The sequence below is a fragment of the Macrotis lagotis genome, chromosome 1 (genome assembly GCF_037893015.1).
Source record: "Macrotis lagotis isolate mMagLag1 chromosome 1, bilby.v1.9.chrom.fasta, whole genome shotgun sequence".
Classification (NCBI taxonomy): Eukaryota; Metazoa; Chordata; class Mammalia; order Peramelemorphia; family Peramelidae; genus Macrotis; species Macrotis lagotis.
Genome location: NC_133658.1, coordinates 787,231,036 through 787,291,983, shown reverse-complemented (window position 1 = coordinate 787,291,983; position 60,948 = coordinate 787,231,036). Strand labels below are relative to the sequence as shown.

The 60,948-nt window shown below is 38.1% G+C and overlaps 1 protein-coding gene across 1 annotated transcript; it reads left to right on the top strand.

Annotated features, from left to right (window-relative positions):
* Positions 1–8,618: 8,618 nt before the first annotated feature.
* POU2AF1 (POU class 2 homeobox associating factor 1) lies at positions 8,619–42,650 on the top strand. Its single transcript, XM_074216646.1, has 5 exons — positions 8,619–9,106; positions 32,685–32,815; positions 33,209–33,251; positions 33,621–33,886; positions 39,538–42,650. Exons 1-5 carry the CDS (start codon positions 9,091–9,093, stop codon positions 39,847–39,849), a joined length of 768 nt encoding a protein of 255 aa, XP_074072747.1. The 5' UTR covers positions 8,619–9,090; the 3' UTR covers positions 39,850–42,650.
* Positions 42,651–60,948: the final 18,298 nt, after the last annotated feature.

Sequence of the window (60,948 nt, the reverse complement as noted above, 5' to 3'; positions counted from 1 at the left end):
GGATCTAAATTTTGATTCTGCTTTTTTCTATCTAAATAACCATGGGCAAGTTAATAACCTTTCTAAACCCTATATAATCTATAAAATGAACATTGGGATCTCTTCCAACTCTAAATCAATCATTATGTGAGTCTCATTTTTTTAAGTAGCTGTTTTCATCACCATTACATATTCATCATTTGCATTATCAAGGCATCATTATCATCATCATTTCATTCCACAAAGGCAGCTTGGTGAAGTGGGCAGAGCATCAGTTTCAAGAGGAAGTAAGATGTGTCCCAATCTTACCTTGGCTATTTACTAACTATGTGATGCTAGGTGAATCACTTCACTTCTTTGTGACTCAGTTTCCTTATCTGTAAATTGAAAATAAGTAGTAGTAATTATCTCTTAATTGTGATAATCAAATAAGTTAATATATATATATATATATATATATAAAGCATTCTGAACTTCCTATATAAATATCAGTTGTTTGTTATTGCTATTAGCATTATCCCTTAATTCTCCTATGTTTCCTCTTAGTATCTGGAAAGTTGATAGTTTAGAAGAAGCTGGACACCTGTTAAGGCTGCAATTCTGTGACAGAAATTGCTTAACAGCTAGGCTGAACTCCAGAGAGAATGGCATGATTGATATTTGTCTTGACATGTTACGATTTTTGTCCTTTTTGGAGAAAACTCAAATGTACAAAAAAATGACTTGTTTTTATTATAAGTCTGTTCCTCTGTTTCCATGGTATTTGGGCATGCAGTATTTATACCAAGTGAAAAATACTGTCCCTATGGAGAGCTTGGTCTTTCAGAAAGAGGAACTGGTTCTTTGTTGCTCCCTTGGGAGGTTGACCAACGGCAAATCATTTCAACCATTCAGCTAACTTCCTTTCTTTTTACTCCTGAGTTGGGCAGAAAGTATAGTAGCCCAGAAGAAAGAGAAATATACTTGTCAGAGATAGACAGGATTTATACATATCCCTAGTGAGTATGTTCCCATAAGGGAAGTCCATTTTGACTGGGATAATTTCATTCAATTCAGATATTTTTCCAGAAAGTATTTATTATGTAGGATCTACCACATATATGCAATGCTTTGTGCTTGATACTGAAAATTCAAGTATAAAAATATGGAATGGAAGCATTCCTTTTCCTCAAGAAGTTACATTCTTCTGGGAAACTTCAGCTTCAGGCAAAGAAAAATTGAATGTTAGGATGAGGCACATGAATCCTTTACCTGTGTATCTAGAACTCTCTCCAGCTTGTGGGAATACCATGACTACTGACCACTGACCCATCTGGGCATTTTCAGAGAGGGTAAATGAGGTTTTAAAAGTGGGGTTAATGATGATGAATCCTGTCCAAGGGTTGTGGGAGATCATGTGTATGTGACCTGACAATGCTTCATTTTACCAGAAGAACAGAAATTCATTGCATTAGAATTTTTTAGGGTGATGGAAGGAATAGTTCAAAGCAATGGGTATGGAAGAGTTTAGAGTAAAGTAAAAGTTACTTTTCAATTGTTTAGCATACTTGTATTGCTTTCTGTTGTGGAAAGCCATCTTTAGAAGGTACCACTTTTGATTTGTTCTAGATAGGTGGGAGTAGGGGTGGGGAGAAGTAAGGAGAACTTGTAAAGACAAATGGAATGAAAACACCATTTACCCACAAAACAGTATGAGTATGGAGCATCTTGGGTACATAGACTGTCTTCTTTTTTGAAGAGGCTATTATTTTTTCAGTGCTTTGCAGGCAACACAAGCAACAAACACAAAATAGTTACTTTTTCTGACTCTTTCTGGATGGCTTAATACAGCTGTAGGACTTGGGATCCCAGTTTCCCTATCTGTGAATTGGGAATAGTGACATTTGCCAGCTGCCAATCTTGGAGGGACTGCTACTAAGTAGTGTGAGTGTAAGAAGACATCTGTCCCAGGTCAGAGCTTCCTGATTAAGAGGTGCTAATTTATTCTAGAATACCAACAAAATGAGTAAATTGTGGGTCTAAGGCTCCCAGGCATGGATGTAGAACTGCAAAATCTGCCACATAAAGCTTGGCTACAGTTATAACAAAGAGATAACAGTTTGGCTGCTAGACCCTGGTTTGGGCACAGATCTTGTAGGCTCTGTTTGAATGTTGCTAATTCTGCTTCCTCTTAATTGTTCCATGGTCATAATGTCTAATTACTTAGTGGATGATAAAGTTTTAAATCCCAACCATTAAGTCAACTTCTTGATAAGTAACTTGCCATGCAGCTGTTAGCAGTGCTTGCAGGTGTTGACAAGGAACCAGAGGCAAGCAGCTTATGGTGGCAGGCTTCCCATCCCAAATCTGTTTCAATTCCATTCAACAAACAGATCTTGAGAATCTATTATGTGTGGATGACAAGATCCCCTGTGATAGACACTGGGAAGTGATGAAGCCTGAAAGGGGAACTATTTCACATTTCTGCTTTAAACAGAAAAATGCAAGGTAATTCTTCTCCTCCACAAATACCTCATTCAGAAGGAGATTGCAATATGCTATTGCCTTGTAGGGAGAAAGAATAACTTGCCTCATTGGCTTCAGTATGAAAAGGAGAAATGAAAGATCATCTGCTCATATCAAAAAGATCCATAGAATGTTAGATATAGATGGGACCTTAGGGTATAGTCTAATTGACTCTCTTCATTTTACAGATGAGGAAACTGAGAGCCCAACAGAGTGTTTTGTCTAGATGTGCTGGGGACAAGGCTAACTTTGATCATTGGATACATAAACATCTTAAAAGCTGTATAAAGTGCTTTTTATTTTTTATTTTTTTGTTTTATGTAAATAATATTTTCTTTTTTCTTTTCCCCCATTTTAACATTTTATTTGTTTTCCAATTATATATACAATAATAATATGTACCCATCATTTTTTTGCAAGGCTCTGAATTCTACAATTTCCCCCCCCTCCTCCCTTCCTTTCCCCACCACAGAAGGCTGTCTGATAGTCTCTACATTGTTTCCATGCCATACTTTGATGTACATTGAATGTTATAAGAGTAAACATAAACCCCCTCCCCCACCTAAAAAGTTGAGAAAGAGAGAGAGAGAGAGAGAGAGAGAGAGAGAGAGAGAGAGAGAGAGAGAGAGAGAGAAATTGTACTTCAGTCTGTGTTCAGATTTTAATGGCTCTGTCTCTGGGGTGAGTTGCTTTCTTTATCATAAGTCCACCAGAGAAGTTGTTTCAATAGTTTTCCCACAGTTTCTATTACTAGCTGTACTTCCATTCTATTTCTCCCCACTCTCATTTATTCTATTCTCTCTTTCCTTTCATCCTGGCCCTGTCCAAAAGTGTGTTGAAGCTGAGTACCCTCTCCCTTGATCTTTCCTCTCTTCTATCACCTATTCCCCCTTCCCTTCCCCCATTCCTCCTGTCCCATCCCTTTCCTCCCATCCTTCTCCAGGGCAAGATAGATTTCCTCACCCTATTAAGTGTGTGTATTATTTCCTCTCTGAGCCATTTCTGATGAGAATGAAGGTTCACTCATTCCCCCTTGTCTTCCCCCTTTCCACTCACTTGAAAAAGCTTTTTCTTGACTCTTATGTGAAATTTCTTAGCTTCTACTTCATCCTCTCCTTTTCCTTCCTCTCAGTACTTTCCCCCCATCGTCCATTGACTCCATCCCTTTACCACATCATACCATTATATTCTGCTCCTTCCTATGTCCTGTCTATATATGGTGCTTCAAACAGCTCTTATAAATGAGAAAGTTCATATGAATAATCAATATCTTCTTCCCATGCAGGAATACAAACAGTTCAACATCATCAAGTTCCTCATAGTTGGTTCCTCTCTTCCACTCCCTCTGTGGTTCAACAGAGTCCTGTACTTGGAGATCAAACTTTCTGTTCAGCTCTGGTCATCTCAGTAGGAAAGTTTGAAAGACCCTTGTTTCACTGAAATTCCATCTTTTCCCCCGAAAGAGAATGTTTAGTTTTGCTGGATAGTTAATTCTCCGTTGTAAATCAAGATCTTTTGCCTTCCGGAATATCATATTCCAATCCCTATAAACCCTTAATGTACATGCTGCCAGATCCTGTGTAATCCTGACTATGGAGCCTCAGTAGTTGAATTGTTTGTTTCTGGCAGCTTTTAGAATTTCCTCTTTGATTTTGGAGTTTTGGATTTTGGCTATAATATTCTTGGAAGTTTTTCTTTTGGGATCTCTTTCAAGGGGTGACCAGTGAATTCTCTCGATTTCTATTTTACCTTCAGCTTCTAGGATCTCAGGGCAATTTTGCTGTATTGTTTCTTGAAAAATGAAATCTAGGCTCATCTCCTGCTTGTGGCTTTCAGATAGCCCAATAATTTTTAAATTATTTGTTCTGGATCTGTTTTTGAGGTTAGTTGTTTTTCCAATGAGATATTTCACATTTTCTTCTAATTTTTGGCTTTTTTGGAAGAGTTTTATTTCTTCCTGCTTTCTTACAAAGTCATCATCTTCCCTTTAGTTCCATTTTGCATTTGAAGGAGTTATTTTCTTCAGGGAGCTTTTTAATCTCCTTTTCCAGCTGGACAAATCTGTTTTTTAAGGCATTCTTCTCCTCATTTGCCTTTTGTTTTGCTTTTTCCATTAGGCCTAAACTGGTTTTTAACATATTTTCTTCAGGATTTTTTTGTATATCTTTCACCAAGCTTTTGATTTGGTTTCCATGATCTTTCTGCATCACTCTCATTTCTCCTCCCAATTTTTCCTCCACCTCCCTTAATTGCTTTTCAAAGTCTTTTTTGAGCTCATCCATAGTCTGAGCCCATTTTCTATTTCTCTTGGAGGTTTTGGATATGGAAGTTTCAATTTTGTTGTCATCTGAGTATGTGTTTTGATCTTCCATGGGACTAAAGTAATTCTCTATGGTCAGATTCTTCTTTTTCTGTTGTTTATTCATTTCCTCAGCCCAAGACTAATTTACAGCACTTCAAAAGATTTGGGGTTTTTTTTTGGGGGGGACACCCCACTGGGACCTTTATTTCCCCAATGTCTTATGTTCTCTAGCCTCTGCTTTGATATGTAGATGACTACAGCACTGCCCTCTGCCCTGGGGCTATAAGGAGAGTTTCAGCTTGATTATTTAGTATGGAAGCCCATACTGCAATATGTGAGTATAGGCAAACAGCAGGGTCCTACCCCCAGGGAGAGCAGAGAAATCTCTGCAGACTTCCCATACTGTCTCTGGGGGTGCAGGCTGCTTTCTTCAGATTCTCACATCAGGTTCTGTGACTGGTGCTCTGCACTCCACACTCATTGTGGTGCAGCAGAGTTCTCTTACCACCCCTTCAAGCTGCTACTGGTGATCTCTGGGCTGGGCTGGGCTGGGCTGTGCCACTTTTTTTTCCAACCCCTGGTCCTGGTGAAACATACCTTTGCCATGGAACTTCTAAGTTATCTTGGACTGGGGAAATGTATCAGTCTTTGTGTGGGTTCTGCCCCTTCTAAATTTTGGCTAGAGCCATCCTTTGTTTTGGGGGGGTTTGGGGGGGATGGAGTTCTTGGGAAATGCTGCCTTCATGCCACCATCTTGACTCTGCCCCCCCAAAGTGCTTTCTTCAAAGTAACCTCATATATGAGTAGTATAAGAAGGAACCCAGGAGCATAGATTCAGAGCAGAAGGGGACCTTGGAGAGCAACTTGTCTACTCTCATTTTACAGATGAGTAAATCAAGGGCTAGAGAATGGAAGTGATTTTTTTTCCAATGTCACTCAGATAGTAAGAGGCAAAACTACAGAGCCAATCCAGGGTTCAAATCTAGTACTTTGTTTCCATTTTACAGATAGGGAAATGGAAACACTGAGGGATAAAGTGACTTCCTTGGGCAAGGACATAAAATTAGAAATTGGCAGAAGTGTGACTAGATATCAGTCTTTTTTTTATAACTGATTTTTCTGATTTGTGACCCCTGAAAAAGCTTCCAAGGACTATTATACTTACAGAGAACATAAACATGTATTTATATACCTAATCTGCATTATTCTCCCTCTGGATGAGTAACAAATAGCCAGAAGAAAAGTGAAAAGTCCAGCAAACTTTATGGACTTCCAATCTGTCTGACATCTAGCATTTGACTTTAGATGTGATTTACTTTACTGCTGAAAAATTCTGAATTTTTACAAACTGAATAAAATCAACTAAGCTTATAAGGAATGTTATCAGGGACTCCTGCTATGGAAACCTTCTGGCAAATCAAAGAATTCTAATATTAAGTTCATTAGGATTCCTTAAATTAGGAGTACACTTGTGAAACATTTCTATGGTTATTTTCCAGTGAGATCCAGATATTTTGGTGTCTTGCATGTGCCTTGACCTGCCTGGTTGGTTTGAATCAATGCCTTGAAGCTGGGACTTGGCTTCTGAAGCACAGAAGTATCTTCATGGCAAATATTTACTTACCTTTGTGGTCAGTTCTCATTTCCAAAAATACTTGTCTACATGTGGTCAAAGATATCTGGTATCTTTTCTGGAAACCCTGACTTAGAATCTGTTTCCCACATTATGTGTTTGGTAGAGGTGCCAGAGTTTATAACTGGGCATGTTTGTGGACCTGTTTTCTGTTATTTCTTTTGTTTCTGCTATATCAGGTCTTGCCTTCTGGCCCTCCTGCACTATCAGTCCCTGTCCCCATAATTTACTCAGATGCCTCAGGGAATGTAAATTCTAGTCCCACCAGTCAAAATATTAATATTGATGATGATAATGCTGTCATGGAAAGAACATTGAATGTGATGGGCCAAAGACCCAGTTTCAATTTCTGGCCCTCCTACTTATTTCCTGGGTAACCTTGGGAAAGTCACTTAACCTCCCCCTAAAATAAAAGGGCTTGAACTACACGGCCTTCAAAATCTCATGGACTATCATGCTTTTTAGCTTTTAACTCCCCATGTGACCTTGTTACCTCATATGTAAAATGTTTTTGACATCTTCGACTTTGAAAGACCCTTAATTTATGAATCACAAAGATACTTTACATACATTATTTCATCTGTCTCTCCTAATAACTCTTTGAGGTAATATAGTATTATTATTGTTGTTGTTGTTGTTGTTGTTTATCCTTTGTTCTCAAGGAAGACTTTGACATCAGGGAGCTGATACCATGACAAGCCCTCATTGGATTTGAGTGAGAGGGAGCTGTACTAAGTCACCAGCCTTACTTTCTCCTCCAGAGACATCTGAGTCCAGTGGTCCAGATACAGATCAGGACAACTAGAGATGGTTGGTTTCTAGGCTAGCTCTCTATATATTGTGCCATGAGTATTATTATATCTATATTATAGATGAGATAAAAAAGGCCCAAAGAGATTAAATGATCTGTTCAAAGTCAAACAGATAAGTAACAGAGTTGGAGCCCAAACCCAGGCATTTTGTTACTAAATTCAGAAATGGCCTATGTACCACAGTTTCCAGTGGGAGTTTGTTTGTGTAATCAAAAAACTGAATGATATTATCCACATACTATGTAATAGAGAAACAAGTTATTGATAACATGGAACCTCTCTGAATCCTGAACCTCATTGTTCAGAAAAGTCACTAAGACTCTCCTGTTCTTGGAGTGAGCCACCTATACTGTAGAGACACTTCTCTAACATCCTGCCTTCAGGCCCTCAGTCCATCAGAGTAGACCCACAAACCCAACTGATAATAGTTCCTGGGTGATGGGGAAAGTTCTTTAGAACCTCCTAGGTTAACTCCATAGTCCTGAATCTAGACTAATAACCCCATTGGTGAGTCATTATACAAGTAAGCATCAGGGGTTCTGGGAGCTAGTGCAGGAGTCTGAAAGGCTAAGGTGTTTCCAGATCAGGGGCCCAGGTCTGTCAAGGACTAACCCCCACCTTATCCAGCTTAAGGCAAAAATTTCAAGAGATGCAGGGCTTTGTTGATAGCTTTCTAGTGAAAGACCTTAAAAACCAGTTGACCCAATGAATTCATTTTACAGTGAAAGAATCTGAGACCTAGAAAAGGTGAAACAGGTAAATGTATCCTATAATTCAGATTTTGAGCTCAGGTGTTCTGACTCCCTTATCCCTTATGGCATAGCATGCTGAGTCACCCTTGAAAAATGAATTAGACCAGAATCCTTCCTTTTCTTCCTTCTTTTGGATAAGGAAGACCCTGGACTCATATGAAGCTCTAAACTAAGAATTATAGGCTCTAGAGCTGGAAGACACTTCAGAGATCACCTAGTCTCATCCCCTCATTCTGTAGATAATGAAAAATAAAGTCACAGTAATTGAAGAGGCTTTACCTAAGGTTATACCTATTGAAACCCAGGTTCTTTGTTCCCAGTGTTTCTAGCACTCTTTCCACTATCCCATCTGTCTTACACTACACCACAGCACACTCTCTCTGAGAAGAGACCTAAGAGATGACCTAGTCCAACCATCTCATTTTATAACTCAGGAAGCCACCATCTTTTTTTGGTGGACTTGTTATGTTTTAAAATGGATAGAACAGAAGGACAGTTTAAAAAGAATTGAGAAGGTTGTTTAGTGAAGCTTGAAGTGTTTACAGGTGTTTCCTCCTGTTGAGTTGGGGGTAACCCCCAGGGATTAGAATTTCTCCTAAGCAGAAGGCCAGAAGGAGTTTGAGATACAATGACACTTCAGTCTTGTTGAGTGTTTAATACTCAATACGAAACCCACCCAAACCCTTATAGAGGGTCCTCTAGGCTCATCATTGGTATAATGAGGTATGACATTTGAAACCAAATTGGGTGTGCACACCAGTTTTTATAATCCATTACCTTCTTCCTCCCTTCATTCTAGCGTCTTTTCTGATGTTCTGATCCAGCTAGAGGCTCATTGGCTAAGGTTGGTCAGTTTGGTGACCTAGGAGGGATCTTGAAGTGGGGAGGGGAGCGCCATACACCAAAGGGAAATACACAAGTCTTGTGGTTGGGAGGATGTGATGACACCATCCCCCACGCAGAGGGAGCTCAGGGCTTTTAAAAAGCTGGAGGAAACATCCTCTGAGCAAGCCGTGGCACTGGTGGTAGGAGAGAACAACCCAGGACAACATAAAAGAAGCCAAACTGCCTGCTTCAAAGAGAAGAGGTGACATCCTGCTGCAGAGCATGCACTGGCAAAAATGTGAGTTGTGATTTTGGCCTCTGCCGCTCAACCTGGCGGGCATGGGGTCAGAGGGAGAAGGGAGCTCCCTGGCTGGTGGAAGAAAGTCCCTGGTAACCATGTCCTAGGACAGAGACTGGGGCTCTCATGGCCAGGGAGTGGAGAAAGGCGTGAAGTGGGTGAGATAAGGACTGGAAAACAAAGAAGTCACACACAGGTGATGCTCATTTTCCAGCCTGGATGTAGTAGTTACATTCACTAGAGTGGGACAGCTCATCAGATCACAGCTCTGGGGTATGAATCACTGTGGTGAAAAAAAGGGCAGTTTATGATTCACAAAGAGAATAGCAAGAGGTGGCATATGGTTGGGGTAAGTAAGGAAGAGGGCAGCTGTGGGTTAAAGATATTTATTATTGCAAGGGCTATTCTTCAGTTCAAAAACAGTCTCTCTTCCTTCAATGCATGGGAAAAGGGCAGAAGTGGAAGCTGTGAAGAAGTTTGAATACCAATCATTCCCTGTCCTATCCTGTCAGTGACTTGAAAGGTTTGATAGAGATTATGCTTTTCATGCCCTGGTTCCCATGGAATATGGCAAACCTTGTTTACATTATATGTGAAATAGCAAAGATCAATCCCAGAGGTGCATTATTTCTATTTGACATTATTTTGAGATTATCCTAAATTCATATAACTAGAAGTAGTTCCTTACAGAACACTGTCCTCATATCTGTTCTATAGGTGTCTACCAAGTATTATTAATCACAGATGAGGAAATTGAGGAAAGTTACATAGCTAGTTATTATCAGAGCCTCAAGCATAGTAGATTATTTGTTTTGTGACTTTTTATCTCCAGTTCCCAATAGAGTATGCTTTCTATCTAATAGGTTCTTAAAAAATGCTTATTGAATAGAATTAAATTAAATTGACCTAAAATCAGGTCTCTTGCTTTCAATTCAGTCCTATTTTCATAGTTCCATTCAGTTTCTCATATTTTTATGCTGAGCTGACAGTTTTGTTGATTATTATATGAAGGTTGTTATTAGTATGTCATTTCCCTTCCTTGTATATAAATATTAATGAAAAATTAAATTAAATTAAAAAATTTAAGTCAATTGATTCTTCCCTTGCCATCACTGCATTGTCACTGACAATGCAGATATTTCTAGCTTTTTGCTAACCTTGTTTAGAGAATCTGAATTTATATGTCTAATTTTTATTTTGGTCTAGATTCACAATTTCATTCATTTAGAGATCTCCTGATGAGGAAAATTCCCTTATCAATTCACTCTCTCTGCAATTTATAATTTTGAAGAGTTGCCTGAAAAATTGAGAAAATAAACAATTTACCCAGGTTCACAAAGCTAGTATTTATCAATCTTGACTCCAACATTAATCCTCTATCCACTATACCATATTGTTTCTCTTCCCATCCAGTTATGGGAGAAAATATCATTAATTACCAAGTCTGATGAATTTCCAGAGGAAACTGTACTCACCACTGACAACAAGTATACTTACTTGAAAATTCCCTCTTTCTCCTACTACGTAAGATGTTGGCTCTTTATCCACTATGCCATGCTTCCTATTAGGAGAAAAATTGTGGTGTGATTATTCACTGTAGAAAACTGAACACAGAAAAATTCCTTTAAAATTTCACTTTTCTTAATACATCTAAAATAAGATTTGATTAGAAAAATGTGATTTATATGAAACTTCACATTTTATTCATGCTATAGTTTAAAGTATATTTGTATAACTCTCCTTTGGATACAGATGACAATAATAAAGAGAATAACATAGAGAATCTATGGTACAGGAGGTAGTGTGCTGAATTTGGTGTGAAGAAAACCTAAGTTCAATTTTTTTTCAGATGCTTACTAGCTGTATAATCCCTGGACAAGTCATTTAAATCTGTTTCTGCCTTACCTCCTTCACCTGTAAAAAATGAGGATGCCAATGATAGCATCTAGGGTTGTATATGGATCAAATGAGATAATATATTTAAAGCACTTTTCTATAAATAAATTTATATTGCTATATAAATGTATTATTATTATTATTATTATTACTTTGATACTTTTTGGATCTCTGAATTCCTACTGTTGTTTAATATTACCAGAAGGTGATATTAGGTTGTATTAACATGTTTTGATAATTTTATGATAATTTCATGATGTTTTCCAGTCAAACTCATACTCTAATATAACATTCATATTAAATATAATTATTCATATTGAACATTGTTATATTCTGATATGAGCACTATAATCTGACAGTTTTAAAAACTGAGAATGCTTGAGTCATATTTTTGATGGGTTTTTTTTGTGTTTTGGGGGTCAATGTGGAAAATATTTATGTGGGATCTCCTTCGACCAAGGCAAATCTCATATCTTTCCACTGGTTCTAGATAGCTCTGAAGGAGAAAGTGAGGCTGGTGGCTTTGCACAGTCCTCCCTCACTTAAATTCAATTCACTTGTCTGTCATGTCATCATCTTCCTGATGTCATGGTACTCTTTTTTTTCAGGTTTTTGCTAGGCAATGGGGTTAACGTGGCTTGCCCAAGGCCACACAGCTAGGTAATTATTAAGTGTCTGAGACTGGAATTGAACTCAGTTGCTCCTGACTCCAGGGCTGGTGTTCTATCTGCTACACCATCTAGCTGCCCCGTCATGGTACTCTTCAAGAAGGAAGGACAAACAACAATGAATCCATGACTTATAGCAAAATCCTAGGAGGCATTGTGGTCTAGTAGAAAGAACACTAGTTCTAAAGTCAGAAGACCTGGTTTCAAATCCTACTTCCTACATTATCTTATACAATCATTTAGCCTCCATAAGCCTCAGTTTCTTTATTTGAAAAATAAAGAGATTAGACTAAGTGGTCTCAGAAGTCCCTTTTGGATCCAAGAAGCTATATTTCTACTTGCTAACTATGATTCAGAGGCAATGTGATTGGAATCTAGGCTATCACACTTGTGTCTACCCATCACTGGTAGAACCATATTGACATTTTTCTATGGCACTACTCAATTCAATGAAAATGAGAAAAACATGAAGCTTTGAACACTAATCTCACTGCTTTTAAAATATGCATAACTTTTTAAGGTACTGATGACTTTAGGGAAAGTCAGTAAAAATGAAGATAGGGTTGTCAGCCTTTTGAGAGTACTTCAAGTAAAAAGTGCCTTGTACCTTACCCCACCCCACTACAGGGCAGAGTATGAAATCAAACATTAACAGTGCTGAAGAGGCACTTTCTTTTTTCAGAAAACATCCTACAGTCATGAACTGAAATGACTGTAGTAAGTAGAGTTCTGGAAAGGGTTAAGAAAACACCAAATTTGAAAATAGGATGCTTCATCCCAGCCTGGGCTGTGATATCCTCCCTTCCCCCACCTCCCAGATGGCTACAAAAGGGACCAATAGTAATCCACATAGAGAACTGGATGAACAGAACAGATTAGACCAGGAACAAAACTCAGGTCTACATGACCTTAGTCCAGGAAGGAGTCCTGGCAGTTTCACAGTAATAGAGGCTAGTATGGCTCCATTAGAATGTCACCTTCTCAAAACTGTAACTTTTTCACTTGTAATACCTGTCAGAGAGTAAATGCTTACTACATTCTTGTTGAGTAAATGAATGAAAGTAGCAATTTTGTTTAGCTAAAGATGATGGATGGACTTGTTAGTAAATTGTTGGGCCAATCAGAAAAAGATGTTTTGCCTACATAAATATCCATCAAAATTAGGAGGTCTCTTTAATTCCAAGAAGCTATTTGAGTCTTCTGTAACATCTCAGATGGACTTGACACTAGGCTGTTGGGTCACATCAAGTGCCCTCCTATATTTGTATTCTTAATTTAGTAATTAAAAAGGTTCAACCAATGAGAATTTTTAGAAAATTTCCAAGCTATAAGTTTTTAAAAACAATGAGCCAGATTTTCCAAGGACTTAAAATAGCTGGGGCAGTAAATGTACTACTTACTCTTTAGGGCCACTAAGGAAACATGCAGCCTCACACTGCATTATGTAGAGGAAATGAGTGAAAAGGGAGGAATGCAGTTTTTCATCTCCTTGATACTAAATAGTGACATAAATTTGCAAATATTCATTCTGCCCCAACACAATTTGATTTTTCTTTTAAATCAATTAAAGTGAGCAGCTATTTTGAGCAACATATGAATAGCATCAACACATCTGGTTGAAAAATGAACATTATATTCAAGCAATAGTTTTGTTTTTGGTTTCAGGTGTGTATATCTATAGAAATGCCCTCCACCCCTTCCCCTACTTTTTTTTAATCCTGACTGATTGACCAATTGCTTTGGTATAGAGATCTTAGATTGAGAGCTTAAATAATTACAGATGCCATCTGTTATAAATCCTTTATTTTGTAGTGGTCCAAGAATATGATGTAAGTTACCCAATATGGTAAATGTCAGAGGCAAAATTTGAACCTAGGTCCTCCTATTCCCAAATCAGTCCTTTTATACGGTACTCTGCAGTGCTATGACTTCCCAGAAACATAGTCTAGTGTCTGAAAATCTCATGGTAAGCAATGACAGTGAATCTAACTCCCAAGTTATTATGGTATAGGTGTTTCTTTGTAAAAAATAGATTTATCTAAATCAGAACTTTAAAAATAGACAAATGAGGGACTGGCAATTCAAATTATAACAGGATTTTTCAATTCACAAAGAGACTTATGTCTAGATTCTTTAAGGACCATAGAGTTTATATTAAGGAATTTTAAAAAACTAAGTAATGAAATACCCTCATTTTATAAATGAGGAAACTGAAGTTGACTTAAGTGACTTGTCCAAGGTTGCTCACTAAGTGACAGATTATGAACTCAGATCTTTCGATTCCAAGTCTAGTGCTCTTTCAAATAATAGTAAGTTCTCCTAAGACATTTATAATAAGATGATCAATCATAAAAATTCAATTTAATTGTAACATTTCCAGAACATACTGACTGAATAAAGTGAGACATACCAAGAAGCAATTTAAGGTTTAAGAGAAATAGATCCAAAGGTTCCCTGTGATGTGCTACATATTCTACTTGACCCATTTAACAGTGGACAGGAAACATTTCTACTTGTTGCCTATTCATTCTGATAGCAACCATTTTTGCTGATGACCTGTGGTACATGTTGTCATATGCTTCTGAGGAAAAGACCATTCATTTAAGAGTCAGAGGATATGAGACTAACCCCATCATTGCCTTTTGCTATCTACATGACCTTGGACATTGTCTAGCCTCCTGAGGTCTCAGGTTTTTGTCTGAAAACCAAAGAACTAGATGGTCCTTCCAATTTTAAATCCCTCAGCCTGTGTTTGGAAGAGGAACACAGCAGTTCAGTTTCACCGATCTTTACAAAGCTCTCTTTGTGATAGACTCCAAGAATGAACTACTTCCATTTGATAGGGATTAGTGGTAGATGCTCATTCTTTGAACACTTATCTCTGGTTAAGTAATTGATGACTCTTGCATTTCTTATAAATGGAAACACAACCAAAGGACTGTTGCTTTCCTATAGACCTCAAGACTTTTGTTGATTTGAGTCACAGTTCTCTAACAAAAAAAAATGCCAAGAGGCAGTTCTACTGGGATATCACCAGTCTGTTACAGAGCATCTGCAGGGCAGTGTGTTTGATGCCCAATGACAACTATCCCATGAACTCTCCTGTATGCACATTTCAATTTTACTGAAGTCCTTATATTTCTCTGTTTGAGAAATCTTCTCTTTGCCAAACAGACGTTGTCTGCTCTTTCTGTATTCCTCCATCTGCTCTTTTCTTCCTGTTTCATTGAGTAAAATAGACAATAGATAGTCTGACTGAGTTTAGATAGACTGATTGATACCACTTACACACAAACCATTGGAGTTTCTAATCCTGAGCCTGAAAGAGAGCTCAAGGTCCCCATCAGACTCTTATTCCAAGAAATGCTTTTCTAAAGTTGATGACTTCAGTAGTTTGAAGAAGCACCATTTTCGGGACTCTTTGATATGTCATTGATTCTGGAACAGTTTTATGTGTCTTTATCATCTGAAATGTTTTACTTTGAGAGCTTGGATTAAGAAGCTGGTTGTATTTGAGCTGAGTGAGAAGTGACACTTGAAGCAATGAATGAAAATAGCAATGTTTTTATAAAAAACTGAAACAAATAGGTGTTTGTTCTTTTTTTTAAAGCAGAAGTTTTGTTATTACATCTCCCTGGGAAAACTAGGGAACCTCAAGAATCATCAACCAGAACTGTTCTCAGAACAGGTGGTGCTGAGATAGAAATAACCAGGAAAGATTTCATCCTCTTAAAGTTAAGTGGAAATTTCTTCTTAATCACCAAGGAAAGAAAAAACTGCTCATATAAATGAGCATAAATACAATTTGGGTTCAAAAGTTTTTATCAGTGTTATGAAGGAAGAGTCAAAGAAAGACTGAAAATAATGCCAGTGGTAGAGAGAAGTCACATAGCTACATCAAAACAATAGTACTCAGAAAAAAAGGGGGGAAGAAGAAAATGATGAATTATAAAGTCATATAATGAGAGGATGCACCAGCTGAATGAATGAATGAGTGAACTAATGAATGTTTGAATAAATAATACCCAATATCTTGCTGGTGAAAGAATCTCTTTGGCAACATTTTTTTTTAGTTTTTTGCAAGGCAATGGGGTTAAGTGGCTTGCCCAAGCACAGAACTAGGTAATTATTAAGTGTCTAAGGCCAGAATTGAACTCAGGTCCTTCTGATTCCAGGGCCAGTGCTCTATCCACTGTGTCACCAGCTACCCCCCCCCAGCATTTCTTAATAAATGTTTGAATGTTTCTAGTGGAAGAGAAACCTATTATTGGATAAAAAAAAGAATACCATCTGATATTTTTCTTTAGATGATCTCAAAGGTCCCCATCTAGCTCTAAAATTCCTCAAAGTTTTAAAGTATGCTAATGATGGCAGGTCACATTTGTCTAATATTCTTAAGCTTGCCAAATAACTTTGTTTCTATCAATCCTGTGGAGCAGGTATATAGTGAAAGCATTATCACAGTCCTTATTGTAGAAATCTTGTTCTGAGAGATCTAAGTGACTTGACCATAGTCAGAAGTGAGATTTGAACTAAGATTTCTCCTTGGCCTAGGGCTTTTTCTGCTATACCATATTGACTCACATTTTAGGGAGTGGGTGGGGAAAGTTTGAGTCTGGACATCTGATCTTACTGATGTAGTCAGTCAGTTCATAAGTATTAACTAGTTTTAATGCCATCCATGATGCTGAACTCTGGTGATGCAAAAAAAAAAAATACAAAATCCTAGACCCTGACCTCAAGAAGCTCAAATTCTAATGAAGAAACTACCTCACAAATGCAAATATATAAATATTCTTCCCCCCCCCCCCAGTCTTAGAGAGTTGCTTGGGGGTATTGAAGGATCAAGTAATTTGCTCAGAGTCACAAAGTCAATTCAAGTCAGAGTGGGGCCTGACTCCAAGTCTTCCTCTGAGGGTCCTCTGACACATAGTAGGAATTTAAAAACTTCTAGCTGACTAACATTATGCTGCACTATATCTCACAGGTTAGAATCATGTTTTAGGTATACTCCAAAAGATTTGCATAAGGGTGATAGTAATTCATTCAACATCTTTGCATAGAAAATGTTTGGGAACTTTACCACCATATACAGGATTTCCAAACATCCAAACAAGTCCCTAGATGGGGGTTGAGAATACAACAATAAAAATGAAATGAAGGCAGTTCCTGTCCTCAAGGTCTAAGATTCTGTTGAAGAAAACAATGCATTTATAGAAAATTAAATATACAATATGTTGAAAGTAATTGGGGTACATATGAGATATTTCTAATATGAATTTTTATTTACAACAATGCAAATCCCAGAGAGTCCACTAAGAAAGATGGGATGGAGTGGTATAGGAAAAGGGGACATTCTTTGGAGCTTCAAAGATAAAAATTTAATTTAATTTAATATTTGGGGTTTACATTTTAAATTTCAAACTGTCTTCTTCCCTTCTTCCCCATCCTATACTAGAAAAGGCCATCATTTGATTCAACTTTATAAATATATGTAAAACCATACTATCTTTACTTCTATTTATCAGTTTTTTCTCTGGAAGTGGCTAGCATCTTCCTTCTTAGTCCTTCACAGTTGATTTGAGTATTTGTATTACTCAGAATAAATTAGTTGTTCACAATGTTTCTTTGAATGATATTGTTGTTACTGTATACATTGTTATCTTGATTCTACTTATTTCACTTTTGATTATTACATGCAAGTCTTTCCATGCTTGTCTGCAATGAACCACCTCATCATTTCTCATAACATAGTAGTATTCCTTCACAATCATATACCACAATTTGTTTAGCCATTCCCCAATTAATGAGCATCCATGAAATTTCCAGTTATTTGCCACCATAAAAAGAACTGCTCTATATAGATTCTTTTTCTTTTTCCTTGATCATCTTTGGAAACAAACATAATAGTGATATTTCTGGATACACAGTTTTATAACTCTTTAAGTATAATTCCAGATTGCTCTCCAAAATGGTTGTTTCATCAACATTTAATTAGTGTACCAGTTTTTCCATATTCCCTCCAACATTTTTCATTTTCCCCTTTTATCATTTTAGCAAATCTGATTAGTGTGGGATATCTCAAAATTGCTTTAATTTGCATTTCTCTAATCAATAATGATTTAAAAATTTTTTCATATTGTTGCTGGGGTTGGGAAGATTGAGAGACCTTTGAATGGTGAAAGAATTCACATATGCCCTGGGATTTTAAAGCAGCTCAGGATTTATTATACAGGCTTACAAAGTATACAGATTAAAATCTGGAGAAGCAGCAAGTACTTTGAGGACAGGCTGGGCAAGGTGTGTGTGTGTGTGTGTGTGTGTGTGTGTGTATGTATGAGAGAGAGAGAGAGAGAGAGAGAGAGAGAGAGAGAGAATGAACAGGAGGGAGAGGCACAGAGACAGAGAGACTGAGAAAAAGGATAGACAATCATAAAGACTGTCTTAGTCTGGACACATGGCATAGGGGCCCAGATAGCCATCCTTGCAAGGTGAAGGTAGGGTGAAGAAGAGAGAAAAAGAGTGGTGGTGCTTTTGCAGATGACTTAAATGCACTTCTATAGTAGTGGGCTGGACAAGGGTGACACTTGGGGAGTGGTCTAGCAGCTGGCTCTAGGAATTCTCCAATAGGTAAACTATTTATTGATCCTTCCTTTCCCAAGGTGTGTGACCTCTAAGTCCAACACTTCATTTCCTGTCACACCAGCACAAATTTGACCCATCAATGGCCAAGGTCAGGTAGACTGGAAGCTGGAGGTTGGGGATAAACTAAGGCTGCTCCCATCTTGATGAATTCACATTTTAACAATGGAATTATTTTGAACACAGAGTTCCCAGATAGGCACACAGAATATTTTCCCTTCCACATAATTCGTTTCTAATCACAACATCTCTGATGTCCATAATTCCCTGCATCAATATGACTAATATAATTTTGATCTCTTCATCAAAAACTGTCTGTTTTTATCTTTTGACCATTTAACTATTGGATATAACTCATATTCTTATAAATTTGACAGAGGTCTCTGTATATTTGAGATATGAGACCTTTGTCAAAGAAACTGTCTATTAAATATTTCCTCTAATTTTCTGCTTTCCTTCTTATCTTGACTATTTTTTGATTCTTGCTGGGAAGTAGGTCTTACTTAAATAAAAGAAGGGGTTGCTAAATTCATCCCCCCCCCCCCCAGTTTTCAAAGCAGGTGAATCTATTGACCTGAAACACAACAGTTGGCCATAGAAAGCTATTCAACTTCTGATTAATATGGAAAAAGATGAACAACTTCCCCAGTGTCCCCCACCCCCACTGTCTCTCAAAACTCCAGGCCTTCTTAGCTGTGGAATTTGGGTAGGGGTAGAAGGTGGGTGGAAACTTCCCTTACCTCCACAGGGTGTGACTTCATGCCCTGAAACTCAGGTTCAGACTTAAGTTTCTTCCAACCTGTGTGGCCCAAAATATTGATGACAACACCCACCCCTATGTTGTTATTTTGTGTAAGAATAGAAAAGTCCCATCCTTTGAGACTGTGTGTGTGTGTGTGTGTGTGTGTGTGTGTGTGTGTTGTGGGGAGAAATGGAACAAGGAGAGAAGAAAGGTTAGGTTCTAAAAACTTGAGCTAACCCGTCAGTGACTCATTCCTACCCTAATACAAACTTCCTAAACCTTCCATTCTCTTAATGTATTATTTGTCCCACTTTACAGATGAGGAAATTGAGTGTTTCAGAAGGTAAGGGTCTCATATGTCCAAGGTCTCATCTAGTAAGTGGCAGAACCTCAGCTATTGTAGGATGTGGAACGGTGGATGAAGAGCTTGGCTCTGAAGTCAGGAGGACCTGAATGGTCCTACTCAGGTCCTATTAGGACCTACTTACTAGCTGGGTGACCTTGGGGCAAATCACTTAATCTTGTTTACCTCAATTTCCTTATCTGTAAAATGACATAGAGAAGGAAATGGCAAGTCACTCCAAGTATATTTGTCAAGAAAATTCCAGATGGGGTAATGGGTTAGCTGGACACAAGTAAAAATGATTACACAATAACAATGAGCTCCTTAAGTGTAAGACTTCGGTCCTGGATTCTGTATTTCCCTGTCTACTCTTGCTACTGTTGCCTATGCCAGTCTAGAATAGTTGAGAGAGGTTCCTGGAAAGGATGTCTTTGGGATCCTTCATGTTCTTGCTGCCTCTGTCCCTCCCTCCTTCTACATCCTGCCTATTCTTTTTAGTATATCCCTTTTTCCTGGAGTACATCTGAATTAGAATATTGTTTGATACATAATAAGAACTTAGTAGATGCTTCACCAACTAACTGACTGTCCCTTTAAATCCCCAACTACCTCCTCCCTGTCTCTAGGCACCACCCTGTAGTGGGAAAGCATCTTCTCTACCAGGAGGGCTCTACCTCCCTTCTGCCCAGACCTGCCTTGTACCCAGAATGAGGCTTTTCCCCTTCCTGCTACTTGACTCTGTCTTGTTATCTCATAAAACAGGCCTGTTCTGCCCCATGGGAACTCTCAACCAGGCCTTAGTGGGCATCCACAGAGCTGCCCATTGCATGATGGGGGCAGGTTGGAACAGGAGGAACTTTAGTTATGACAACAAGTAAGCATCCTGGGGCATTCCAGGGGCTCAGAAAGCCTCAGAAAGGCTTTTTAGTTAGCTCACATAGCGTGATGGGATGGGCAAGAGGTAGCTATATCATCACCCTTGAGATTACAGTCATTGCTCTTAGAATCAGGGAATCTTAACCTTTTTTGTTTCATAAATCTCTTTCTTGTCTGGAGAAGTCTATTGGATTCCTTCTCAGATTGTTTTTCAATGTTACAAATTGTATAGAATGCTATATTACAAAAGAAACCATTTATATTGAAATAAAGATGTAATTCGTCCTTATTCAAATTCATGGACTCCCTAATTTCTTTCTCTGGACTCTCAAAGGAGAGGGGAAGGGCTACCTTAGGAACTCTGGCTCTAGGGTGGGGGGAGAGTTCTGGGGAAAAAAAATCTAGGAGGAAACTAAAGGAGAAAAGATTTCCAGACATATAAATTTGAATATGTACTCCTCTCTCTCTCCCTACTATCCATATTTGGGAAAGTTCTGAATTAGATTATGGGAATGTTTCTAATTTTTCTGGAATATCCCCAACTGATTTCACAGGTCTCAGGAGATTTAGGTCTCATTAGGATGGATTGAATTTTGTTTAGTGCTTAAATTTCCCAGGGCTAGGCCAGAAGTGATCTCAAATCTTTAGAGTCATTAGAGTGAGAGCTAGAATGTACTGAGACAATTGGAATGTCTTGGGCCTGTGTCTTTAGACCTGAAATGTAGGCCAAATAATCATTGGCTCTACTGCATTCTTTGTAACCTGGGTCCCTTAAGTGGATACCTTTGCAGCCTTTCTGATCTAAATTTAGTTAAGTATAATTTCCTTTCTGAGATAATCAAACTAGGGGCAACTAGGTGGTGGAGTGGATAGAGCACTGGTCCTGGACTTCAAATCCAGCCTCAGATACTTAATAATTACCTAGCTGTGTGACTTTAGGCAAATCACTTAACTTCATTGCCTTGAAAAAAAAAATAAGATAATCAAAATGCTCTTCTCAGACTTTAATGTCTAGGCCTATTCATTTTAGTGCTGGAGGCCAGTAATATTGTACCCTTGGTCTATTGGTCCCTTGATACTTCAGCTATATCATATCCAATGACTGAATCTTCTTAGGCCATGAAGTCAGCTAGGTGAATTTTTTAAGAGAACTGTGACTAGACCCAGTCCCAAGAGTTGGGGGTGGGGAGAAAGAGGAGTAGACTTTAACTCTTAAGCATACCAGTTTAGCTCTAAGTGTCTCTGGGAAATTCACTTAACTCTGTTTGCCTCAGTTTCCTCAACTGTAAAATGAATTAGAGAAGGAAATGACAAACCACTCTAGTATCTTTGCTGAGAAAACCCCAAATGGAGTCACAAAGAGCCAGTCATGACTGAAAACTGAACAACCATTTCCATCACCATAAGCACAGTAATGTCCAATTGTATATCTTGCACCAAAGAATCAAGTGCATGGGATTTAGAACTGGAAAGGACCTTAGAGATAAATTAATTTACTCCCCCTTCATAAGCACACTGAGACTCAGGGACTTGTCCACATAACAGCAGAAGTGGAATTTGAACCTAGGTCCTTTGACTCAAAATTTGGTGCAATTTCTAACATACCATGTTGTCCTTTAAGGATTTAGGATCATCTTATACCTTGTGTGAAGGACCCAGGGGACCTAGAAGCCAACCCTAACCCACTATCCTGAGCTCACAGCCTAATAGTTGTGATATCTTCCCTTTCAGAGGATTCCCTCTATTCAGTAAAGAAGTGACACATTCCTTGACTTTAAGATGGAGAAAGAAAGAGGTCGATTTATATATGTATAGGGTCTCTTCCAGCAGGGAAGTAGAGATGTAGAAAAGTTGAATGGGTAGCCATCACCCCTCCCCCATCCCTAATGATGTATGCCTGAGATGGGAGCTGCTCTGCTCTGTTGACCTCAGTTTCCATAAGAGGCAGGGAGTTGCAGCTGGCTCTTCAGGTGGACTTATCTTCTGTCATTTCAGTCATAAAACACCAAAAATAAAACCTTGAGGGGTACTGGAGAGGCCTCTCAGTTCTCAGGACTGTCTACATGTGAGCATTTTGCCATCTGGGAGCCATGAGCTTCTCTTTTCCCTTTGCTCCTTTGTAAACCATTACTTCTTCAGGAAATTAGCTGCCTAGAGAGATTCTACCATTGGCATTGGTTGGTGGCATTAAGGTACACTAGACCTTGTGCCTATCAAAGAAAGGAAATTGGAGTTGAGAAAATTAGAGTAACTGGACTCATCCGGGGTTCCTGGTTCTATATGGCTCAGACAGACTTCCTTATAGCTGATATTGTGAAGTGATTTTGTGGAAATAGGAATTCATTTAATTAATTCAATGACCAAGCAAATGGTGAAAGCCTAGCAAAGAGGCTGTCTAACACTGACAAGGGTGGAGTTTTAGAGCAACCCAATTATCTCTATGCAGTAGTATATTCCAGACATTAAATTAAACTAAAATTAAATTGAATTAACAAGTATTTTAGGTGCCTCTGTGCCAGATACTATACTAAGCCTAATTTACATCTAATTTTATTCTCATAACAAACCTGGGAGACAGATTCTTTTTTATTCCCAATTTATAGATAAAGAAACTACAGCATTCAGAGGTTATTTGACTTTCCCTTGGTCATACAGGTAACAAGGATTTAAATTTGAACTCAAGTCTTCCTGACTTGATCTAGGACTCTGTACACTGAACCACTAAGATACCAAATGCTTTTTATGGCTGTCTCCCATTTCTGGAACACACTCCTTCATTTTTGCTTTCTAACTTCTCTTCCTAACTTCAGGTCTAAGCCAACTTTTACCACTTTCTGAAAGAAGCTTTTCCCATTCCTTAATTTTAGTATCTTCTCTCTGAGACTACCTATAATTTATTCTGCATATATCTTGTTTATAGAGTTATTTGCATATCATCTCTAATAGACTTCCATTCTCACTAATTATATTGTCTAAAATCTCTTCTGCTTTTTCTGACTAACCTTTTCTAAAAGACCATCTACAAGGGATCCCCTCTACTTTCTTTTCCTCTTTTTTCTATTTTATTATTCTCCAATTACATGTAAAAACAATATTCTCCAAATTTTCAGCTCCAAATTCTCCTTCTTTTCATCTTCACCATTCATTGAGAAGGCAAGCAATTGTATAGAGATTATATTCCTGCTCATTTCACTTTGCATCAATCCTTGATCCCTCACTATTTCTCACCTCTTATATCCAAATTGTTTCCAAGGTCTGTCAAATTCACCTTTACAACATCTCTAGAATAGTCCCCTTCTCTCCTCTGACATTGCCTCTACCCTGATACAGGTCTTCATCACTTCATATTTGGACTATTGCAATAGCCTACTGGTGGATCTTCCTACCTCAAGTTTCTTCCCATTCCAATCCATACTCCATTCTGCCACCAAAATGATTTCCCCAAAGCAGCAGTCTGATCATGTTATCCCCCACCCAATAAACTCCAGTGACTACTGTTGTCTCTGGATCTAAAACAAAATGTTGTTTGGCATTCCAAGCCCTTCATAACCTCACTCCCTCCTACCTTTCCAGTCTTGAATCACTTTACTCTTTGACATGTACTCTATGATCCAGTGACACTGACCTCTGGGCTGTTCCTTGAACAGTATAAACTCCATCTCTTAGTTCTAGGCATTCTCTCTAGCTGTATCCTATGCCCAGAATGCTCTCCCTCATCAACTCTGACTACCAACCTCCCTGATTTCATTTAAATACCAACTGAAATCCCATCTTTTACTAGAAATTTTCTCCAATCCCTTTTAATTCTAGTTCTTCTGTTTTATTTATCATTTCCTATTTATCCTGTATACAATTTCTTGCTTTGAATATATTAATTTGCATATCATCTCCTCCATTGGACTGTAAGCTCCTTGAGGGCAAATACTGCATTCTGTCTCTTTTTTTCATATCAATAGTGCTCAGTTTCTATAGGAACTAAGGAAATGTTAATTATTATTATTAATATTATTTACATACCAAGAGCATTGCTTATGTATTTATTTTAGATTTTGCAAGGCAATGGGGTTAAGTGGCTTGCGCAAGGCCACACAGCTAGGTAATTATTAAGTGCCTGAGGTCGCATTTGAACCCAGGTACTCCTGACTCCAAGGCCCGTGCTCTATCCACTGTGCCACCTAGCCGCCCCGCTTATTTTTTTCTATAATAAAAATAGGCTACTATCCAATTCAAACTCAGGGAAGAAAGTATTTTTCTACCATACTAAGTTCTTCCTTTGGATCTCATCAGACACATTTTATCTGGTCTGGGGACAATGGCCATAATAGAAAAGTAGAAGGAACAACATGGAAAAATTCAAAGCTGATTTTTACTTCAAGGAGAAAGGATCTTTAGCTACTGGACAACCAAAGTATATGTACTGGTAAATGATTCAATGAACAAAAGAAGGGATCCAAGGAGAAGCCAAGATGGCAGAGAAACTTGGAATTTCCCTGAACTTTTTTGAGTTTTCCTTAGAAAAATGTTAATCAGGTCTCTATACAAATGCTATAGTGAGCCACAAAAAGACAGAGGGGAGCATTTTCTAGCTTAAAATATCTTAGAAGGACTTTACTAAAAGTCTGTCCCACTCAAGTATAGGGGGAGTGTGGCCCAGCACAAGCAGGAGTGGGGAATGAGGAGCTGAAAATTCTACTTCTGATGCTCTGCCACCTATATGATCTTGGATAAGTCTGTTGACTTCCCTGGGCTCTGTTTCCTCATCTGTAAAATGAAAAGGTTGACTAGATGACTTCAAGTTCCTTCTAGCTCTGGAAGTCTAACCCCTGAGGAATAGTTGTACTAACTGAATGTTGAGGTCATTTATGCATTTAACACAGGACCTAGCCATCCCTTGTAACCTTAGATCTCTGATTCTTTGATCTTATGATCCTTTGGCTTGAGGCATAGTTAGTTGAATAGTGTCTGTTTGATGAGAGCCCAATGTAGTTACCATAGTGGGGGTGGGGGGGTGGATCATTAAAACTATAAAGGCAGATATTTTTGCATATTTAGTAGCTGGTATTTCATCATGCCTTAGTCAAGGAACTGGAAAGCCATGTTTATTTAAATCAATATGGTTCCCATGTCCTCTTGCATTGGTGCATAGTGATAGCCAGTAGACCCCAAAGGTGGGCAACACATGTCTATACTGGTTCACTCTTGCCTGTCATGGTTGGAGGTCTGTAGTGAGGTTGCAGCTGCAGCAGCCTTATTTTTGTAAGCTGGAGCATGTCCGGGTTCAGTAGGGGGAACTGAAATGTCTACCAGCTGCCTTTTATACCCTCAGGTTTTCAGTTGTTCGTCTCTGAAAAGGGAAGCCCACATTGAGACCTGAATTCATGGGTTTTTCCGTAAATGAAATCTGTTTTTCCTTTACTGCGACTCACTGCTTCCAGTGATGCAGAAAGTCAACAGGGTTGAAATTTCAAATCCCCCAACATAACAAGCCAAGGGAAACTGGATAATGGCTGGCCTTGTTGTGGCAATGGAGTTATCTGGTGACTCATCCTTTGAGAACACTTGGGGAAATAAAGGGCACTTGAGCACCAAGACAAATGGTGACAATGTTTAGGGCACATGGTGGTATCCCATATGGTAACGTAAGTATGACTATCCTAGAATGCCATTGTCTTCTCTACTGGGGGAGATTGTGATTAAATAATTGAAGTTTCAGGTTTGCTTTGGGTGTCTATTCTCAGGCTGGTCTAGAATTTTACTTTAATTACTTTATTTTTCATTTTAACAATTTAAAAGACAGGCTACTTCTTGGACGCTGGTGTTATGAGGGAGTATGCTATAATTTAAGACTTCTTTTCCCTTTCAATATTATGGGAAAGCAACACTCATAAGCGGTACTAATAGAATTAGAAAGACAGGATCATAGATTTAGAGTTGTAAGGATCCTAATGCAGTAGTGTGCTATCCTTAATGAGAGCTGAAGTTTAAATTTTCTGTGTGAGCCTTTACATCTTGGAAATCAAAAAGAGTCACAAATTAGGGCTTGATTTTTTGTTTTATTGATTTTCTAGAATTAAGAAAATGATAGAGAAAATGTTAATAATGTATATTAAACTTAAACGTGTATTAAGTATACACACACACACACACACACACACACACACACATTTACCCCAGAGAGTTGGTTGTTAAACATTTGTTATTGTTTAGTCGATTCAATTATGTCTAATTCCTTTTTTTTTGCAAGGAAAATGGGGTTAAGTGGCTTGCCCAAGGCCAAACAGCTAGGTAATTATTAAGTGTCTGAGACTGGATTTGAACCCAGGTACTCCTGACTCCAGGGCCAGTGCTTTATCCACTGTGCCACCTAGCCACCCCTGTCTAATTCTTCATGATACAATTTAGAGTTTTCTTGGCAAGAATACTGGAGTGGTTGCCATTTCCTTCTCCAGCTAATTTTACAGATGAGAAAAATGAAGCAAACAGGGTTAAGTGACTTGTCCAAGGTCTTATAGCTAGTAAGTGTCTAAGTTTGGATTTGAATTCAGGTCTTCCTGATTCTAGACCCAAGTGCTCTAAGCACTGCCCCACCTAGCTATTCTTATTAAACATTTACCAGCACTGAAACAACTATCTAGGTGAACCTCCTCATTTTACACACACACACACACACACACACACACACACACACACACGTGTGTGTGTGTGTGTGTAGATATAAAGGCCCAGAGAAATAGCATCACTTTCTGGATTTTACATAGAGGGAGAAAGAAGTAGAGCCAGGTTTTCAAGACCATTCTTCCATCTCTCTAAATCTAAATTTCTTTCAGTGTACTGTATACATGCTGCTACGTAAAGTGAATCTACCACTAACTAGTTTTGTGACCTTAAATCACTTCCCCACTCTGGGCTTAAATTTCCTTTTCTATTTAAAAAAATAAAGGAGTTGGGTTATCAAAGGGATCAACCATGTGAATACCACAACACCCCTATTTGCAGTCTGAAGTAGATTAAATTGTAATTGGGAAATATTTGACAATAACAATAAATAACATTACATTTTTAAGCTGAATCAATATGTACAGTCCTCACAGATTTTTCTTTAGGGTTTATCATTTCTGTTTCAATTTGACATAACTGGATGGGGTGACTTTTCAAGCCCTCCCATTGTGACTATGGCATAAAACGAATCACCCGCAGGTTTCTTATTTGTGATTGACTGAGGTTTCTCCAGGATTTGTACTGAAGAAGTTCCAGGAGGATTTCACTGGAATTGTGCTCAGACATTCTCAGAAATTAACTTTGTTTTCCGGCATTTGCTCACTAGCCCAGGAGAAGCAGATGTTTAAACCAGGTGAAGAGTAAAAAGGCTCTTTTATCTTTAGCATGGGTTGTGGCTGGGCAGTGAATGGACCAGCCAGGGAACTCTGGGGGCTTTGTAAATATTTGCAAGATTGAGCTTAACATGTTCAAATATCAGATTGATATTGTAAAGAATAGGAGCCTGGGTTAGAGACACTAACTACTATTTGAGGCTAGAAGATGGACCAAATGATCTTTGTTGGTCTCTTTTTAGCCTCTGGGTAGGTTTATTCTACAATACCCACATCCGGAGAGTTGACTCCAGAGGGCAACGTGTGTCAGGAAAATGGAATGGATATGGATGCAATAGTCATGAGGAGAGTTTTCATTATGCCTGAACAGGATATATATGAGGCTGATATCAGATTGCACCCTAAATTGAGATTAGGGATGAAAAGGACTTGAGATTGGATTTTCCTAATTCTAAAGGTTGGCATTATACACTGATACCTCTAATTCTCATTTCATAGATGGACACTGATCCTTAGAGGTATTAGGTGAATTGTCCATGGTCACATAGGTAGTGTTGGACATCAGATTTGAATTCAAGTCTCCTGTCTTCAGGAGTCAACCATCAAATTGATATTCCTCAAGCACAAGTTTGACCATATCACCTGCATATATAATCAACTCTAAAGATTCCCAATTGCTTTCAAATATTAAATCCAATGGTCAACTTTTAAAGACCTCAATAACCTGACCTCTAACCTACTCTTCTAACTCCTTACGATGCTTCCCTAATCCTCTGGCAATTGATGCTGCCCTCCTTGCTGTGCTACAAACTAGATGCCCCATCTCCCAACTCTGGGCAATTTCATTGCTGTCTCTCATACTTAGAACACTTTTCTCCCTCCTCTTTGTCTCTTGGCTTTCCTGGTTTCCTTTAAGCCTCAGTTAAAAATCTCAACTTTTTTCAAAAAGCCCTGATCCCCCTTACAACCCTCTATTGATTATCAGCAATTTATCATTATATCTATATCTGTATATCTATATCTATCTATCTATCTGTCTATATCTTGTTCATATGTGGTTTTTTGAGTATTGTGTCTCTTTGTGAACTCCTTGAAAGCAAGAACTGACTGGCTTTTACCTTTCTCTGTTTTCCCAAGTGCTTAGCGTATAGTAGGAGCTTAATAAATGCTTGTTGGTTTTACTACCACATGGTTTTCTCAGAGACTCTGAGGTAAACTGTGACAGCAGGTTAGAAGCAGTTCCTCAAGTAGTTATTTGGAGCATGTTGGCATGTTGACCCTAAGGTCATCCCCATTACCTAGGCCTAGTCTTGGACTCCTTGTCACTTAGAGTACTGATGGAGGTAGAGAAGCTGTGGTTGTGTGGTCATGTTGCACATGTTGACACGAGTTTCATGGGAATGCAAACACTGGAGGGTAGCTCCACTCTCTAGCTGCCTTAGATTGATTAGAAAGCAATATAAAGCAATGATTAGTGATATTCTAGAAATACTTTCAGGTAGACTTTGTGTTTTATCTCATGTGGCCAGAAGGGCAATTTGATGAGTTTTCCATGGTATTCCTCAGAACTAACTATGCAAATTAGGTAAAAAATAGCTATGAAACTGTTTCTTTTTCATTATTCTAGAACTGTATATATCTATATGTTTGTGTGTGTGTGTGTGTGTGTGTGTGTGTGTGTGTGTGTGTGTGACTGAAACCAATCTGACTTGTAATATGAGGAGAAAGAAGTATACATATCCTTCGGTTCAAGCTTTATCCAATCCCTTTTTTCCCCATAAAGCAACTTCCTGATTTCCTTTATGCAAAGAATCTAATCTACCCTCCCTCACTGCTTCCAGAACTCCTCAGTAAAATCCTCTTGCTCTGGGAGGAGAGCCTCATGGAAGGAATGTTCTTGTCCTTTAGTTGCCTGTAAGGGCAGGCAGGTGGTATGGTGAATAGAGCACTGGCCTTGGAGTCAGGAGGACAGGAGTGTGAATCTGATTTCAGACTCTTGATACTTATTAGCTGTGTAACTTTGGGCAAGTCACTTAATCCTAATTGCCTCACATCCAGGGCTGTCTCCAGTCATCCTGATTCACATCTGGCCACTGGACCCAGGTAACTCCGGAGGAGAAAGTAAGCCTGATGACTTAGCACAGTACCTCCTTACTCAAATCCAATTCATGTGCTTCTCATGGCATCACCTCCCTGATGTCATGGCCTTATTAGAGAAAGAAATAACAGTTGCCTGTTTAGGAAAAGTAAAATGGGTTGGGGTTGAAGGATGATATGTATAGAATTACCCTGATTCCAAGAGGTAGATCAACTAGGTAGATGGCCAGAGGTAGTCTTGAGGTGTCTGTCCAACATCAGGGACCCCAGCAACAGTTCCAAAATAGAGGGGGAACAACTGCTTCAGTGTGTTCATGTTGTGGGGTACTTTCTTCCCACTTTTATGTGAATGGCACATTGGTACCCCAATTCTACCTCTCACCCCTTGCAGTATTAGTGCTCAAAGAGCCAAGAGTAGAATTTTATCAGTTAGATATTTACAGAACAAAGTCCTGTCCAGGGCCTAAACTGAAAAATCTGGCATGCTTTATAGATATCCACACTTCCTGGCCTTTGATTCAAAGCCTGGGTCAAGCATATCTATAAGTGATAGCAGGACCTTCCTGGCAAAACTTTGGGCTGATACATGGTGGGTTGAACCAGACTATGAGCCAGTTCCCCAGGAAGTCCACAGAGCAGACCTTCCTATTGTAGTCAGTTTGTTCACATGGGCAAGACATATGGGAAACTGATTGGAGTATTGCTATTATTTGGCAAGTTAGCTCTTGCAATCATCAGCTTTGCTATGAGAGGCAATAGGCTAGAAAGTGTCCTAGATATGGGATTCATGTTCAGACATCACTACCAGTTCCATTCATCTAATGACTGAAAAAACCATTGGTTTTCCTACCTAAAGTCATCTAGTCCAATAACCATTCAAGCCTTGCCAAACCCAAGCCCTAGTTTATCCAGACCATCTATTCATTTTCTCTGTTCCTACTTTAAATAGCTCACAAGAAAGTGGGACACATGTGCAGGTTTGGTCCACTCAAGTTGTATGTTTTCTAATGTCAAATGGGTCAACATCACTTCTTTCCTAATTGACTTCATTTCATGTCACCCCTCCCCCACCCCACATCTATTCTAATTCTTTTCTGCTTGAGCCTCTTGTATTTTCCTTTTCACCTCTCTTGCACCAGAGTCCTTTACCTGCTACTTTAAGGAGAAAATACAGATCAACCATTATGAGCGTCCTCTTCTTTTCTATTTGACATATCGAATCCATTCAACATCATTTCCCATTCTCTTCTCCTTTGCTCCATTTCTGAAAAAAGAGATTACCCTTCTCCTTGTGAAGGGTAATCCTCTTCCTTTGTACCCATGCCGTCCTAGATACTCCAGAAGTTTGATCCCCTCAAACTTTCCTCTCGTCTCCAATCTTTCTATTTCTATTGACATTTCCCCAAATTTGCCATATGTGATAACCTTCACTTGATTCTGCCATCCACTCAAACTTGTAACAGTCCTCCCTTTCCCATAGCTAAACTTACATTGCAAAGTCCTATGAACTAATTTCATTCTTCCTTTTCCCAGATAGACTCAGAATCTGACACTGTTGACTACCTCTTTTCTCTTTGTTTCTACAGCATTATTTTCTCCTGATTCTCCTTCTATCTTGTTTGATTTTCTCCTTTGCTGGTTTTTCCATATCCTACTTGTTTCCCATATTTTACTTGTCCCTTTTACCATAATTGTCCACCATTAGTGGACAATTCTTTCTCTCCCTTGGGTCTTATTTAGGATATGTAAACTTTAAAATATCTCTGTTGATAACTGCATTTCAATACAATTGATTTCCTTTGTAAGCTTATATATTTTATTGTGTGCATTTAAAAGCATTATTCTGAAAAGGGGTCAATAGACTTCATGAGACTGACGATGGAGTCCACAACAAAAAAAAAAGGCTAAGAACCTGTGCTCTGCACCCTCTCTCAGTGATCATCATCTACTAGAAGTTTAATGACACTAGATTTATATAATCAGCCATAGTTACTGTCCAGATCTCTAGCTTCAATTGTCTGTTGAATATTTCAGATTGGATGTTGTGCAGGTTTTACAAACTTGACATGTTCCAAATGGAATTTTCATCATCTTTCTCCCCCTCAAACTCATGCCTTCTTCCAACTTCCCTCTTTCTGCTGAGGTCACCACCATCCTCCATTTACTCAGGTTCACAGTCACATAGTCATTTCCCCTTGCATCTATATCCATTCAAAGTCTTGCGGATACTGCATCTTCAAGCTTTCTCATGTCTATTCCCTTTTCATTCATTTGACTTTCATCTTAATTCAGACCTTCATCACCTCTCCCCTGTACTATATCAAAAATCTAAACATGGAATTAGGAAGATGAGTTCAAATCCTGCCTCAAATGATTCTGGCAAGTCACTTAATTTGTGTCTGCCTCAATTTCCTCATTTGTAAAATGAGGTTCATGATGGCACCTATCTCACAGAGTTGCTATGAAGATCACATTAGTTAGCATATATAAAATTTTGTAAATTTCAGAATTTTTTATAAATGCTAACTATGATGATGATGATGACCAGAAACAAGAATATCCAATAATAACTAATGAAACAGGTTATGATAAACTCCAAATAAATTATTGCAGGATTCCAAAGGATGGAAAGCATCTTACCCCCCAAAAAGTTAATTTGGATGGGTGTTAAAAAAGCAGAAAGGGCATGCATGGTTTGAAGGAAAAATAGGATTTCTAAAAGCAAAGAGAGGAAGCCACACTATCTCTGTTCTGGAAGGCAGGTGAAAGAGTTTGGCAGAAAGGGAGGAAAACAAGATTAGGAAAAGGTATGAAGCCCAGATGTGAAAGAGGAGGGAGAATCATCTGACTCCTCCTCTTGGACCCAGACCTTTACATACTTGCAGAGAGAAGAAGCAGTCCCTAAAGTAAGAGGAAGCTTTACCTGGGACAAGACATTGTAAAGGGCTGGGCAATAAGCATGGAATGAAATTGTATTTTACAGCATCTGCTCCTGAGCAGGCAACGGTGCCACCCCGACCATACCAAGGTGTCCGTGTGAAGGAGCCAGTGAAAGAACTGCTGAAGAGGAAGCGTGGCCTTGCCAACAGCGGGCTCACAGTGGCCGCTACCACGGTGAGGAGAGCAGTTGCTGAAAGGAATAGAATTAGATGAGATGGAACCAACACTGGGGCATTCCTCTGAGGGGTGGGAAGTTACCTTTGGGATGACTCCAGAAGTGGGTCAGGAATTCTGAGTTTAGTGGCCTTTTGCTTATTATTGGCATACTCATCAGGGGCCTCACTGCATTTTCCCTATGAAGATAAGCACAACCTTATCACTGTCTTTTTATTCTCATTGATCAATTGCAATAATCTGGACATAATGGGTACATAGTGGGTTTGAGTTTAATTAAATGAGGAGAAAACAATCAGGGATGCCCTATGGCCTTTGAGAAGACCAGCTAAGATGAGGAGCCACTCAAACTCTGAAGGAATCTTCAACCTGGTCATCTCTTCTCTCCTCTAGGTGGTGTTGCCCCATCAACCCCTTGCAACCTATGCCACAATGGGTAAGTCATTTTTAATGCTTCTATCTGGTTCTGGCCTCTTAGTAAGCATATGGGGTATAATGGAATGAATGTTGGCTCTAGAGTCTGAGGATATGGGTTCAAATTTCACCTCTGTGACCTTGGGCAAGTCTTCTGGGCATTAGTTCTCTCATCTCTAAAACAAAGGGGTCAGGCTAGATGACATCCTGCTTGACTCATCCTTGATGCTTCACTTACTCTCTGCCCTTAGTGAAAATATACTTGGAATACAGAGATCTGAATTTTTTATCTTTAGTTCTGTTATACATTGTTATAACAAATCACTTCATCCTTCTAGTCCTCATTTTACTGAAAAACAAGCTCTAACATTCCATGATTCTTTCCCTCCAGGGCCATCCTGCTTGGATATGGAGGTCCCTGCATCCACAATGACAGATGAAGGGACCCTGTGCACAGGCTGGCTCTCACAGCCTGCTCCTGCCACCTTGCAGCCCCTAGCATCATGGACACCCTACCCTGAGTACATACCACATGAAGGTGTCAGCTGTCCTTACTCTACTGACATGTATGTTCAGCCTATGTGCCCCAGCTACACGGTGGTGGGTCCTTCATCGGTGCTAACCTATGCCTCCCAGCCACTCATCACCAACTTCACGGTATGCTTCCACAGTCTGGTCCTAAACTATTGTCCCAAGCTGAAGGATATTCCGTTGTCTTCCTTGTATATTCCTGATGATACTGAGTGACAGAAAGTTCTTTTCTGCCTCTTAATCCTAAATCTCCTTGGCTTACTCCAAAACTTAATTCAGGAGTGCATGTCAGTCTTGATAATGTATTATTTTAACTCACTCTGTTTGGGGTGAAATGCCATCTTCAATCCTTTTCTGATCTATGCTTCTAGGGGACCCAGGATTCACTAATTTCCCCTACTTTTGTTCCTAACTCTAAAGGATTTGGCAGCACCAAGAGAATTAATTTATTCATTCAGAGACAACTGGGCAGGCAGTGGCTAGAGCACTGGACCTGAAGCCAGGAAGATGAGTTCAAATCTGGCCTCAGACATTTACTACTAGTCACTTCATTTCTGTCTCCTTTGGTTTCCACATCTGTAAAATGGAGATGATGTTAATACCTACCCATTGTCAAGATCCAATAAGATAAGATTTATCATATTTTGTAAACCTTAAAATTCCATATAAATTCTAGCTATTGTTATTTATTCTTGTATTTTATACAGAAAGGTGGCATAGTTATATGGAAAAATATTGAATGGAATTCAAACCCATCTAGCCTTGTGAACTTGAACAAGTCACTTAATTGTTATTTTAATTTCTTCATCTGTAAAATGGTGACATTGCCTCCCTTACAGGATTGTTGTAAGGATCTATATGTAAAATGCCTTGCAAATCTTAAAGTGTTGTTTAAATGTTAGGCGTCATTTATTCATTCATTTATTCAATTATTCATTCAAGCAACAAGATTTATTATTGCCAGGTGTAAGAGAATACATTCTGGGGGAGATGCAAAGATAAGTAAGATATGATCATTGCCCTCAAGGAATATATGATCCTGGGAAGATACTTTAATGCTTCAAAAAAATCCAGGATTTTATTCGCGTGGTTTTTTTATTCCCTCCTTCAGTACAAACTTCAACTACTTTCTTTCAGTCTTGGTAAAAAAGATACCTCCTTACTAGTAGACTACCTGGAAGAGTAGTCTCAGCCAGCTAGATGACAGAATGGACAGAGCTGGGCTTAGAGTCAGGGAGCTTGAGTTCAGATCCAGCTTCAGATGTTTGCCGACTGTATGATCCTGGACAAGTCATTTAACTTCTGTTTGCCTCATTTTCCCAAACTGTAGTATGTGAATAATAATAATAATAATAATAATAATAATAATAATAATAATAATAGCATTTACCTCTCAGTGTTAATGTGAGGATAAAATGAGAAAATATTCATTAAGCGCTTAACAGTGACTGACAAATAGTAGTTGCTTCAATAATTACTTTTTTTCCTAGCCTTCCTTCTGGTAATGAGTCTAGTTCTTTTCTTATATAGTTCTCTTTTTTTTAGCCCAGACAGTAAATAAATATACATGACTATGTATGTACACAAATATGAGAAAATTGGAAGACTCTGGGCTTTCTTCAAAGTGAGCTTAGTAAGGACTTACGAATGAGACAGTCCCTGACACTGAGAAATTCTCAGTCTCAATGGTAGGTACTATCTCCCTTAGGGATTTGTATTTGTATATACTAATAATAACAACTAACATTTACATAGTGCCTACCATGTACTTCACTATGTGAAGTGCTTTACAATTATTATCTTGTTTGACCCTCTCAATAACCCTGGAAGGTAGGTGCTATTTTTCTCTCCATTTTATAGATGAGGAAAATAGACAAACAGAGAAGAGGTGACTTGCTCAAGGTGGCACAGCTAGTGTTTGAGACTGAATTTAAATTATAGTCTTCCTTATTTCAGACCCAGTCCTCTTATCCATTGAGTCATCTTAACAGGGAGACAATACATATAGGAAAATAGGGATTAGGAAAGAGGTTTTTTTTTTTTTTTCCTGGGTTAGTGAGTTCAGTTATAGGTCCATTAAAACTTTCCAGAGGCAGCTAAGTGGCACAATGGACAGAACACCAGCTCTGGACTCAGGAGTATCTGAGTTCAAATCTGGCCTCAGACACCTAGTTGTGTGGCCTTGGGCAAGCCACTTTAACCTCATTTGCCTTGCAAAACCTAAAAAAAAATGTTTTAAAAAAAAGACTTTCCAGAAGCAATAGTAATGCTGATTTTTCAGAGTTATCTGAAGCATATATATATTCAATGACTCACCCAGGGCCACATGGCTAGTAAGATTATACTAGCTTTCTAAGTATTTGAATTCAGTATTTCTAGGTATTTGAATTCTAAGTATATTAACTCCACGTCCAATATTCTACTCACTCTTCTTTGATGCAGAAATACACACCAATAACCCCAGTGAAAACTAGTATATTATAAAAATATAAGGTGTGTGAAGTATTAAGGGTTTAGAGGAATGGGGCAGCTAGGTAGTACAGTAGGTAGAGTACCAGCCCTAGAGTTGGGAGGTCCCGAGTTCAAATGTGACCTCAGACACATAATAATTACCTGAAAAGTCACTTAATCCCATTGACTTGCCAAAAAAAAAAAAAAAAAACCCAACAAAAAATGAGTTTACAGGAGTTTAGAAAGTACTGCAGACTGGGGGTCTTTGAATGAACTGAAATTTGAGCTGAGCCTTAAAAGGTGGGTGGGATTTTTTTCTTTCTTTTTTTTGTTTTTTAAGGTTTTTGCAAGGCAAATGGAGTTAAGTGGTTTGCCCAAGACCACACAGCTAGGTAATTATTATTAAGCATCTGAGGCTGAATTTGAACTCAGGTACTCCTGACTTCAGGACTGGTGCTCTATCCACTGTGCCACCTAGCCGCCCAGTGGGTAGGAAATAACAAGGAGAAATAGGGTAGGTGTGTGTTTGGGGAGACAGGGGGAGGTAGTAGTAGTAGTAGTAGTAGTAGTGTTTTTTAAGTCATTTCAGTTGTAGGGAACGGAATCAACCAACATTGCTCCTGATATGCTTAGTACCATGGAAAGCATTTTTATTAGCCCTGGACATAGAACCAGTGAGTAATCTGATCATATGCCCTATCTTCTTTGTACCATCACCTCTTTCCCAAATATGAATCACAGCATTTCTAAACTGGAAGGGAACTCAGAGAACATTTAGGCTGGGTACTCTTAATTTTTTTTAATGTTGCAGACCTTTTTGGATAGACTGGTAAAATGTATGCCCCTTTCTTGGAATTATGTTTTTCAATGTACAAAACAAAATATATAGAATTACAAAAGAGACCGACTATGTTGAATCAGTCCAAATATTAACAAAATGAGTTCACAGATTCTAGTTTAAGAACCCATGATTTTACTCTAACCTATATCTGAACAAGGATGTCACTTATATTGTACTTCTGGTTAAAAACTTCCTGTGAGAAGCAGCTTTCTATCTGTTGTGGGATTTGGTTCCTTCCAGTTCTAAATATATGATCTTATGTTCCTGTGAATCTATGATTCCACTTTGGAGTAATTCCAATGATAAGGAAGCTTTTCTTTACTTCAAAATACAAATTTGTCTCTTTACAGCTTTGATCTGTTGCTTCTCTGGCAGAGCAAAGTTTTATCTCTCTTCCTCTTGACCACCCTTCAGATCTTGAAGATAGCCATTCTACCCTCCCAAAGTCTTGTTTTCACCAGGTTAAATATCCTTAGTTCATTTAATGATAAGTGCTTGAGGACCTTCACCATCTTGATTACTACACAGTCACCCTCCAGCTTATCACTGTCCTTTCTAAAATGTGACCTCAAGAAGTAGATCCAGTGTTCTGTATGGTCTTACCAGAGTAAAGAGTACAGGGCTCTATGGTCTCTCTCATCCTAGGCACAATGCTTCTCTTAATGCAAGCTAAGGCAGCATCAGCTTTTTCATTTGCCTTATTGCACTGATTGACAGCAAACTTCTTCGAACTAACTATAGAATAACCCAACTTGTAGCTTCTCTCACTTCTAGTCTTTGGAGAATTCTTGAGATATCCTTGCATCTCTCTTTTCAGATTCAAAAGGCATTTCCACTCTTTTCAGCACTGCACCTTTATGGAAGGGCAGAGGGGAAGGAAGGAATGATGGGTTAGACTCTTGATTGGCTTTAGTTACAATGACAGAATTAATAATTATAATAATAATAATACAACTATATAGTGCTTTAAGGTTTTCCACACACTTTACAAATATTATCTTAGTAGATCCACACAGTAACCTGAGAGGTAGGTACTATTATGATTCTCATTTTACAGATGAGGAAACTGAGGTAAACAGAGATTAACTGATTTGCCTGGGGTCTCACATCTAGTAAGAGTCTGAGGCTGGATTGGAATTTAGGACTTTCTGCTTCTAGGCTCAATGTTCTATCCACTGCACCAATAAGAATTACTCATATTATAAAACACTTTACAAATTCTTTTTCTAGTAGCTCTGTGAGATAGAAAGTACCAGTGTTATTATCTCCATTTTATGAGTTCAAGAATGTTGTGATATATCCAGATATTGTGTCAAAAGTAAGATTTGAACTTATGTCTGATTTTAGAGGTATTACTCTTCCTACTACATCACAGACTTCTTTCATCCTTATTTAGTCCTATCAGAGTTCAGGATGCAGAGCCAAGTGGAGTCAGATTTTTGAAGTCTCTGAGGCAGTTAGGTGATTAGAGCATTAGAACTGGGGTTCAGAAGACTCTGAGTTCAAACCTGGCCTCGGACACTTAGTAGCTATGGTGACCCAGAGAAAGTCCTTAACCTTTATTTACTTCAGTTTCTTCCATTTTAAAATGAGAACAATAGTAGCATCTGTATCCTAGGACTGTTGTGAAGATCAAATACAATAATATTTGTAAAATGCTTAGCACAGTTCCTCCTGGCAGATGGTAGACAACAGATAAATGCAAATTATTATTATTATTATTTGAATTAATCTCTCAGAATACACTTAGAAATAGTACATGTCCTAGACCCATAATATTCACTTTGAGAGTCACTACTGTATTGCTGATGTAGACAGGAAAGGAATCCATCTGTATCTTCTATTAAATAAACTCAGGGTACCTGGCTTTTCTGGTGATGAAACCAATGTCAGCCCTGTATGTAGGCAAAATAGGTACATATCTATGTGAGAAAGTTACTACAAAATGCCAAAGTTGGATCTCATCAAATTGCCACAGTGCCTGTAATTCTTATTATTAGAGTCACTCCTTCAGGTTTTGGCATTGTATTCAGAAGATGCTTGTTAGCTTGTACCAGAAAGGGGACAATATATTTCTCATGAGTAGTCATCATACAATGGGTAGTTTATAAGAGTAGCTGTCACCTAGCAGACTTGAAGCAATGAGACAAAAAATGGATGAGTTTTGATTAAAGGTACAGGGCTAGAAAACTGGAGCTTATGCTTTGGGGGTTCTGATAGTTGTGGGCAATGTGTTCATGAATGGGTGTGTGTGCATATGTGCCTGTTCTCGTAGATATACTTGTAAAATGTGGTGTATATAAAGATCATAATTTTACCCTTGGCTGATTTCTGGGGATACCATATGGGCCTGCGTGGATCCCTAGGGTTAAGAGATTTAAAAAGGGCTGGATTAATGAAAACATCCACTTGGAAAGTGCATCAGACAGGTAGACTTCCCTTGCAATGTAACTGACTGTCCTGTGCTTTCTCATTCTTCCCACAGACCAGGAATGCCACACCAACAGGGGGGCCTCAGTTGGAGGGTACAGAGCACCAAGCGCCTCTGACATACTTCTCCTGGCCTCAGCCCATTTCAGCTCTACCCACTTCTACGCTGCAGTACCAACCCCCAGCCCCTACACTCCCTGGGCCACAGTTTGTACCACTTCCCATATCTATCCCAGAGCCAGTCCCTCAAGAGCTGGAAGATACAAGGAGGGCAATCAATACTCTGCCCATAGAGAAACTACTCCTAGATGAAGAAGAAAGTGATACATATGTGATGAATCACACTCTGTCTGTGGAAGGGTTTTAATATCTGGGGCTTGGTTTATTCTTGTCTAAACATTGAATGTAAGTCTTGTGAATATACAGGGGATTCATTCTGACACATTCTGTCTAGTGCTAAAGTTATGGAATCTTAGAGCTAGAAAGAATTTTAAAGTCACTTTGTAGCCTCTTTATTTCCTCCTTCCCTTCATCCCTTCCTTTCTTCCTTCCCTCCCTTCCATCCTTCCCTTCCATCCTTTCCTTCCTTCTTCCTTTCCTTTTCTCTCTTTTCACTTTCCTCCCCTCATCCTCCCATTTTCCCTTATCTTCCTGCTTGCTTTCCTGCCTTCAAGCTGCTTACTTCCCTCCTTCATTTCTTCCCTCCTCCTTTCCTTCCTTTCTTCTCCAAGGAGCATTAAAGATATTAGAGCTTCAGCTTTTTATTTTGCATTTGTTCAATTTAGGTATTAATTAAACACTGACTCTATGCTGCACACTGTGCTAGATACTGAAGATCCAAAGGCAAAAGTGAAATAATCCCTTTCTTCAAGAAAGTTACATTTTATTAGTGAATTTCTTATGTCTCACTTTCTCCCTTAGAAGAGGCCTCCTTTTGGGTGTCTGTTGTGTATTGGGGAAATGGTGCTTCCCTAGCAGCTGAACCCCATCACAATCATTTTCTACCCATCTCTGTAATTTTGACAAACATGAACTTTTTCTTCTCCCAACCCCTCTGTTCCCACTCCCTTCTTTGACCTTGCCAAGAAAGGCAGCCAGGTAGGGACCCGGGGCCAAAGTCCCCGAGCTTACAATTTTCACAGTTGCTTCTTTGTTTATGTTGAGCTGTTTTGGACAGGTTTACAGTTCACGTGGCAAGACCACAAACCACTGAGGCTTAGGGATAAGAAGAGAGAGATAGCAATGGGGAGGGAAGAGATAGTGCCAAAGTGTGAGGAAGCACAGTGTGTGTATATGAGTTACAAGAGAGAGTGACAGAAGAGATAGTTGTGGTGGTGGATAGGAAAGAGTGATAGAAAGGGGCAATGTGAGAGGAAGTGACAAAGGAGCAAGGGTTGTGTATATTTGTGAGAGAGATAGTAGAAGAGGCAGAAGAGAAAGAGGAGAAAGAGATAGTGACAGATAGAGAAAAGGATAGTGGGAGGGATCATAGGACCATAGACTCAGAATTGGGAAGGATATTGAAGGCTGTCAGATCCAAACTCCTAATTTTGCAAATGAAGAAACTTGGTCACTTGTCAGCTACTGAGTGAAAGAACCAGGACTCAAACATTCTCGGACCAATTCAGAGATTTTTCCACTCTGCATCTATAAGGAAGGGCCCTGACCAAAAGGATTTACAGGAAGAAAAAGGACTGACCCAGCCCTGGAGAGACAGATGATTCTTGAAAACTGATCATAGGGCAGCTAGGTGGTACAGTGGTTAGAGCACCGACTCTGGAGTCAGGAGAACCTGAGTTCAAATTCGGCCTCAGACACTTAATAAATACCTAGCTGTGTGGCCTTGGGCAAGCCACTTAACCCCATTTGCTTTGCAAAAACCAAAAATAAAAGAAAAAAGAAAGAAAACTGATCATAAATTCAGAGGTAAAAGGGGTGGTATATGAGAAAAAGGCTGGTATGAAAGACACAAAGTGTAAAAAACAATTTAAGAGAAAAGGAAAAACTTCCTTTAGATGCTAAGTTTAGTTTTTGATCCCTAAGGAGGTTTATCAGAAGATCACATCCCTTTACAAATGTGATTATTAACCTGACTGAAAAGTAAGTATCTGACCCAGTCCTACAGATGCAGCTAGGTAGTATAGTGGATAGAATGCTGGACCTGGAGGAAGACTTGAGTTCAAATTTGACCTTAATTCTTAGCTATGTGACTCCAGTCAATTTAGCCCTGTTTGCCTCAGTTTCCTCAACTGCAAAATGAGGCTAATGATGGCAACTTAACCACCCAGGGTTGTTGTGAGTATTTGGCCGACAGTAGGCATTATGTTAGTTCCAGTCATCATTATTATTATTATTAGTTCCTGGTCCTTTTCAGATTCATACTGATATACCATAGTCAAGGTATCCAAACTCAGAGATGTTTAATAGGTTTGCAAATATATTTTAATTTTCACAAGGACATTCTCCAGACAGATTGGTACTCTAGGATCATCCAGAACCATGACATCTCTCCTTTAAATGTTAGCCTTTCCAAGGGTTCTCCAAAGGAAAAAAAAGTGACATTTGGTTTTGTTTTTCATCTTTGCTAGGAAAACATTCAATTTGTAGTGAGAGGAGATTCATTCAAGCAGTAGCTGGCTAGGTTGAAGAGTGGGCTCCAGTAACCTGCCTTCTACTGTGTACATAAGGCATAGACATAAAGTCAGAGTGAAGGAGTTTCCAGGAGAATGTATAGAACTTTTGATTTGTCTTTTTCAATGTTTTAATGAATAATTTCTGGTAAAACTTACTTTCCTTTTTTGATTTTTTCTGCTTTGCTACACTCAGGATTCATTTGGTTTTCAATTTGTCAGAATGTTGTCCAAAGAAGGCATGGCTCATGTGGTGGACCTACTGCCTGCATGATTTGTTTCCCTGTTAAACAACAGTGGGTAATAGATTTGAGGGCTATTTTTTAATTTGGGGGCAGGGGAGGGCAAATACAAATGAAAGTGTTTGCAACTGTGGTTAATAGACTTAAAGAGGCCGAGAGCCCAGTCAAGAAATGAGATCATATATATATATATATATATATATATATATATATATATATATATATATATATATGTATTTGCTCACCTTTATATATTGGTAATTTTAGTTCCTCCTCCAATCAGAGCATCCTGAATGTATTCTTACATTGGAAATTTTCTCCGGTTTATTTTAATAAAAACAGAAACATTTTCAATAAAGACTAAAAGTAATTTTCTAATGCCTAAAGTGCTTTATTTCCTATCACATTAATCCTACTTGGCTCTTAATTCAGTAAATGGTGTCATAATATAAGGATGCTTACTTACATGGTGCTGTGTTGGTTTTGCAACTTGATACACATCACTGGGAGATAAAAATCAACCCTGGATATGTACTACAGTTATGTTTTCCAGACTGTACATAGAGGGCCTGCCGACATGGTCTCCAATAAAACTAAACTCAAGGAAGGGAAGGAAATCTTAGTTCTCCAACTAGTCTCATTATTGCCTGTACTACTCCTATGCTAAGGTATCCAGAAACAAGTTTTGTCCATTAAGTTGATTTAGTTCAACAGTCACGTATTAAACACTGTGTGTTGAGTTCTGGGAATATGGAATCTAAATAAATGAAACCTAATTACTGCCCTCAAGAATCTTCAATCTATTAACCAGGGGGGTAGAAATAAGATAAGTACACAAATAACATAAGGCAACATTCAATAAGAAAGAACCAGGCAAAAAAACCTAAAGAAATTGGGGGGGGGAGGGAGAGGAGGAATCTCATCTGGAATAAGTTAGAATCATGGAATGCTTTGTGGAGGAATCACAGAATTAAAAGGCCTCAGAATTGGAAGAACCCTCAGAGACCATCTAATCCAACCTGGATTGAAACAAGAATCCACATAAACCACAGGGGGTATGGCAGTAGATAGAGCAGTAGGCCTGGATTCAGGAAAAGTAGTTCTGAATTCAAATTTATTCTCAGAGACTTGAGGCTCCTAGGTAGCACAATGGATGAGTGTCATGCCTAGAATGAGGAAGACTTACTTCCTAAGTTAAAATCTAGCCTCAGATATTTTCTAACTGTAAGGCCCTGAGAAGTCACTTAACCCTGTTTGCCTTGGTTTCTCCATCTGTAAAATGAGCTGGAGAAGGAAATGACAAATAACTCTGGTGTCTTTTGCCAAGAAAACCTTAAATGGAGGTTACAAAGAGTCAGATGCAACTGAAAATGACTGAACAACAATGGCAATTTATTAGCTGTATAATTCTAGGCAAGTTATTTAAACTCTGTCTGCCTCAGTTTCCTTACCACTTAGCTGCCCTATGATCAATTTTCAACAATCATATGTCTTTCCAGGGCTGGGTCAGTCCTTTTACTTCCTCTAACTCCTTTCAGTCAGGGCCCTTCCTTATAGATGCCGAGTGGGAAAGTCTTTGAATTAGTCAGAGGATGTTTGAGTCCTGGTTCTTTCACTCAATAGCTGACAAATGACTTCAAGTCTCTGGGTCTCAGTTTCTTAATCTGCAAAATTAGGGGTTTGGATCTGGCAACCTTCAATGTCTATGATCCTGTGATCACTCCCACTGTTCTTTCCCTTTATCACTAACTCTTCTCCTCTTTGCCTTCCAGTTTGATATGAAAATCAAATGAGATAATTGTTGCATTTAGCACAGCACCCATAACCTATGGTACATAGAAAATGTTTACTTCTTTTCTTCTTCTATTTCAAGACCTCCAATGAGGGGAAAATTGCCACTTTGCCAGGCAAGCTAGGCTGCCTTTGGATAATTCTTGTTGTTTGTAAGATAGTTTTTATTGGTGTCAAGTGATTATTTATCTCATTGCAAGTTTCACTGACCACTTGTAGGTTTTTTCTCTGAGACCAAAACAAACAATACTAATTACACTACAATGCCTACACTAGGAAAGGTCCAAACTACTCATAACATGGAAGACATTCAATGCTTGATCCACTATACATTAGCAAATAATGGTCCATCTTTGTCCCTACAAAACTCCTTGGTCCTCACAACTCTCCTGTGATGATAAATGACATTTTATTTTTTATTTTTATTTTTATTTTTTTTTGGCAAGGCAATAGGGTTAAATTACTTGCCCAAAGTCACACAGCTAGATAATTATTAAGTATCTGAGGCCACATTTGAATTCACGTCCTCCTGACTCTAGGGCCACTGCTCTCTCCACTGCGCCACCTAGCTGCCCCCAGTAAATGACATTTTAAAAGCTCTTTAAAGATACTCTTTACATACATTATCTCATATGAGAATCTAAGTCAGTTATTGAATGAAGGATTAGCCTAAGAATCACAAAAACTTCCCAATTACATGTAAAAATATTAACATTAATTTTTAATTTATCTATCCCACTTCTAATACATACTGGTAATACATACTGAGTGACCTGGGTAACTCACAGGACTTGAGGCAAGGCTTTGAGATAAAAAGTTTCAGAGAAGGGTTCATTTCCATTGGTGGAAGATGTCTTCTTATGCAGGAATTCCTTATCTCAGATCATAGATCCATTACCTATCCTATCCTAATCTCATAATGACTCTATAGAGTAGGCACTCTAGAGTATTATCACCCCCCTTCTATCAGATTAGGAAACTGAAGCTGAGAGAGAGAGAGAGAGAGAGAGAGAGAGAGAGAGAGAGAGAGAGAGAGAGAGAGAGAGAGAGGAATTTGCTCATTTATTTAGCTAGCAAATGTCAGAGTCATGATTTGATCCTGAATCAGTCTAATTCCAGGACCTGCAATTTATCCTCTGCTGCATACTGTCTTCTCAAGAGGGCTACAATCCAAACCTGGGAACTGTATCAAGAGGATCTGATCTCCCACAAAGGAACAGCAGCATCTGTTTTCTCCTCTATAGTCTTACTTTGCAATACTCCATTGTCCCATTCTATAGACATGCTGCTGAAAAAGAGCAGTCTGACTTCTTGCCAGAGGTGGTTGAATTTTAGTGAAAGGAAGAATTGTTATAGGAATGATGACATCTCTCTTGAAACAGCAAGAATATGGAAATACATTTTGCATGACCACATATAGAATTATCATCATATTGCTTGCCTTCTTAAGGGATGGGGGAGGAATGGAAGGAGAAAATTACTCAAAATTTTTAAAAATTAATGTTAATATTTTTACATGTAATTGGGAAATATTTAATGAAACAAATACAACTCTTGCTCTATTTACCTGTTGGTCTATCTATTGGTCTGTTCGTCTATTTATCTGTTATCTATAAATGAAAGAAAAACCTGCTAGAGTGAGAGAAAATTGTAGATTTTATTCACAAACCTTGCAAGATATGGGTGCCTTACCTAGAGTGAGGCACAAGGTAGCATTAGAACATCAGGTAATTTATAGTCTTCAGAAACTCCCCTCCCTCTTAGATTTTCATAGGCTCTAAGAGTTTGAGTTACAATCTAAGAGGTCCACCCATCTCATGACATGCCCCTAATATGATTCCCCCACATTATATGACAAATTATATGCTCATGAACCCTGACATCACAGGGGGTGTGTGGGATAATATACAATTACCTAATTGTGCAAACTCAGAGTTGCATTAGGTCAGGATTTCTAGGTCACTCTTGACTCATTGAGAAGTGAATTCTTCTAATTTTAGGTTTGTCATCTCTGGAATGGGATTAGAAAAACTCTCCCAGTTTTGTGATTGGCTGGGGCCATTCCCCCTTTGTACTGGATTCCCTAGGGACCCCCCCCATACCCTGTGAAGATCAATGCCCTACATTCCTCACTAGCTATCTATTTATCATCTATCTATCTATCTATCTATCTATCTATCTATCTATCTATCTATCTATCTATATCTATCTATCATCTATCTATCTATCTATCTATCTATCTATCTATCTATCTATCTATCTATCTATCTATCATCTATACCAGACAGCCAGAAGCTCTATAATAATTCTTCTTTCCCTGAGAGAGTATTAGTCATATATTTCACACAGGAAAGTTTTCTGGGAGACCAGATGACACAAAGGAATTTCTTACTGATCATTTTTATTAAGGAGCAGGTCTGTGTGAGACTGAAAAGACATTCCATGATCTTGATATGATTCACCTTTTACTGAACCCTGGACTGGGGAGGGAAAGGAGGTAGATTTGACTGAACAATAAACAGAATGTATAAGTAGGTGGAAGTTCTCTATTTCCAGTGAAAGATCCTTCCACCTCTTATATGAAAAGACTTATATGAAAAGAAGAGAGTGAGGAAAAAATCTTGGATATCCTTAACTCTGCCCTCTCAGACCCCCAGGACGGTGGAAGTAAGTGCATGGGTATAATGGCATCAGCATTTCTTCCCTTTTTAACTAAATAAATATTAATTGTTGTTATTGATTCTTGAACTTATTGGGGGTTTTCTTGGCAATGATTCTGGAGTAATTTACCATTTCCTTCTCCAACTCATTTTACAGATGAGAAAACTGAGACAAACAAAGTTAAGTGACTTGACTAGAATCATTCAGCTAAGGAAGTGTCTGAAGCTAGATTTTAATTCATGAAGATGAGTCTTTCAGACTTCAGGTCTAGCACTCTCTCCACTCAGCTGCCCTAAACATTCTCATTAAGTACCTACTATGCTCAAGATGCCAAATCAGATGCTAGGAATTCAAAAATAAAAATAAGATCAGTTCTTGCCTTTAAGGCTAGGTAGTTGGGTGGAGTAGGCTTGGTAGGAGATGCAACATATACACAGATCAGCATCATTTATGTTAATTAAATTTTCTTATTATGAAGTGACTCCTATCTACTCCTTCCCCTCTTCTACATTAGCATCAGCTTTGATGCCAAAAGGAAAGCCTATCATCGGATATTGACCAATGTTGCATGCTAATAGTCAAGATTCTCCACATTCCCCCCCTTTCAATTCCAAGTTTCCCCCCAATCCCCACCCCACCCCAACAATGCTGACAAATTCCTAAGGTTTGAATGACTGAAAAGTTAAATATTCATAAGATCACTAAATTAGAATTGGAAGAAAATTTAGAAATCATTTAGTATAATCCTCCTTTTACAGATGAGGAAACAGTCCTAGAGAAATGATTTGAACAGGGTCAATGTTAAAGGCAATATTTCCATTCTGTCAGAAGAGCCATATTTATGCTCTTCCATATTTATGCTCAAACCAAGTATTCCTTGTGTCATGCCTGTCTGTGCTTGCTACAAGCAACTGATGCTGCTACGTATAACAAAAACTAAATTCCTACTGAATTGAAGGGTTAAGTAAAATGTCCTCTTTCTGAGAGTCTGTAATCAGAAGGAAGTCTAGGAGACCTCTGTTATAGGAATTCTTCAACTGGGGTTCACAGACTTTCAAGGGATCCATAAATAAATTTTAGGATGTCCATGAACTAGGATGGTAAAAATTTTTATTTCAACACAATTGACTATTTTATTTTAATCTTGCATATTTTGTTTTCTTCTTTTATCTCCTTGTAATTATATTGCATGCACTTAAAAAGCATCTTTCTGAGAAGGGGACCTTGTTTTGTTGTTGTTCAGTCATTGTCATGTACAACTCTCCCTGACCCCACAGACCATGGCATTCTGTTTAAGCTTTTGTTCATTGTTTCCATGACACTATCTATCCATGTCATCCTCTATTGTCCCCTTTTCCTTTTTCCTTCAATCTTTCCTACCATCAGAGTTTTTTCCTTATGTCTTGCCTTCTCATTATGTGGTCAAAGTATTTAAACTTCACCTTCAGTACTTGACCCTTCAATGATTAGCTTGAATTAATTTCTTTAAGTATAAATTGATTTGAACTCTTTGCTGTTCAAGGGACTCTCAGAAGTCTTCTGTCCCACAATTCAAAAGAATTGATTTAGTGGCATTCCGTTTTCCTAATAGTCCAACTCTCACAGACATATTGCTATTAGAAAAGCCATAGCTTTGACTATAAGGACCTTTGTCAGCAAAGTGATAGCTCTGATTTTTAGTATACTGTCCATATTTGACATAACTTTTCTTCCAAGGAGCAAGCATCTTTTAATTCTGACTAAAGTTGCCATCTGCAGTGATCTGTTGCATCCAAGATTATGGAATCTAATGATTTCTTCTCCCTTTATTTGCCAGGAAATAATGAGACCAGTTACCAAGATCTTAAACTTTTTTTGATGCTAAAACTTCAAGTCACCTACTCACTTCTTTTATCCTCATCAGGGGGTTTAATTCTTTTCCACTTTCTGCCATCAGAGCAGTATCATTTGCATTTCTGAGATGATTGATATTTCTCCCAGCAACATTTGATTCATTCAGTCTACCCTTTCAAATGATTCATACAAGTTAAGTAATTAGAGTGACAACATATAGCCTTTTTCGATCTTAAACCACATAGTTGCTTCAAATTCTGTTCTGTTTTGGGGAACTCTGCATGTCATAGCTCATAGCTTCATTGAACTCCTCCAGCTCCTTGGTCACAACAAAGCTCCTTGTCACTACCCATGAGAGGTGAGGAAAGACCTTAAGAGTCATCCAATCTAACTTTGATTATTTTACAGCTAATGAAGAGAAGATCAAGTGCTCAAGGTCATGCATAGGTAGAACCAAAACTCAGGTACCCTGACTCCAACTCCAGTGTTCTTTTCAGAGTCTTTGAACTGGAAGGGAATCTCAGAGGTCACTTAATACAATCCTCACATTTTATAGTTGGGGAAATACTCCCAAAGAGGTCAGTGACTTCAGAGCCTACCAGTAATAAGCATTAGAAGTGATATTTAAATCTAAATCTTCTAAAGCTTTTTCATATCTTCCTTGGTTGCCAGATAAGATTTTTTTGAGGACTGAATATGAAAATGTTTTGTAAATATTAAAATATTATTTTTGATTATAATCATAAACAACATGGATTGGACTGGATGACTGCTCAGGTCACTTCCAACTCTCCAATTTGGTGATTCTATAATTATTGTCAGTGTTTAATGGCCCAGGTGTTGGGAAGTTAAATGACTTGTGCCAACCTGCATTTGTGGAGGGAATTTCACATTCAGGAGTTCTTTTTACCAAAGAAATCCTAAGTTCAACTCCCATATAAATATGATTGTATGTGAAGAAAGCTATGTTAATTGGGGGGGGACAGGAAGGAGGGGGGAAGAAATTGAATTGTATTCCAAGGTTGTTTTCAGGCTTTTTTTTTTAATCTATCACCTGATTGACTCAGAGTGAATGTAAATAGCAATTGTTTCTGTTTTGGCCAGAAACTCTGATGATCTTTCCCTCATGGATTAATTTTTTTTATTATTATGCAGAAGAGGTCATTCTTTATTTCATGTCTTCCTTACTAGCCTTAATCACTGAATGGACATTGCCTCAATCAAACTGAGATCTTTTGATTCAGAGCCAAGATGGCTGAGTAAAGACAGGGATTCGCCAAAGCCCTCTCCAAACTACTCCAAATACCTTTAAATAATGATTAAACAAATTCCAGAATGGCAGAAACCACAAAAAGATGGAGTGAAACAATTTTCCAGCCCAAGGTGATTTGAAGATCAGTGGGGAGGGTCTCTTGCACCAAGGTTTAGAAAGAACCCGCAGTGCAGCCTAGTCCATACTGGAGAGAGCTGGCCTCAGCCATCCAGGAACAGATTGCAGACTGATTGAGTCAGTGGCAGTGGGGGGGGGCAGTTTCCAGACCTCTCAGACCAGAAATTACCCTTTAGTTTGCCACATGGGATGAGAGTGGAACCCAATTCAGAACAGGCCTCAGCAGCTCAGAATGACTCCTGCATACTAGGAGTAGACCTTTGGAACCACTGAATCATCAGCATCAGCTGCTCCCGAAGCTTTCAGCCCATGGACATTAAGGGGTTGGAAGGGGATACTCATACTCAGTTCTGGGTCACAGCCTAGGGTTCCAGTCCCAGGAAGAGGAGCTGAAGTACAACAGAGCTTGCTGCCTTAGCAGAGCAGGGACTCTCCTCACAATTCTGGGCAGAGAGAAGTGCTTGTGGTCATCCATAGACCAAAATACAGGCCAGAAGAGAAGTCATAACATCTCATAAGACCTTGGAAGAATTGAAAACTTACAGGTCCCTGGAAGTATCTGTAAAAAGTCTCAAAAGTCTGGACACAATGTGTCCTCCACCCTGGAAACAGAGCCTCAACAAAGAGTTAAAATCAAGTCAAGCTGGGAAAACGAGCAAGCAATAGAAGAAAAAAATCCAACCATAGACAATTGGAAGAGTTTAAAAAGGATTTTGAAAATCAAGTAAGGGAGGTAGAGGGGAAGAGAAATAAGAGTGATGGGTCAGCATCCTGGTGAAGGAGATACCAAAAAATACTGAGCAAAATAACATCTTAAAAACCAGATTGGGCCAAATTAAAAAAGAGATTCAAAAAGCAATGAAGAGGGCAGTTAAGTGGCATAGTGGATAAAGCACTGGCCCTGGAGTCAGGAGTACCTGGGTTCAAATCCAGTCTCAGACATTTAATAATTACCTAGCTGTGTGGCCTTGGGCAAGCCACTTAACCCCCATTTGCCTTACAAAAACCTATTAAAAAAAGCAATAAAGAGAAGAATGCCTTAAAAAAAGTAGAATTGGCCAAATGGAAAAGGAGATACAAAAGCTAATTGAAGAAAATGGTTCCTTAAAATATAGAATGGAGCAAAGGGAAACTTTGTGAGAAATCAAGAAACAATAAAATAAAACCAAAAGAATGTAAACTTAGAAGAAAATGTGAAATATCTCATTGGACAAATGACTGCCCAGAAAACAGATCCAGAGGAGACAATTTAAAAATTATTGGACTATCTGAAGGCCATTACTAAAAAAAAAAAGAGCCTAGAAATCATTTTAGAAATTATCCAGGAAAACTTCCCTGATATTCTAGAAGCAGAGTAAAATAGAAATTGAAATAATCTACCAATCACCTCCTGAAAGAGATCCCAAAATGAAAACTGCAAAATTTCAGAGTACCCAAGTCAAGGAGAAAATATTGCAAGCAGTCAGAAAGAAACAATTCAATTATCGTGGAGCTATAGTCATGATAACATAAGGTTTAGCAGCTTCTACATTAAAGTATTGTAGAGCTTGGAATATGATATTTCAAAAGGCAAAAAACCTGGGATTACAAGTAAGAATCAACTACCCAGGAAAAATTGAACATACTCTTTCAGGGGAAAAGATGAATATTCAGTAGGGGACTTTCAAATAGGGGACATTCAAATATTTCTGATGAAAAGACCAGAGCTGAACAGAAAATTTGATCTTCAAATACAAGACTCAAGTGAGGCATAAAAAGGTAAACAGGAAAGGCAAGTCATAAGGGACTTAATGATGTTGAACTGCTTATATTCCTGCATGAGAAGATGATACTGATAATTGATAAGGATATTGATAAGGAAATTTTTCATTTATTAGGGCAATTAGAGGGAGTATATATAGATAGGTACAGGTGGGAGTTGAATATGAAGGAATAATATATTAAAAAGATTGAGTTAATAGGTGAGAGAAGTTTGTATTGGGAGAAAGGGAAAGAGGGAGGTAGAATGGATTAAGTTATTTAACAAAAAAAGAGGCAAAAAGAAGCTTTTGCAATGGAGTAGGGGGGGGCAGAACAACTGACAATGGCTCTGAATTCAGTAGGAGACCATGATCTTTTAAAGCTAAGGCCTTTAATAGATCTCAGTTTGTTTTATATATGTTATTTTAGGAAATAAAATTATAACTATATAAATAAATAATTGTAATAAACAATAAATAATAACCAGGTGGCCAATTACATGCAAAAAAACAAGTTTCAGCATTCTTACTTACTCTCATTGGAATTGGCAGAGAGAGGGATTACTATAGACACTCAATTGGGTATAGAAATCTATCTTACCCTAGAGAAAAATAGGAGAAAAAAGGGATGAGAGAAAGGGGATTGGGGGTAGATGAGAGGGAGGGAAGATTGTGGGAGGAGGTAGTCAGATGCAAGACACTTTCGAGAAGGGACAGGGTAAAAAGAGAGACAGAATAGAATAAATGGGGATGGGGGATGTGGATGGAGAGGAATATAGTTAGCAATAGGAAAAGTGAGGAAACTTATTGAAACAAAGTTTGTTTGATTAAGACTTCATTTCTCAAGCATATTTATTTATAAAATTTATAAATTATAAAATTTATAAAAAAATAAGGCATTCCCTAATTGATAAATTATCAAAAGATAGGAAAAATTTTCAGATGTGGCTATCAATGCAAATCATTAAATCATTAAAAAAAAGTCCTAACTCACTACTGATAAGAGAAATGAGGGTTGGATTGGCTAATAGGACAGAAGGAGAAAAGACAAATATTGGAAGAGATGTAGGAAAAATGAGACATTAATGTATTGTTGGAGGAAATGATTCAACAATTCTGTAGAGCAACTTGAAACTCTGCCCAAAGAGCTAAAACCATGCCTACCTTTTCACCTAGCAGTGCCATTACCTGGACTAGATTCCAGAAGTGATGAAAAGCAGATGGAAATGGACCTAGATATATAAAGATATTTATAGCAGCTCTTTTCTGATGGCAAGGAACTGGTGATTGAGGGAAAGCTTATCAGTTGTGGAATGAAAATATTTTGGCATGTTATTAAGATAAAATGCTTTTCTGTTATAAGAAATGAAGAACTGAATGCTCTCAGTAAAATGAGCAGATGCAATAGGAAATATACTATACTATATAAGTATACTATATAAAATATATATAAAATAAAAGCAATGTTGTAGGATGATCAGCTGTGAATGACTTACGTTTTCTCAGTAATGCTATAACCCCAGAGAACTCTGAAGGACATAGAATAAAGAATGCTATCCATCCCAAAGACAGGTGTTTGAGTACAGATTGAAGTAGACATTTTTTTTACTTTATTTTTCTTGAGGTTTATCTTTTTTTGGGGAGGAGGGTTATGTTTATTTTTACAGCATAAATATTGTGTAAATGTTTTTCTTGCCTACACATTTTTGACCTTTTTCAAGTAACTTGCTTTTTCAAAGAGGTGGATTGGTGTGGGAGGAAGGGAAAAAATTCAGAACTCAAGGTTTAGAAGTGGATGTTGAAACTTGTTTTTGTGTGTAATTGGTCACCTGGTTATTATTTATTATAATTATTTATATAGTTATAGCATTTCCTAAAATAAAATATATAAAGCAAACTGAGACCTATTAAAGACCTTAGCTTTAAAAGGTAATGATCTCCCACTGTATCAAGGGCCATTACTAGTTGTCCTGATCTCTATCTGACCAAAGGATTCAGATGACTCCAGGAGAGAAAGTGAGAATGGTTGACCCCCTCACTCAAATTCAATTCAAATGCATGTCTTGTTATCACCTCTTTGACGTCACAGTCCTCTTTGAGAAGGACATGCAACAGAGCAACAACAATATCACTTGGATTTGAAATTTAAATAAAAGGTAATAGGATATATAGTGGAAGATCAGACTAAGAATCAGGAAGGCCTTGCTCTGAATTACAAGATTAAATTGCAGAGCAGGTGCCAACTTTCAGTGTTAAATGAAGTTTTTTCACTGGAAATTTCTTACACCAGTGAAGTCATATATCCAATTATAAAGTCCCTTCAATAAAGCTGAAATATGCTCATCATAACTTCTATTAAATCCTTTCACAATCTAGCTGTGACCTATATATTTTTTAATATATTTTTCATCCAGTCTCTGATAAACTTGATAGTCTTGACTCCATGCCTTTGCATGGATCTTGAGTGCTTGTCTTCCTCATCTCTGCCAATAGGAACCCCTAGCTCCCTTTAAGGCTTAGTTCATAGGTTGCCTCTAAGAGATCTCCTAATTTTACCAGAAGTTAATACCACCTCCAAAGTTAACTCAAGTTTAGATTTTATATTCACTTATCTGTGGGCATGATGTTGATTTACTCCCTCAGAAGAATATAAACTCCTTGAGGGCAGGGACTGCTTTGGTTTTGACTTTATGTCCCTATCATAAATCAGAGGCAACTTTACCTAGAAGCACAATGATGCTTTGTAAGCTTAAACCAATAAAGACCAGTAAGGGGCATAAACCATTTCTGTTCAGTCTATGGATTGCATCAGGGATGGGGATCTATATTTGTAGATTAAATCCTTTGAAAAACCAATCAGGGTATATTGAATTGGATTCTGACCATGAAAAAAACCAGAGTTGCCAAGAGGCAGCTGATACTTTCATTATACATCTGTACTTAAATCATCCTTAAACAGATCTTCTAATTTATCTTTTTAAAAATTTATTCAAGGGGTGGCTAGGTGGCTCAGTGGATAGAGCACTGGCCCTGGAATCAGGAGTACCTGAGTTTAAATCCGGCCTCAGACACTTAATAATTACCTAGCTGTGTGACCTTGGGCAAGCCACTTAACCCCATTGCCTTGCAAAAAAACTAAAAAACAATTATTCAAGGCAATGGGGTTAAGTGACTTGCCCAAGGACACACAACTAGGCAATTATTAAGTGTCTGAGGTCACATTTGAACTCAGGTCCTCCTGACTCCAGGGCTGGTGCTCTATCCACTATGCCACTCTATTCACTAACCACTGTGCTGGTGCTCTATCCACTAGGGCCTAGCTGCCCCTAATTTACTTTTAATAATTAACAATTAACCAGGACTAAATGAATATTTAAGCAGAAGAATAAATTTAATCTAAACATTTAAAAACTCCCTATTGTAGTGAAATAGGACTGTAAATGAGGAAATAATAAGGCTGAAATTATCTATCTCTAAAATATTCCAAGGCACTTTGAGGGAAAAGCTTAACTGAAAAAGAATTCAGTGAAGATTACCTTCCTTGTTCTTTTAAAGAACATCTTCTAGGTGCAACCAGTCTCCCATTCACTTTAGAATGCTGCTGGGTTGTTTTCAAAGATTCTGGAGTAAAGTATCCTGGTTAGATAACATTTCCAGGGCTTTACAGAGCCAAAATGGAGAAAGGTCCACCATATCATACCCCTTCCTGCACTCTCTAGCCCTTTGTGGTTTCCAGGGGATCTTATTCATAATCCTTTTAAAATATTATTCCCATTTTAAAGAGAAGAAAGCAAGCCACTGAAGCTTAAGGGATTGATATGAAAGGTTACATGGATAATTAGTGGCAGAGTCTGAATTGAACTGGGTATTTTGCTTTTGAGTCCAGAGCTCAATCTATTGTACCACACTGTCCCAAAATACCATTTAATACTTTGCAAACAGATTTACCTCAACTATTTCACATGTAACTTCAATCATAAACTTTAGGTGTATAAGAAGCAAAATTTTACAGAGAAGATTCAACAAATAATTTTGCATTCAATTCAGACTTAGGTGTGTCAAACTTTGTCTGCTTTCTATTTTAGTCAGACAGTTCTGATTATGGTGAATCTTAAAACGGCAGACAGAAATTTGTAATACCATCATAATTTAGCAATATTAAATTATTATTAGTATAAATATTTCAAATGTAATGGTGACATGTTGAATCCAGTGAATAGGCAAACTCTAGCTGTGTGTGTCTTTAGTTTTTTAATGCTTGTCATGAAAAGAACGTGGAGAATTTGGAAAGAGTTTAGAGAAGAGTAATAGAGAGGTTAAAGAGTTAATAACCTAGATTTTGTGTGAAAAGGTAAACAACAAAATGATACTTGACAGAAGATAATGTTAAAGGCTGACCTTGAAGCAGTTTTCAAGGAAATGATAGTGGCAAACTATTCTCTGTTTCTATAGAAATCAAATCCCAAACCATAGGAACTGGAAAACACACATGTACATATGTATATAATATATGTTTGTTTTAAATAGAAATAAGGAAAGAACTTTATTGATATAGGGGACTCGTAGAGGAGAAAACCCTCTGCCAATGCAATTCAGCACTTATTCTTTGACTTATTCCTAGAAAGTTGCTTAGAACCACTAATGCATTGTTGATGGAGTTGTGAACTGATCCAACCATTCTGGAGAACAATTTGGAATTGCCAAAAGGTCTATAAAAACTGAGCAAAGCCTTTGATCCAGCAATAGCACTACTAAGTCTGTATTCTCAAGAGATCAGAGATGGAAAAAGGTCTAAAGAATTGGAAACTGAGGGAATGCTCATCAATTGGATAATGGTTGAACAAGTTGTGATTATGACAATATATCGTGGAATACTATTATGCCAAAAGAAATGATGAAGGGGATGGTTTCAGAAAAAAAAATGAGGAATGCCTATATGAAGCAATACAAGGTGAAATGAGTAGAACTAGTACATTTTATACAGTGATAGGAATATCGTAGTGATAATCAACTGTGAAAAACTTTGCTACTCTGATCCATGACGATTCCAAAAGTCTTATAATGAAAAATGCTATCCATTACTTGAGAGAGAATTGATGGACTTTGAGTGCAGATTGAAGCATTTTTTCCACTTTATTTTTTTGTCTTTTTTTTAAACATGGAAATATATTTTTGCATGACTTCACATGTATAATGAGTATCATATTACTTGCCTTGTCAATGGGTAAGGGAAAGCTTGGAGGGAGAGAATTTGGAACTCAAAATTTTTAAATGCATCCCTTTTACAAATAAAGAAGCCTTGGATTCTTACATGCAATGACTAGGGATGGATGGAAAAGATAAATCTCACTTTATGTGACATAATGAAAACATAATCAGCTGAAATTCATGTAACTGGGTATGATCTTTTATTCTTAGATAGGCATGTATTTATTGTCACTGGATGAATAGTTGAAGTCGTGGGTATCAGGTTGCCCCAGATCCTAATTCTCATCATTTTCCAGCTTTATTTCACTTGGATTGACATTCTAATTAAAGATTTTTTTTTTCTCACTCTTTTTGACTTCTTCCAGAGCTGGGGCCTTTAACTTGTTTTGTGTCAATTATGCCTTTGGCATCTGATAAAGTCTGATAAAATTTATAGACCCTTTCCCAGAATAATGCTTATAAAATTCATAAAATAAAACACATAGAATGACAAAGGAAACAATTTATATTGAAATTGTTACCAATATATTAAAAAAATCATTTTAAGACCTCTCCTAACACTTCTGCTTATCCCATCACTGAGATTTTTGTTTTGTTTTTTTTTTTTAGATTTTTCAAGGCAATGGGGTTAAGTGGCTTGCCCAAGACCACACGGCTAGGTGATTATTAAGTGTCTGAGGTCGGATTTGAACACAGGTACTCCTGACTCCAAGACCAGTGCTCTATCTACTGCGCCACCTAGCTGCCACCTAGCTGCCCCCCCCCCCCACTGAGTTTTGACCCTAATTAAGTAGCCAAGAGAGGCATGACCAGGCCAGGTGACCATGAAAATCACATCTGGAGTTTCTAGTCATTGAAGATCTTTAGGCCCAAATAATTTTCAGATCTGAGATCCAGTGATTTCCAGCCCTGGATTTAGGGGTACCTCTGGCTCTTAAGATATGATTTTCCAACAAGTTAATTTTAAAATTCATTTGAAGAAATATGTGTGCTAATAGGAAGTGGCAGGAGAAAAATCTGCAGTCCACAAGGTTGGAAACTACTAATTTGACATGTTCCTATCAACATGAGAAAGAAGATAGCATTTTTTAGAAAAGTTATGTATTTATTTTCCAACTACATGCAATAATAGCTTTTGACAATCTTTTATTTTAAGTTTTGAGTTTTACATTGTTCTCCCTCCTTCCCTTCCTTTCTCCCTCCCTGACAGAAAGCAATCTAATATTGGCTGTATATGTATAAATTAATATTAATTTATAAATCATATTGTAATATTGTAAAAAATAAATTAATCATGTTGTAAAAGAGGAATCAAGTTAAAATGGAAAAAACATTAGAGGGGGGGAAACCCTAAAACCTAAGACAAATTTTAAAAATTTATAATAAGGGGCGGCTAGGTGGTGCAGTGGATAGAGCACTGGCCCTGGAGTCAGGAGAACCTGAGGTCAAATCTGACCTCAGACACTTAATAATTACCTAACTGTGTGGCCTTGGGCAAGCTACTTAACTCCATTGCCTTGCAAAAAAAAAAAACAACTAAAAAAAATTTATGATAGCAAGCTTTAGTCTGCATTTGAACTCTATAGTTCCTTCTCTGGATATGGTATTTTCCATCACAAATCTTTTAGAATTGTCTTTGATTATTTTGCTACTGAAGCAAACAAGTCCATCATAGTTTCTCATCCCCCAATATTGCTGTTAATGTGTATAATGTTCTTTTGGTTCTGCTCACTTCATTTAGCATTAGTTCATGTAAGTCTTTCCAGGATATTCTGAAGGCCCATCCCTCAGATACAGAGTATTTTTAAGAGGGCAATATAGTCTAGTAGACAGAGAGTAGTGAACCTGAAGTTAGAGGATGTGGGTTCAAATTTTGACTCTGCTATTAAATACCTAAGTGACCTTGAACAGATGACTTTATTTTCTTAAACCTGTGGGTTTTCACTTCTAAACTGAAGTGACTGGATTTTATGATCTCTCATGGTTTTTTCAACTTGCGAACCTATGAAACTGGCAGCACCTACATTACCTAGTATTACTTACATTTTCTAGTCATTCATTTATTGAGTACTTCTAGTATAACAAAGCTGTAGAGAGCTGGTGAGGCCAGTACATGATTTTCTACAACAAAAACAAAATCCTGGTCCCAAAGTCTTGAACACTGATGAATGAAATAAAGATGGGGCCATGGGACAAGTTGTATATCTATCATACCAGTGATTTCATGGTCATTTTTCTGCTCACAAATTTCTTACATCTCAGAATCCTTTTAAAATCACTCAAAGATTTTAGTATTTGATGTAGAGTATTAAGCATTAGGCAACCCCTCACTTGGTAATTCCTATAGAATTCTGGCAGAAGGAATTTTCATAACATATTCTTATCTCATTGTGGTATCATACCTTTTAATGCAGATGTAAAAGTATTCTAAGTGTATTGACTCCCTAAAGACCAGGAACTTGATAGGAGTCCTTTTTAGTCATTACTGAGTGAGGAAATGACCACTAATTCTGGAGATGATTTCATTACTTTTTACTACTTTCCCTATCTTCTTTCCCATGATGTTAAGGTATATTCTTTTTTTTTTTTTTATCCTTTTTGCAAGGCAAATGGGGTTAAGTGGCTTGCCCAAGGCCACACAGCTAGGTAATTATTAAGTGTCTGAGTCTGGATTTGAACCCAGGTACTCCTGACTCCAAGGCTGGTGCTTTATCCATTGCGCCACCTAGCCGCCCCCAATGTTAAAGCATATTCTTAAGGCAATGAGTCTTAGAGTTCAATCAACAAGCATTTATTTTCTTTAAAAAACTTATTTCATTCAGTTGATAAACACTTATTAAGTACTCACTTAGCACAAACTGCTAAACATGGGGAATACAAGTAAAAGGAAAAACAACCCTTGTCCCCAAGTAGCTTATAATCTATTTGGGAAATCAGTCATATGCCAATGGGAAAAATCAATTATATTCTAAAAGGGAAGTTGAAAAGGTGGGGGGGGGGGGTAGGGAGAGAGTTGGGAGAAAAGGGATTCAGCATAGAAGTTTCCAGAGGAAAAATCCAGCAGAGTTCAACCTGGTGAGAAAAGAATTGCCATATTCTGTTTTTATATTCACCTAACTTTCACTCTGTATTCCTTCCCCTCCCTCTTCCCAGAGGACCATCCCATTTATTTTTTCTAAAGAATAGGAAGAAGGGGGCGGAGGAAGTGTAAGAGAAACAGCAAAAAATAATCAATAAATTCCTCAAATCTTAAAATAATGAACCTCCACCTTGATTTCTTCTCTGGGACCAAACTTTTCTTTATGATTTTGCAACATTGGTTGATATTTGAGTTTTTTGTAGTTATTCTTTCTGTTTAAAATGTTGAGGTGATTATGTATGGCGGCAGGTCAGTTGATCATGAGTGAGTTTGGAGAAAGGAAGACCTCAGTTTAAGTTAGGGCTCAGGCACTCCCTAGGAGAAGGAAATAGAAAACTGCTCCAGTAGTTTTTGGAAAGCTAGGTGAGACAACAGATAGAGTACTGGACCTGGAGTAAGGAAGTCTCATCTTTCTGAATTCAAATGTGGCCTCAGGCACTTACTAACTGTATGAACCTGGGCAAGTCATTTAACCTTGTTGCCTTAGTTTCCTCATTTGAAGAATGAGCTGGAGAAAGAAATGAAAAACCACTTCAGTGTCTTTGTCAAAGAAACCCCAAATAGAGTCACTAAGATTGGACAGTAACAGTCATTGTGTATATTGTTTTCTTGGCTCTTAGGATCTGGGGAGACAAGTGCAAAGGAACTTACAGTCTGATGGTGGAAACAACACACACACACACACACACACACACATACATACATATAACATCATATAAACTGAGTTACTACAAATTGGTAATGGTGTTTCTATTTCTTTAAATTAATTTTAAAATTAACTTTTAAGCTAGATAAGAGAGTGGCTTAATTTTCTCACTTTCTCTCTCTTCTTA

What these genes read in the sequence shown, in the direction of transcription:
- POU2AF1 (XM_074216646.1), top strand. An exon ending in TGCAACCTATGCCACAATGG is followed by an intron (nt 33,252 to 33,620) that starts GTAAGTCATTTT and finishes CTTTCCCTCCAG; the next exon opens with GGCCATCCTGCTTGGATATG. An exon ending in CACTCATCACCAACTTCACG is followed by an intron (nt 33,887 to 39,537) that starts GTATGCTTCCAC and finishes TTCTTCCCACAG; the next exon opens with ACCAGGAATGCCACACCAAC.